At 37.4% G+C, this 66,018-nt stretch overlaps 6 protein-coding genes across 7 annotated transcripts; 4 read left to right on the top strand and 2 right to left on the bottom strand.

Moving 5' to 3' along the window:
- The first annotated feature begins 6,067 nt into the window (after positions 1-6,067).
- Positions 6,068-11,562, top strand: LOC103420732 (protein GET4-like). Its single transcript, XM_008358772.4, has 12 exons — positions 6,068-6,292; positions 6,898-6,977; positions 7,293-7,371; positions 7,516-7,597; positions 7,864-8,014; positions 8,654-8,744; positions 9,126-9,209; positions 9,384-9,430; positions 10,349-10,477; positions 10,836-10,920; positions 10,995-11,081; positions 11,304-11,562. Exons 1-12 carry the CDS (start codon positions 6,245-6,247, stop codon positions 11,319-11,321), a joined length of 981 nt encoding a protein of 326 aa, XP_008356994.3. The 5' UTR covers positions 6,068-6,244; the 3' UTR covers positions 11,322-11,562.
- Positions 11,444-19,069, bottom strand: LOC103420731 (uncharacterized). Of its 2 annotated transcripts, XM_070824865.1 has the most exons (4): positions 18,869-19,069; positions 11,996-12,335; positions 11,674-11,743; positions 11,444-11,614 (listed from the first exon to the last, which is right to left on the bottom strand). In XM_070824865.1, the coding sequence occupies exons 1-3, from the start codon at positions 19,024-19,026 to the stop codon at positions 11,678-11,680; spliced, it is 564 nt and encodes a 187-aa protein (XP_070680966.1). In that variant the 5' UTR covers positions 19,027-19,069; the 3' UTR covers positions 11,444-11,614; positions 11,674-11,677. The 2 variants fall into 2 exon arrangements, with proteins under 2 accessions (XP_070680966.1, XP_017183680.3); XM_017328191.3 differs by having other exon boundaries at positions 11,444-11,743.
- A 32-nt stretch (positions 19,070-19,101) lies between these two features.
- On the top strand, positions 19,102-22,915 carry LOC103439516 (pentatricopeptide repeat-containing protein At2g16880). Its single transcript, XM_008378073.4, has 3 exons — positions 19,102-21,651; positions 21,933-22,021; positions 22,123-22,915. The coding sequence occupies exon 1, from the start codon at positions 19,248-19,250 to the stop codon at positions 21,564-21,566; it is 2,319 nt and encodes a 772-aa protein (XP_008376295.3). The 5' UTR covers positions 19,102-19,247; the 3' UTR covers positions 21,567-21,651; positions 21,933-22,021; positions 22,123-22,915.
- A 9,767-nt stretch (positions 22,916-32,682) lies between these two features.
- LOC103439533 (LOB domain-containing protein 1-like) lies at positions 32,683-34,287 on the top strand. The gene is made up of 2 exons (XM_008378091.4): positions 32,683-33,182; positions 33,606-34,287. Exons 1-2 carry the CDS (start codon positions 32,817-32,819, stop codon positions 33,933-33,935), a joined length of 696 nt encoding a protein of 231 aa, XP_008376313.3. The 5' UTR covers positions 32,683-32,816; the 3' UTR covers positions 33,936-34,287.
- A 3,775-nt stretch (positions 34,288-38,062) lies between these two features.
- On the top strand, positions 38,063-40,222 carry LOC103420730 (ATP synthase subunit d, mitochondrial). The gene is made up of 5 exons (XM_008358770.4): positions 38,063-38,369; positions 38,861-38,942; positions 39,513-39,577; positions 39,672-39,758; positions 39,842-40,222. The coding sequence occupies exons 1-5, from the start codon at positions 38,199-38,201 to the stop codon at positions 39,941-39,943; spliced, it is 507 nt and encodes a 168-aa protein (XP_008356992.1). The 5' UTR covers positions 38,063-38,198; the 3' UTR covers positions 39,944-40,222.
- Positions 40,223-46,575: 6,353 nt separating this feature from the next.
- Positions 46,576-53,162, bottom strand: LOC103439515 (uncharacterized). Its single transcript, XM_008378072.4, has 7 exons — positions 51,423-53,162; positions 49,728-50,145; positions 49,227-49,371; positions 48,993-49,108; positions 48,802-48,880; positions 47,863-48,096; positions 46,576-47,309 (listed from the first exon to the last, which is right to left on the bottom strand). Exons 1-7 carry the CDS (start codon positions 52,561-52,563, stop codon positions 46,959-46,961), a joined length of 2,484 nt encoding a protein of 827 aa, XP_008376294.3. The 5' UTR covers positions 52,564-53,162; the 3' UTR covers positions 46,576-46,958.
- Between the last annotated feature and the right edge of the window lie 12,856 nt (positions 53,163-66,018).

The following is a 66,018-nucleotide window of genomic DNA, read 5'->3' as shown; positions in this document are numbered from 1 at the left end:
GACGACTCCCACTTTGTCTCATTTAGATCCTCGCACCGCTCAGTCTGAAGTTGAAGTGCAACGCGTATTAGATCTCCAGAGCATAGCTCAGAGCATGCCATATGCTTTCACCGATCTAGCGCGCGTGACAAGATCACATATTCCAGCTGCGAATACGCCTGCAAAGATAGATGTACCAAATGTACGACGGACTACCCTCCTGGAAGCCCGGGACGCCAATTCTGGTGATCCACGTACATTAGCGGCTAGCCAATCATCTGCCCCTACACAAAAGCGTGGCAGACCCCTTGGTTCAAAGGATTCACACCCCCGGAAGAGGAAAACCACGGCACAAGGTCCTGAAGAGCCTACCGTGAATCCGACTATCGCTTACTCATTTTACCCAACTCATGAGGAAATTCTAGATTATGGAAGCGTCCTTGAAGAGACGAATCCTCCTCCCGAGAATCGTGAGATTTCGGTCTATTATGCTAGCTTAGATGATGTGTGGCGTAGAAATGAGATGATTGTCGACGATGCATTAGCATTTGCAGTAGCTACTGAGATCATGTTGAGCGATGACATTGAACCGCGTTCCGTTGATGAATGTCGACGTAGAGCTGATTGGTCAAACTGGAAACAAGCAATCCAAGTCGAACTTGATTCACTTGCGAAACGTAAGGTGTTTGGACCTGTAGTTCCTACTCCTCCACATGTGAAGCCCGTTGGCTACAAGTGGGTTTTCGTTCGGAAGCGTAATGAGAAGAACGAAATTGTGCGTTACAAAGCTCGTCTTGTAGCACAAGGTTTCTCACAACGCCCCGGGATTGACTATGACGAAACTTACTCACCCGTTATGGATGTGATTACTTTTCGATACCTTATCAGTTTGGTAGTTTCTGAAAAACTGGATATGCAGCTGATGGACGTAGTAACCGCGTATCTCTATGGGGATCTTGATACGGAAATTTATATGAAAGTTCCCGAATGACTTACATTGACTGGTTCAAATATTTCCAAACCCCGGAACACGCTCTCAATTCGGCTGAGGCGTTCACTATACGGTTTGAAACAATCCGGAAGAATGTGGTATAACCGTTTAAGTGAGTATTTGACTAGTCAGGGATATGTGAATAACGAACTATGCCCTTGTGTGTTCATTAAGAAGTCACATTCCGGATTTGCGATTGTTGCAGTATATGTCGATGACATGAATCTCATCGGAACTCCTGAAGAGCTCGCGAGAACTGCTTCGCACCTGAAGTCGGAATTTGAGATGAAAGATCTAGGTAAGACTCGATACTGTCTCGGTCTCGAGATAGAGAATTGTTCGGATGGAATCCTAGTACATCAATCGAACTACACCCAGAAGGTGTTGCGCCGTTTTAATGAGGATAAAGCGAAGTCTTCGAGTACTCCTATGGTCGTTCGTACGCTAGATGCAAAGCGAGATCCCTTCCGTCCGAAGGAGGATGATGAAGAGATTTTGGAGCCTGAAGTTCCTTATCTAAGTGCGATAGGCGCTTTATTGTACTTAGCTCAATGCACTAGACCCGACATCTCCTTCGCTGTTAATCTTTTGGCAAGATACAGCAATGCACCAACACGCAGACATTGGACTGGCGTGAAAGACATCTTCCGTTACCTTAAGGGTACTACGGATTTGGGCTTATTCTATCCCTACGAATCCTCGAGTGATGCCGCACCCTATGCTCATCGGGTTGATTCTCGCCTTGTTGGTTATGCCGACGCTGGATACTTATCTGATCCGCACAAGGCGCGTTCTCAAACGGGTTATGTCTTTACCGTTGGAGGCACCGCAATATCTTGGAGGTCAACTAAACAGACCTTAGTTGCCACTTCGTCTAACCATGCTGAAATTCTCGCCTTACATGAAGCAACTCGGGAATGCTTTTGGTTGAGAGCAGTAGTGGGCCATATTCGAAGCTCCTGTGATCTTCATCCCGCCGTTAATGCCCCGACAATGATTTTTGAAGACAACGCAGCTTGCATCGAACAGCTCAAGAAGGGTTACATCAAAGGAGACAACACCAAGCATATTGCGCCGAAGTTCTTCTTTACACATCAACAACAAGAGCATCAGAAGATTGAAGTCACGCAAATCCGATCACAAGACAATCTGGCCGACCTCTTCACCAAATCACTACCGAAGGCGACGTTTCAGAAGCTTGTTCATGGAATTGGTATGCGTAAACTTTCTGAGTTGTAACTTTGCTATTTCTCTTTGGAATTATGTCAAACTCAGGGGGAGTATCTTCTGGATACTTGCTTGATCTTAATGTACTCTTTTTCCCTACGATTAGGAGCATTTTTCCCACTGGGTTTTTGCTACCTAACTAGGTTTTAACGAGGCACCCACCTTGGGCTGGTCATATCCCTGATGACGTCCTGTAGACGTTTCTTTTGACTTTGCATTTCTCACTCATTTTTCCTTAGACTAAGGATTTTGTCCTTACTTGGGTTTTTGCCATAGCCTTAGGGTTTTTTAGTGAGACTTACTACTTATGCAAGTTCGTACCTTATTGAGAATAAGCGTTGTTCCTTGGAATCAATGCCGACGAGTCAACTTCCTCAACTTCTGCATGATGCTGAATCTACCTTGAGTATTTACCCACTCAAGGGGGAGTGTTGTAAACATTCCTAGTTTAAGTATGATTGTGTAAATCCTAGATAAGATTTGATTCTAGTTATCCTTTCCTATTACAACTTGTATTACTTGGAGGAGAAGGAATATCTTCTCTCCCTTTACTACTATAAATAAAGGCACAATGTAGGAGGGATAACAACACACACATTCCCCTACAATTCTACAAACACACATCTCTCTCCTCTCTCTCTCTGCCGCCGGCCCTAGTCCCTCTGTCAGATAAAATAGACCACAACAGTTTTCTTATATATAAACAAAGTTTTCATTTTTTTTTAACAAATGATATATCTACATTAAGAGATGAGAGAGTGAGCCAAAAGCCTCACAATAGGACTTGAGACCTCTCACATATAGGTGAAGAAAAGAAATATCATTAGACTGTAGTAATAAGTATACAAAATTTTGAATTAACAATTTAATTTTTATTTTTTACTAGATTTTAATTTTAATTTAATCTGATAAAATAACAATTTACATAATACGAACTAACCTCTTTGAACTTACTTTTATAACTGTATGTTTCATTTTCTTTTATTTATAACTGAATGTTGTATTTTATTTTTAAGTCGTCGCATGAGAAAGAAAACAACTAACACAACACAACACATGACTCTTTAGTATCATAGTTACCTTCTCATTGTTTTATGTTTCCTACTACTGAAGTCATGGTAATGAATAGTTGCAATTGATTAGGTGGTTACGATTTATGAACTCCCTATACCATTAAAATGAGAGAGTGAATATATACTATGTGTATTCTGAATAATGTAAATATTGTTATGTTTGCTTTATATTATGATTGTGACATCCCACATCGTTCAGAGGAGTGATCCTTAAATGTATATTCACATCCCTACCTAGCACAAGGCCTTTTAGGAGCTCACTGGCTTCGGGTTCCGTAGGAACTTCGAAGTTAAGCGAGAAGGAGGCCATATCATTCTGAGGATGGGTGATCCACTGTGAAGTTGCTCGTGAGTTTCCAAAAAAACAAAACCGTGAGGGAATGGTAAGCTCAGAGCGGACAATATTGTGCTACGGTGGTGGAACGGGCCCGAGATGTGGTAGACTCGGGCCGGGATGTGACAATGACATTTAAGTTGTTTTGTGTTTTGTTACCAATACTTAATGTTTTTATCTACTTTATTTATTTATTTATATTTACATACTATTGTTTATGGACTTTGGCTAGGAACTTGCATCTAAAATCCCATGTTGATTGACGATTGTATGAATAACATATAAATCATTATTTTACGCAAAGTAAAAAGAAAAATGACAGATTTTTAGGATGTCCATAATAAACAAAACCTATAGTGGTTCTTTACCCCAACAAAGAAATTACGGTAATTACCCCACTATATGTTTTAAAAATGTGCAACATATATAGAAAAATAAGGTTTGACCATGTACGTTAATTATAAAACATGGTTATAATAATCGTTGTAACACAACGGTAGAGAAAAAAAATTCATAAAGAAATTATTGAAAACTAATAATAATAAAAAGGGGTGTGCTATCCACACACCTCAAATTACTTCTCACACACCCTTATTAATTTCTATCCGTTGATCTTCTTCAATTCATCCGATCCAACGGCCGAAAATTAGAAGGGTGTGTGAGAAGTAAAATAGGGTGTGTGGATATCACACTCCTAATAAAAATTGTTATGATGTACGCAAATATACAATCTACAAAATACCTCTCGCATGCGTGTGAGTAGGGATGGGCAAAATACCCACGGGTTTGGGTAACCGCAGTTACCCGCCTATTTAAAGTTGCCGGTTACGGTTATGGGTAACCGTTTAGACAAATAAACGGTTATGGGTATAACCGTTTAGTGAAATTTAAATGGGCGGTTATGGGTATTACCTGCGGTTATAACGGATATTCATTTACCCATTTAATTTAATATGTGTAAAATTAAAATAAAATAAAATAAAAACCCTCAGAGAACTCACAAAATTGAATTCCACCGAAATTGAATTGGAGGGGCCAATAGGGTTCATTCCACCGATTATAAATTTAGTAACTTGGTATTTGTAATTAATGTGTGCCTATTTTGTGAGATTAAACATTAACACTAGTAAGATTGCTGCATAAATCAAAGACGTGTGTAAAATACACACAATTATCCAGTTGATTTGGTCACCATGTATGCAAGTGCTATCAATAGAACATCTGCGACTTGCCATCTAGATAGTTGATATGATGATATATCACTTTGTGAATATGATATGGTAAAGAGTTTTGATGGAGCAGATGGGTATTTGTAGGGGGATATACTACCTTTAGGCTATAAAACTGTAGTTTTTGATCAATTGGGATATAAACTATAAGGTTTGACCTGGCATGAATAATGCGGGTGAGAGGATGATGGTCTTATGGCTGCTTTTTTCATTTTGGTTTTGTGTTAATGTAACCGATTCATGTCTGTAAAGTTATAAACTGATTCATGACATTGCCATACAAGCAGCAAACTGTTATATCAGTGGTGTTTTATATCAGTTGGTTTTGCATAATGCCATTTTGTTAGTAAAGGAACAGTTGATTGAATGGTGTTTTATATTAGTTGATTTTGCATAATGCCTTCTGTTCATGCTAATTGGTGTCGGTGTTCCTAAATGGGATACTAATTCAATTTATACATTTCTTTGTAGGTCGTTTTTTGTGACAACGAGTCGATGATACTTTGTGATTGAACGTGTTCGAAAATGTTTAGTTTCAGAATATTTTGGAGCTTTGAATCATTCAAGATAATGATTACTTTTTGTTTTTAGAAGCTTTACTTTGTAATCATATGAATTATAATTAAAGACTTGATTGGGTGTAGCAAAAAAATATCGTTCATAAACTATTATTTCAATTATTGGAATTGTATAAGAACTTAAATGATTAAAATAGGGGAATGCATGCTAAAATGTACCTATAACGGTGTTTAAGTGTCAGAAAACAAAAATTATGACAAATTTTTATTTTGTAATTTTCAAGTTGTTAAAAAAACAGGTAGACGGGTGAAAAAATAGGTAAATGGGTAAAAAAAAGATAAACGGGTTCAAAAACGGGTAAACGGATAAATGGTTATGGTTATGGTTATGGTTAAATGGGTAAATGGTTATGGTTAAATGGGTACACGATTATGAGTATGGATAACCGTTTATAAACGATTATGATTATGGGTATAACTATTTATGCAATTACCCAACGGGTAAACGGTTATGCGGGTATGAATATAAACGGTTATGGATAAATAATCGCAGTTACCCGCCTGCCATAACCATTGCTCATTCTTACGTGTGAGCGTGTGCAAAAAAACTAATTTTAATAATAATATATCTTTATATGTAAATTTTAATATAACGTTTAATGATTAGACTGGGACGCCATGTAACGATGAATTCAAACCATTATGCTGTTTCACGAGGTGTCTAAATTATTTTATAAGGGAGAGTTGGGGTGAGGTTTAACTGGTGGAGATGTAATTAAGCGTATCTACCAAACCCGAATGTGTTTGAGTTTTCTTTATTTGTGTGTTTGAGTTGGAGAGTACAACCTTTGTCCACTTTGAACTCGACGCTCCCAGAAACTGAGACCATCATCATGTCGCGGGAGAGACCCAAAAGAGGCGCACTGCCTCCCGCCCAAGAGGTACGCCACCTCAAATCCTGCTTTCCAATCTCTTGGTTTCTTGTGAGAACGAAGAAAAAGTCTGAATCTTTCCTCAAGTTTTCTGCAATCTTTGTGTTTCCTCAATTCGGAAACGTTTCGATTGGAGAATTCATAGGACGGGTTTTGTTTTCTGCACTGAAATTATGGAATTTCTCCGATTTGAGATTCTGATTCGTAATTTGCTCTACTTTTTGAAGAATTGTGATATATATGAATATGATCAGCTCTCTGTTTTGTGTTTGTTTGATTTGGAATGTGATATGCTCAGTGTTAATCGTATTTGCTGACTCTAGTCCATAAAGCTGCTTATTGCTTTTGGCTTTTGACTTTTGATCTAAAAACTTATAATTTCTTCCACAAAAGGTTTTTGCTTTAGATTTCCTACATTCCAAAGTAACAAATGCAGCCTGAATTTGGTTGTTGAGATTATGGTAATGCAATAAATCTCGTTTCGAATGCTTGCTTACTTTGATACTCGATGCTTAGTTTTGATGAAGAACAGTTTTCGGTTTCATTCTATCAGCCAGTTGGTTTCAGGAAGGATGGTTTCCAATTGCATTTTTGTTTTTCTACTTTAAATGCAGAATATTGAGAAATTAGAGAAAGTTGTAGAGGAAGGTAATTACTATGGAGCTCAACAAATGTACAAATCTATTAGTGCAAGGTACGAATCATATGCTCTTTATAATTTATGCTTAGATAGTTTCTGTTATTTAGTTTCGAGGCTCAAGAGTATGATGATTCAGGAAAATATTGGGAATTGTACTGACAGAAATTCTCCAATGTGGGATAAATCTTGCGGGATGCGAGTGCCTGCTTGATTGGCTGGGTTCACATCTTGCAAGATTTTTCCCGCATTGGAGAAAGCCTCATTTTATTTAACAGTGAGCATGGCTGTTGAGGAACCCAGGAACCCATTTTATTCCTTTGTCTTTCTTAAAGGCATGCACGTTGATCAAATATGGATGCTTTATTGCAGATATGTAGCTGCTCAGAGGTTTTCTGAGGCTGTGGATATCCTTCAGTCCGGCGCATGCAACCAACTGAAACATGGGCAGGTCATACTTTCATGGCTCTGCGTTTTGAGATACAAATTTGCATAATTTGGACATAGTCAAGATACAAACAAGCAGAAAATATATCATGACATTTCATAGTCAAATCTGTATTACTAACACTGTATATACGGAAAACAAATTCAGGTTACTTGTGGTGCTGAGTTGGCTGTTTTTTTTGTGGAAACACTTGTCAAAGGAAGATTCCCTTATGATGATGAAACACTAGGTCAGTTGTTATTATCATATGGTATAGAATTCAATTCTCGATTGGTTCACTGTTGGCTTGTTCTTACCTTCTGTAGTAATTTTGAACTTCTCGTGGTTGGTTCTTCTAGCGGGTTTTATTTGTATCAGAGTATCAGTGTTATGATAAATAGAATTTTTGGATATGATTCAGATGTTTTCCTAGCCATTTTCGGTGTTCTGGTGTTTCTAATATTATGATGCTTCTATATTTTCGTGATCATGACAAAAATTTATTTATTTTGTCAGGTCGTGTCAGGAAAATTTATAAAGCATTTCCTCGGATACCTGTGCCGCAGCAGTTAGGGGATTTAGATGACATGCAACAACTTTCTGAAACACTTGGGGAAGCAAAAACATGTGTTGAGGGCTGCTCATCGTTTCTAAAATCTGCTCTTAAGTGAGTTTTGTTCAAGATTTTCCTTTTCCCAATTTTGAGAGAGATTTCATGGTTATGGTTTGGTCTTTTATGTGGGAGTTAAGATATTTGATTCCTCTCTATCTGAATATTCAATGCTATTTGATATTCATGTGGTTTTTTCTTTTGTCTAATCCATGCATTTTATCTACAATTTACTCTAACTATGTGTTTGGTTGGTGGGAAAAAGGGGCTTGAGAATGGGAAATCGTTTACTTTCCCATGTTGGATAAGTGCAAGGAAGAGAAGAAATTTGGTAATAAATGATAAATGTTGGGAAAGAAGAGAATGTCGTTACTCATACCCTTTTAACAGAAGCTAACCGGCCCCCTCCCCGCTTTTTTCAACATTTACTAGCATTTTTTATAGGTGTTTAGGAGAAAATTGCAGTAATTAATTATTGAAAAACCAATTATAACCCACAATTTCACTTCATATTGAACTTCTTTTTTTCCCAACTTTATCCATATTAAGGAAAATATCAATTTTGATCTTTTATTTCCTGGTTACTTTCATAATTATACTAAACATGTGTGTACATGACGAGCATGCACACAATTTATATCAGATCCTATAGTGTCATCGAGCACTGAAAATGCATTTCTGTTTCTCTCTTTTCAGGTGGTCTAAGGAGTTTGGTGCACCCAAGGGTGGAGCTCCAGAAATACATGTCATGTTAGCGAACTACATATATTTTGAATCTCCTGAGGTGGTAAGTAGCATCTTGATTGTGTTCTTTGCTGTGCTTGCGGCTGTCCATAATCCTTTAGTATTTAGCTCTCGAGTGCATACATTTCAAAGACTGTCCCTACAGTCCACTTTTTGAAAATGCCTGCATATTAATTGCTAGTAAGGTCAGATGGAATATTGGACCAACTTGATTTTGGCCAACAGATCATTATTTATACAAACTTGTTTACGGTCATTTTGGTGATTGCGTCATCTTTCCAAGGTTTTATTCTGAAGCACTTTTTGCTATTGACAATGTTTTGGAAGACATGTTGGAATCGTTTTTTATTTTTTTTGGTCTGTTCAAACTATTCTTGCTATAAGTGCAGAGTGAACACCATTATCTTGTTTGATTGCTTTGCAGGACATGGTTAGAGTGTCGCATCATTTTGTTCGAGGAAACAACCCCAAAGAGTTTGCTTCGACTTTAGTAAATTTTATGGGCAAGGTGAGCTACAAAATTATAGTTAGTGTCTCCTCTTTTAGCACTAGAAACTCATCTTCGACCAAAAAAAAAAAAAAGAAATTAATTTTCACAAATGCAGAAAAAGGTATGTTACAGAATTATGGTTAGCTTTTTGATATAAAGTTTTTATGGGGTTCATACTTCTTGACCATGCAGTGTTATCCAGGGGAAGATGATTTGGCCATTGCACGAGCGATTTTAATGTAAGCCACTTCTCCACTATGTACTTGTATAGGCAATTCACTCTTCGGTTCCGGTTGATATCATTGATGATAGTTGAACAACCAATCTGGATTATGGAACCTGAATCCTGAATTCGCTTACAGAATTTTAATATAGCTTCAATTCTGAAGTTCACAACGAGTGCAATAAATCCATGGCCTAATTGATGTTTTCGTAAAAACTGAGAAACAATAACTTGGTTATGATGTAATGTGGGAACTTCCTTTCTAATTTTCGAGGGTAGTTTAAAATACATTGTGGATTTTATGAACATAGTGCAATTTAAAATTTTGATTTGGGCTTTTTAGCCAAAATGGTCCCTGAGATTTTCATTACACATAACTTTAGTCCTTGAGATTTAAAATCAATAGAAGTGGTCCTTGAGATTGTCCACCATCCATTATTTTGGTCCTTCCATTAAAAAACTTCGTTAAGTGGTCCCTGAGCTTTTTAACGGAAGGACCAAAATGATGGATGGTGGACAATTTCAAGGACCAAGGTTATGTGGGACCAAAGTTACGTGTTATGCAAATCTCAGGGACCAAAATTATGTGTTATGCAAATCTCAGGGACCAAAGTTATGTGTTATACCTTCAACTTAACGGAGTTTTATAACAGAATGACCAAAATAATGGATGATGGACAATCTCAGGGACCACTTCTATTGATTTTAAATCTCAGGGACCAAAGTTATGTGTTGTGCAAATCTCAGGGACCATTTTGACTAAAAAGTCTTTTGATTTGTTGGGTTCAAAGTGTGCACTCAAAATTGGGAGATCCTCGACGAATATACACATTCAACTACCGTTTTGTCATGTTTACGTACTTTTCATGAGCAGTAGGCTAATCGAGCTAATTCTGTTTTCCTATAGAGCTGATTTTGTGTCTTTCTGGTGTAGGTATTTGGCAGTTGGTAATCTGAGAGATGCCAATATTCTCGTGGATGAGATAAAGAAGCAAGTGGAGTCTAAGCAGCTCGACTTTCCCAAATCCAATTTGATCCAATTCATCAATTTTCTTTTGCAAACGTATGTTGCTTTCAATTCTTTCTTTTCATTCATGAACCGTAACAATCGTATATCCCATCTCTAGAGAAAGCTCCGTAACAATGTTATCAGTCTTAACGGAATTTGGAGTATGATAAGAGAAAATGATATGTACTGTTGCTTGTTCGATTTTTGGTGACTTGGGCAATCAAATATTGATTTAATAACCATACTGGAAATATGCAATTTATGTATGCCCCTGATCTTCATGCCTCCAAATATCGATAGCCAAAGTCCTGAGAGATCATAAAGATTTAATTAGATTATGAAATAAGGAGCCTCAATTATTGACGTGTATGGTACAAGGTTTACACATTGCTGAATGTTATTCTCAATGCAGGTTGCTGAGAGATGCTCTTCCGCTTTTTAATATGTTGAGAGAGAAATACAAATCAAGCTTGGACAGAGAACCAGCATTTCATGAGGTATGCAGTTTTTCTGCGCGACCACCATTTAGGTGTGCGGTGTGTTTTGTGCTGACATTAAATTTATGGTTTAGTTGCTTGATGAAATTGCGGAGAAGTTTTATGGAGTACGGCGCAGAAATCCGCTGCAAGGGATGGGAATGTTTGGCGAGATTTTCAAGGTAATTGTGCATTGCCCACAGTACCGTAGATTGCAATGGAGTTGAACTCTTGTGAATGATTAACTATAATTTGTTATGAAAACTTCGAAAACTAGAATGGCGAGTAATTCACATATAATAACGATATTACTGTGACAGAAACTGTTCCAAAGAAAAATTGTTAGATGAGTCTTGAAATAATCGAGCGGCATTCTTATTGCAATCTCAATCCTTGTTATGCAGATGATGGGGGGTGAATAGTGACGCAAAGGAACTTAGCGTTCTTGCTTCCTTCAGCGGAGCATCGATGCTAATTTCTTGTGCCGGTTGGAGTGTTGGAGTGTATTTATATTTTTGATTCTCTAGAAACAATTTTCATGAAGTGTTTCTTAATGTTGTAAGATTTATATTGTCCTTCACCAAGCAAGATACAGATTCTGAATATTCCAAATTGTAATTCTTCCGGATTCTGAAATTTGAGTACTGAAATCCGTTTATTTAAGATACGCATCTCTGAAACAAGTTCAGAAGTGGAAATCACAAACAGAAAAATTTATTTAAGATACGCATCTCTGAAACAAGTTCAGAAGTGGAAATCACAAACAGAAAAATTACAGTCACTCGTCGATCAAGAACTTCACTCCATTCTCCTTCAGAAAGTCATGTGTCGTGTGATCAACCACCTGCAACAAAAAATGGCCGTCTGATTGAGGTTCCATTTCCAGTTTTGCCCAAACCAACAGGAAAGTCTCGGCTGTCACCGAGATATCTCCCCATGTTCCTATAGCGCCCATCAGGTGACCCGGTCATGGGCGTGAGGAACATGAAGACATATCCCGGTGAGGAACATGAAGACATATCCCGGTTGCACGCAAGTTTCTCAACCAAACCCGCAAAAGCATAAATGAAAGAGTAGAGGAAAGGCCGAAGCTCACATTGGTATCGCTCAGCTCCAGATTGTAGAAGTCCATAGTCCCCGCCATGAACAAAGGCCCCGCATGCCACGTCCCGACATTAAGCTTCAGGAACTTGGGACCCGTAATCTTGAAAACCCGAACGTCTGCCACAGCCGGTGGCACGTAGAAATGGCCGGAGGCACAATGAGACTGCACCACATTGTTGCCTTCACGGTCCTTGCTTTCAACAATGGAAGCCTTGGCCACTCCAAGATACCAAACGTGGCCGCCGATTGAACCGAGGCACTGCGTCACGCTCGCATGGTGTGTGATCGTTGAGAACTTGAGCGGCCTACCTTGAAGATTCATTACGTAGAACCTGTAAACATGAACCAAAGTTGAAATGTGACACTAAAAAGTAATTTTGTTTTGCTTCTTGAAATTATACGTCGTGTTATTTTGCTAGAACGTAAATCAATGTCGTGTATTGAACAATATAATCAATCAGATATCTTGCAATTGCTCAAAATAACTACGACATTTCTGAATGTGAAGGTCACATTGTCAATTTTCCTTAAGTCTTTTGACTTTGCTAGGGACTGTTTTAGTTTTCCACTTTTCCTATGCTGCTGCTGGAGTTCTGCTTTTGTAGAGCGGACATGTTAGGATTGTGATTTACTTGATCACAATTATATAGCCGTTAAGGATTATTAGTGAACTTAAGTTGTTTTACTTAATTATTTAGTGACTGGCCAGCTGGCAATGGTTGTTTGTGAAAGGGAATATAAGAACCAATAGTCTGAGAGTCCTTGTAACGGTATTTTGATTAAAAAACAACATTACAAAAATATTCAGTTCTCTATCTATCGTCTCCTTCGTCCATACCCTTTGCCATTGTTACTAGCTACTTGCAGGTTGAGCTAAGGAGCTTGAGCATCGATCTTAACATTGGTATCATCTTCTTCATCTTGCGTCTCCCTCTTGTATGCCCCGCCACACCACCAATTCTCGAATGTCTACCATGGAAACGCGCATGTCCACCATGGAAGTTGCTCTGGAAGCTATCCCTCAGCTGATCCAATCCTCGACAGCAACCTCGGACGCCAAGTTCACCTCCCTGGAATCGAAATTTGCCCTTCTACTGGAACATCTTCGTTGCGACCTAGGGTCTCAGGGCAGTGTTGGTTCTTTTGCAGATTTCCATTGCCTTAACACTCCGCGTTACCAGTGCCGCGATTCTTTTGAAGGTGGTGGTTGTATTCATTGCCCTCAGTGGCAACATCGTCTGGATTTTCCCCGTTTCTCCAAAGACGATGATCCCTCATCTTGGATCTGTAAAGCTGAGCAGTACTTTGCTTACTATCACACCCCAGATCACTAGAAGGTGGTGACTGCCTCTTTCCACTTCGAGAATGAGCCGTTGTAATGGTTTCGATGGCATGATTGCATCCACTCCACTCCACTCCAACTTGGGGGGAATTCACTATTGCTTTATGCTAGAAGTTTAGCTCCACTAATTTTGAGGACTGCATTGAGTCATTGTTCAAACTCAGACAAACAAGTACTCTTCATGATTATATTGTTGAATTCCGGCGCCTTGCCAATTGTACTTCAGATGTAGGCCCTATATTGTTAAAGAGTTATTTTCTGGAGGTCTCAAAAAGGAATTGCGTTATGATGTTAAGTTACTCCACCCTAATTCAGTTCATGAAGCCATTTCATTTGCTGCTCAATTAGATGCTAAGATTAACAATTTGAAACCCTACCCTCCAAAACCCCATCCAATGGCAAAACCTACTCTAGCCTTACCTCCACCACCACTTGGTCGGCCTCGACCCCAAAACCCGCCATATAAGAAACTTACCCCCTGATGAGGTTCAAAGGAAAAAGAAGAGTGTTGGTTATGTGACGACAAGTGGGTTCGAGGGCATAAATGTTTACACAAACAACTTCTTATGCATGATGTCTGTGATGATTTGGAGCCAGAAGAGTGCAAATTGTTAAAGAATGTTGATCGTGCACTATTGGGAATGGAATTAAGTGCTTGTGATTTCTATGGAACTAGTGCACATCCTGCTATGAAAACCATGAAGATAGATGGTGTACTTGAGCAGCAACCTATCAAAATACTCATCGATTTGGGTAGCACTCATAATTTCATAGATTCAAGGTTGCTCAAGAGGTTAGGTTGGAACCAAGGGTGTTGTAAGCAATTATCTATGCAGCTTTGAGATTATAAATGCCATACTGACATGTTTGCCTTACGTTTTGGGGGGCTGTGATGTCGTGTTAGGTGTGCAGTGGCTCTCTTCTATAAGCCATGTGCTGTGGGATTTCCAACAGTAGTGTTGGGTGTGCAGTGGCTCTATTCTATAAGCCTTATGTTGTGGGATTTGCAACAGTATACTCTGGACTTCTCAGTAGGCAAAAACCACTCACCTAATCTAGCACCCTCACCATTTCCTAGTTACATGAAACTTCTTGCCACCAAATCGAGAAGCAATTCCATCATTCTAATATGGGAATCTTGTTTTATTCCTTAAAGGGGGAAAAATTGAGGCCTCAGATTTGTCTCCTCAGCAATTATGTGAACTGCAGGATTTGTTGAATGTGTTTGATAGTGTGTTTATGGTTCTTACTACACACCCCCAATTAGAGCACAGGATCGCAAAATTCCCTTGTTGCCATGAGTTAAACCTCTTAGTATTCGACCATATCATTATGGTCTAGTCCAAAAGAGTGAAATTGAGCAGGCTGTTCAAGAGCTACTGGATTGTGGCTTCATTAGGTCTAGCCATAGCCCATTTTCTTTCCCTGTTTTATTGGTGAAGAAGAAAGAGGGAACTTGGTGCCTTTGCATGCACTACAGAGAGTTGAATTGCATCACTATTAAGGATAAATATCATATACCACTTATTGATGAGCTTTTTAGAGCCATGTTCTTTTCAAAACTTAACTTAAGGTTCGAGTATCATCAGATACGTATGCACACTGATGACATAGAGAAGACAACATTTCAAATTCATGAAGGACACTACGAATTCTTAGTTATGCCCTTTAGCTTGACTAATGCTCCAGCAACCTTTCAGAGCTTGATGAATGCCATCTTCAAACCTTATCTAAGAAGATTTATTCTAGTTTTTTTATGACATTTTGGTTTGCGATAAGAATTGGGCAGACCATCTCTCACATTTGTCCACAACATTTGAAGTCTTGTAGTAGCACAAATTTTTGTTAAAAAACAAAAGTGTTCTTTCGGTCAGAGCCAAATCGAGTATTTGGGACACATTGTTTCCAGAGAATGAGTCACAGCTGATCCTGCAAAGATTCGAGCAATTCTAGATTGGCCTCTCCAGAAAATGTCAAGGCTTTCAGAGGGTTCTTGGGATTATCAAGTTATTATCGCAAGCTCATACTTGGTTATGGAAAAATATGTCAGCCACTATATAACTTGACTAAGAAAGATGGGTTTTAGTGGTCACCAAAGGCTGAATTGGCCTTCCAGCAACTCAAAATAGCTATGACTTCTCCTCAGTTATTAGCTTTACCATACTTTTCAACACCATTTGTAATAGAATGTGATGCATCAGGTTCTGAGATAGGTGCAATCCTGCAACAAAAGGGTAGGCCGATTTATCAAGTCTCTTGGTCCCAGAAACCAAGCTCTATTTACATATGAGAGAGAATTGATTGCTATAGTGCATGCCACTCAGAAATGGCAGAATTACTTGCAAAGGAACCATTTCATCATCAAAACGGATCACAACAATTTTAAATACTTCTTGAATCAAAGAACCTCCACTCCATTCTAACAGAAGTGGGTTTCCAAACTCTTAGGTTTTGACTACGAGATTAAGTATAAGCAAGGGGTAGACAATGTAGTTGCATATGCTTTGTCTCGAGTTCCTAGATCTACCATTTTATCTGAGCCACCACATGATATTCTTGTAGAGTGCACAACCATAACCTACCCTTACTATGGAATGGTTAGATGAATTAAGAAGGCATTCGGAACAGGATGCTTGGATCTTCCAGAAAATGAAGGAGGTAATGAACCCCTCTTAAGCCTCCCCCACCAATGCACAGTTATCCAACTTTACCATTGATAATGGTTTCTTAAAGCACAAGTCACGAATGGTGGTTAGTCCTACTTCTAGTTGGCGAAGGAAACTCTTTGAGGAGCATCGTAGTACACCTATAGTTGGTCATGATGAGGTATTAAAGACTTACCAAAGATTGAAAAGAAATTTCTATTTGCCAGGATGAAAAAAGACATCAAGCTATGGGTCTCGAAATGTAGAGCTTGCCAATAGAACAAATATGAAACCTTGGCATCCCCTAGATTATTGCACCCTCTTCCCATTCCTGACAAAGTGTGGCTTGATATCAGCTTGGATTTTATCACTGGACTCCCAAATTGCAAAGGTAAATATGTTATTATGGTAGTGGTGGATAGGCTATCTAAATTTGCTCATTTAATTGCACTAGGACACCCATATACTGCACAAATTGTTGCTCGGGCTTTTGTAGACAATGTATTCAAGTTGCATGGCATGCCTGCAACTATTGTGAGTGACAAGGATACCATTTTCCTGAGTGCTTTATGGAAAGAGTTTTTCAAGCTTTAAGGATCCAAATTGTGCATGATTCAAGTTACCACCCTCAGAGTGATGGACAAACTTAGGTTGTTAACAGGTGCCTTGAGACTTATTTACGATGTTTCACAAGTTGCTAGCCTAAGAAATGGCTTCATTAGCTCTTTTGGGCCAAGTGAAGTTATAACACTTCCTTTCACACCTTTACTCAATTCAGTCCCTTTGAGATTGTGTATGGCTACCCTTATCCCCATGTTGCTGCATATGAGAGAGGCACTGCAAAATTGGAAGTGGTGGAACAAGGGCTTTTGGAACGAGACAGATTGCTCTCCATGTTCAAGACTAATCTGTTGGTTGCTCAAAATCGCATGAAGGTTCAAGCTGACAAACATCGAAGGGAAACAAATATGTAGTTGGTGACCTCGTCTACTTGAAGCTACTCCCTTATCAACTCTAATCCCTTGTTATCCATACTCACCACAAACTTCACCCCCGGTGCTATGGACCATTTGAGATATTGGATAGGGTTGGCTTGGTAGCTTATAAGTTAAAGCTACATTTGGAGTCTAAAATTCACCCTGTCTTTCAGATAAGTTGCCTTAAGAAGCATTTAGGCCCACGTGTCACTCTCATTCCACTACTACCAGTGTTGCCAGATGAAGAAGTATGTGTCAAGGAACCTAAGACTGTGCTGAAAATGAGAGTCTATAAGAAAGGCAATGCAGCAAGAGTTCAACTACTGGTAAAATGGAAATTTAGCTCAAATGCATATTCAACTTGGGAAGACTTTGATGATTTCACTACAAGGTTCTCAGACTTCAAGTTCCAGTCCCAAACTTGAGGACAAGGTTTCTTTTCGAAGGGGGGAGTAATGTTAGGATTGTGATTTACTTGATCACAATTATATAGTCGTTAAGCATTATTAGTGAACTTAAGTTGTTTTACTTAGTTAATTAGTTTATTTAGTGAATGGCCAGCTGGCAATGGTTGTTTGTGAAAGGGAATATAAGCACCAATAGTCTGACAGTCCTTGTAACGGTATTTTGATTAGAAAACAATAAAACAAAAATATTCAGTTCTCTCTCTATCTTCTTCCTCCATACCCTCTGCCATTGTTACTAGCTACTTGCAGGTTGAGCTAAGGAGTTGGAGCATTGATCCTAACAGTACAGCATATCAATGAAACATGATTGGGGAAAATGAAGGTTTACAAATTGATTGGTTACTCTTTAGAATTGTAGATTGTTGGTCCCGATCCATTCTGAAATATTGAAAACATTTTGTGATTTCCAAAATTTCGGTTTGAGGTGGTAAGACCATCTCCAACTGAACAAGGGTCAGATGACTTGTTTTAACCCTCTGGTCCTCTAAGATATTAATATTTTAATGAACAGTACATGGTCATATTTGCCTCTATCTCCAATCGTGAGCCAAAGGGCCATAGGGCTCGTTTTAGCCCTGCCACAAAAAACCGTCTCCAACCGAAGGCCAAACATAATTTATTATTTAAATATAAAAACAACAACAGCTTAAATTTAAAAACTAAAACAACTTAAATTTAAACACTACAAACTTATATTTAAAAACTACAACCTAAATTTAAAACTACAAATTAAATTTAAAAACTACAACAACCTATGTTTTATATTGTTTAATGTTGTTTCATGTTACTTAATTTAATTTAATATTGTATAATGACTTAGGAAGTTATAGGAAAAAAAATAGAATTTAAAAAAAAAAATTTTTTTTTTGTAAAATAGAAGTTATAGGAAAAAAAATATGAAACAAATGTTGTGAAATAGAAGTTATAGAAAAAAAATAGAATTTAAAAAATGAAGTTATAGCAAAAAAAATTTGTAAAAAAAAAACATAAAAATTAAAACTGTAAAAAAAAAAATTCAAAAATAACAGCTAGCTGACGTCAGCTAGCAGTTGCATTTGAATTTTGGCCTAAAATTCCTATCAGTTATATTCGATAGGATTGATGAGTTTTCTAGCCCAGCCCGGGGCTGGCTTGCTGGCTCATTTGGGCCAGCCCTTTGGTCTTTTCAGATTTTATGGGACCCACAAGCCCTCAGACCTAGCTTTCGGTTGGAAATTATTTTTGAATGTTTTTTTGACATCTGGTCTTTTGGACCATTCGATTGAAGATGGTTTAAATTCTCATCCCAAAAATAGTTGATTCGGGATTCGGGATCCCTTCCCATACCGAACTAGCCATCGCAGATACTATCTTTAATTAAAAAAAAAATTATAAAAACCAGGCGCCCAAATTGCTTTGCTAATTGTATTTTTTTATTGGTTGTAAATGGATTACCTTGGAACTCCATGGCTGAGGTCCAACTGAGCATCGCTAGGACCAAACACGTCGCCGTCCGGCGAAGCCTCCACCACCTGGCCGTACTCTCCAAAGCTCTCCGGAGTGGCTTCGACGGCCTTCAGCTTCACCCACTTAGACTCGCCGGAGATTTCCATCTCTCTTTGTTATTTCTTTTCTCTAAATAAAAATCCAAATATAAATATTTTCTGTTCCCCACTCGTCCTTTTATACGGATAAGGATCGAAACGATGCCGTTTCATTGAGGTCTAAATGAAACGCACCGTTTCGGCCTTCCCCAAACTCTAAACACCGTAGACTTTATTCTTCGTCTTCTTCAACCTACTGCAACTCACACTCGCAAGTCACAGTTGCCTCCATGGCAGCTCCACCTCAAACCTTAACCCAACCCCAACTCCTCAAAACCCTAACCAACCTCTTGACCTCCACAAAAACCCTAAACCCAGAAACTCTAAAACCCCACATTCCGCATCTGACCCAACCCCTCCTCCTCTCCATCATCTCCTCCAAAACCCTAGCCTCCCAACCCACCACCCTCCTCTTCTTCTTCCGGTGGGCCCAGGCCCACACACCTTCCCTAACCCAATGCCCACAAACCCTCCTCGCCCTCCTCCCCTCCCTCTTCACCCACCACAAGTTCTCCGATGCCAAAGCCCTCCTCGTCCAATTCATCGCCGCCGATCGCCGGAACGATCTCCATCGCCTTATTCTGCACCCGGACCCCACCGTGCCGAAGCCCTCGAAGGCCCTTCTGGACACTTCCATTGGGGCATATGTGCAATCCGGGAAACCCCACCTTGCAGCCCAAGTGTTTGATAAAATGAAGCGGCTTCGGCTTCAGCCCAATTTACTCACCTGCAATACTCTGATTAATGGTCTGGTAAGGTACCGGTCCTCGCATTCGATTTCATTGTCTAGAGGTGTGTTTAAGCATGCTGTTGAGTTAGGGGTTAAAGTGAATACGAATACTTTTAACATTTTGATATATGGGTATTGCTTGGAACATAAGTTTAGGGATGCTGTAGAGTTGTTGAGTAGGATGAGTGAATTCAGATGCGTGCCCGATAATGTGAGCTATAATACGATATTGGACTGGCTGTGTAAGAAGGGGCAGTTGAATGAGGCCCGGGACTTGTTGTTGGACATGAAGAATCGAGGTTTGTTTCCGAATAGGAACACCTATAACATTTTGGTTTCTGGGTATTGTAAGATGGGGTGGTTGAAGGAGGCAATGCAGGTGATCGAATTGATGACACAGAACAGTTTGTTGCCGGATATTTGGACGTACAATGTCTTGATTAAGGGGTTGTGTAGGGAGGGTAGGATTGAGGAGGCTCTGAGGCTTCGGGTTGAGATGGAAAATTTGAAGTTGATGCCTGATGTTGTCACGTATAACACATTGATTGATGGGTATTTTGAGTGGAGGAGCGATTCAGAGGCCTTTAAGTTGATTGAGGAGATGTGTGCAAAGGGAGTGAAAGCAAATGCAGTTACTCACAATATAATAGTAAAGTGGTTCTGTAAAGAAGGGAAGCTGGATGAAGCCAGTGATACTTTAAGGAAGATGGAGGAAGATGGGTTTGCTCCTGATTGTGTCACTTATAATACTTTAATTAACGAGTATTGCAAGGCAGGGAAAATGGCAGAAGCATTTAAAATGATGAATGAGATGGGTATGAAAGGTTTGAAGATGGACATCTTTACTCTCAATACTCTTCTTCACACTCTTTGCAGTGACAAGAAGCTTGATGAGGCATTTGAGTTGTTTCATACTTCAACTAAGCGGGGTTATATTCTTGATGAGGTAAGCTATGGAACCTTGATCACGGGATGTTTTAAGAACGAAATGGCCAACAAGGGTTTTGAGCTTTGGGATGAGATGAAGGAGAAGCAGGTTGTTCCCAGCATTGCCACCTATAACACTATAATTGGAGGGCTCTGCCAGTCTGGAAAAACTGATCAAGCATTCGACAAGTTGAATGAGCTTCTAGAGAGGGGTCTAGTCCCTGATGGAACTACATACAACACGATAATTCATGGTTACTGCCGTGAGGGGAATGTTGAGAAAGCATTTCAGTTCCACAACAAAATGGTTGAAAAATCATTCAAGCCAGATGTCTATACATGTAATACTCTTCTTTGTGGGCTATGTAAAGAGGGCATGTTAGAAAAAGCTCTGAAGCTTTTTAACACATGGATTTCGAAAGGGAAGGACATTGATGCAGTTACTTACAACACATTGATATCAAGCCTTTGCAAAGAGGGAAGGTTTGATGATGTTTTTGATCTTTTTTCGGAAATGGAAGAAAAGAAATTTGAACCGGACCAGTATACATACACTACCATTTTGGGTGCACTTACTGATGCTGGTAGGATCAAGGAAGCAGAAGAGTTTATTTTAAAAATGATTGATATGGGAAAGTTACCTGGTTTGCCCTCAAAATTGGAGGAGGTGAAAAATGGAGTGACCGAAACATCAGTTGAATCTGATTCAAGCACAGGTGCTTATTCAGAGAAAATCATTGAGTGTTGCTTTCAAGGTAAATACAAGGATGCAATGCACATTTTGGAAGAATCAATGCAGAAGGGCATGACCTTAAGTCGAGATGTTTATATTAATTTGATGAATGGGCTGATTAAGAGGCGAAAAGGCACATCAAAGGCTGTTAAGCTGTAATGAGACCTTAGGCTATTTTTGACAATGTCAGAGTGCGCGAGCCTTGCCTGCGTGTTCTATTTGAATTTGACAACAGCTGGACCAGGTACTACCTTTTGTTTTCTTATCTTTTCATCTTTCTCTAATCTTCTCATAGAATCCAGTTTCGGGTTTAATTCCCATACAATCTTCCTTAGTTCAAAAGTGTTCGCAGGAAGAACATAGATATATTGACAGTATGATTCACTTTGTAGACGCACAAGAATGAAATTTCGTGGTACCATGCAAACTTATGTTATTTACAAGTTTGCACTTTCTGTCTATTGTGAAAATACAAAAGAGCATCACTTTTTGTCTTGGAACTGAGTCCTGTTCAACATTTTGCAGTAATGACAAAGCCAAGGGAGATCGCAACAATATTATTTTGCTAATATTTTTATTCTTTTTGGGTATGCAACTGGAGCAAATGCAAATTGGTAAAGGAAGATTTATTTTACGTTTTGTTGATGTTTTTATTAGGGAGTGCTGATCAAAGATAAAAATAAGTTTGACATTTGTTGAATCTTGAATGTCACAGGTTCACATGAAATGAATGATGTTTCTTTGTCCATGCCATTAAATATGAGGTGTGGTCGGGTTCAATTAAAGGCGGGGCATGGAATCTTGTTCTCCATCTGAGACCGCAACTGAGAATAAATGGCAGCTGAAAGTGGGCCTAGTTTTCGAGAAAGGCGTTTCTTATGGCTGATGCGAGGAAAAACTGGTTCATGAGGTTAGCAATAATCTGCACGATGTAAGAATCTAGTTCAGTTCTCTTTCCAATGTTCTTTATTTGAGAATGCTAGAGGGAAGAATGAAGTTGGTGAGGTTCCGTATCAGCCTACCGTTTCGTACAAAAGGAAGTTTTCCCTTAGAACAGACCGTGATGTTAAAAAAGTGATGTGTGTCCTCTTGCATCTTTCTTAGCCTTTTGGACAAGATTTGAAGGTTTTTTTTTGCATCGTTATTGACAATGGCGATTTCCGGGGTTTAAAGCACGTTTCAAGTATAATACCATCACCAAAGACTAATTCTCCCCGACTTCCAGACTTCCAAAACCATTCGTCTTACGAAAGAAGGGAAAGCCATGGTCAATGAAGGGCTGAAAGGTACATTACTCATCACATATGCATGTCAGAAATGAATTAGACGGTACTGATTCCATCGGTTCCGATTCATTTCATTAGGGTTGAGCTCCAGAAAAGTGTCACCTCCTCGCCTTCACGAGGATCCCTGCAATTTCTGGTGCAATTTGTGCTTTTCTGTAAAGTTACTTGTCAATAATGAAAGGAAGATAGCTGTATTGAATAAAGCTGAAAGGGTTGTATGCTTTTGCACTCTGTATCATAGATGAACTGTCTTATTTCTTCCTGAAAAAGAAAAAAAAAAAGGAGCCGTGTAAATTAAGCGTTTGGATCATGAAGATTATGAAGGATGCTTGGTAGCATCTCCTAACCTCTACTTTTGCATTTCTCTAATGTACCACACAAAGAAAGACAAACGAATATTTAAAGACACTTCTCCTTTCGACTTTCCAACACCAGGCAGGTGTCAAACTTCGTACATTGTGTTACCACTTGGCAGAAACAATTTTCTTTGTAACTGCACCAAAAAAAAAAAAAAAGATTTTCACACGCCCATAGTCTCTTGCCCAATCTTTATTTTTGTCGTTTGAGTTCACTAATAAATAATAGGAATCACTAGCGCAGAGTAAAAAAGTAACATGCAAATTTTTTGAAGTAGTTCAAAGATGACTTGAACCTCCACTCTTTAGCACAAGATTTTGAGTCTCGTATGGCTACCATTTTAACTTCTTTTTTTTTTTCTTTAAAATCGGTTCATAAAATGGAAGTTTTATTCTTGGAGATTTATTTGATTTGTCATATTTTGCATTAAAAAAAGAGGTCCTAAAATGTGTAGAAATCATTTCCCCTATCTAAAAAGCTATTTTTACCATCTCTCTAATAGAGAGATGGTACAAATAAATCATAAGTGTAGCACTACTCTTTTCCTAAATATTTTACGGAAAACACATCAACGTTTGTCAAAAGTTGCATTCCTAACTCACTAACTAAAAGCTTTAATTTGTATCTAAAATACAGGTAAAAAAAAAAAAAGTAGGGTTCGTTAGAAAGAGATGTGTACATACAACTGTTTTAGCAAATATAAAATTTCATAGTTGACTCTGGAAATATGATAAAGCGAAAGCTTATTAAACTTTTAAAAGTTTGAATTTGTCTCCAATTATTTAAATTCCTCTTAATGATAAAGCAAAACCGTACTCACTAATAACTTGCATTAGCTTTTGATGTTTTATCATTCATCATCCTTTGGCGTACGTTTTAGTTAATCTAAAACATTCAATTGCTAGATTTGTGTGGATTTTCAACTTTATCTACAGAAATAACTGCTGTTAGGTTAATATGCCACAACATTTGGAATCTTTGCAAGTCTAATGCGACAATCTAAAGCCACTTTTGGTGTGTCAAATATTTGGTCAGATTGTTTTTCACATCACCTCGTCGATGAAGTGAGTAAACTGTGGTTGTGTGAAAATGGTCAATCATTCTACTTTTTGGGATTTAGGTATCGTTTGGTACGTGGGACGGGACGGAACGGTACGAGCCGTTCCATCTCACGTTTGGTGCGCCTAAACATTGTGGAACGGGTTGTCCCATGGGACGAAATTTGGCTGATTTTTCGTTCCACCTCTTCCTCTTAGAACGACCCGTTCCACATCCGTGGAACACAAATTTATAACATTTTATGACAAAATTTCTCTTTATCTTTTTCAATATTTACATCATTTGTTCCGTCATGTTCCTTCCTGTCCCGTCCCATCCCATCCTGTCTCATCTCGTCTCATCCCGTTCCGTCCCATCTGCGTATCAAACGGTACCTTAGAGAAACAGATGAAGGATTATGAGGATAAAACTTGTCCTACGTATTATCGTTATGTCTCATCCTCTTCATGTGTAAACAGTGACCGCTTAATCAAGAATTTCTCTACCATTAGCGTATGTATAATGTTTCAACCTTATCAGACATCAGTATCCATTTCCTGTTTGCAGTTTCATGTACCATGTTGTCCCATTTGGAAATTAAGAGGGCTTACAGTACTAGTTTAATCAAAATTTTCAAAAAGCAGTACACCAAATGACCAAAACAGTGTTTTTCTTTGATTTTCTGAATCCCATGAACCCCAAAAGCCAGAACCCAGAACCCAGAACCCTCTCTAGTATGAAACCATGAAAATTTGAAGACCGGGTGGGTTTATCATTTGCCTACAATTGCAAGTTGGTTTCTGATTCTGAGTCTTCTGACCCCGACCTCTGAGAGAGAGTTTTCGGGTTGGGGTGGGAGAAGTGGCATCCAACCTTTCCTAATTATTTGGATTGACATCTGATACGAATACATGTACAGTACCGAGCATTCACATGCATTTTCTTGTTTTCTAGTAATTGATGGTTTTCGTAGTGTTCCACAATTCCAAAATTTTCTTCTGGACAAATTTGCATCTCTGGAGTGCTGCAAATACTGCCAGCATTGCTTATCGATTTAGCAAATATGTACGAAAGCAACTTAGCATAAATTTAACCAACTATTTTTTACTACATGCACAGTACTCTTAGACCTCGGTTTGTTAAAAAATACTAAAAATATAACTTTAGCCCTTGAAACTCAAGTTTCTTTACATAAAACCCGACATAGTCTTTTTACCTGAATAATACCCAATGACTAGGCTCCACATAAGCAAATTCATTAATTATGTTTTCCTTTACACATTTTGCATTTTTTAGATGCCTAAAACACCCCTAATTACGATTTAAATGTATACATTTAATTCTATGCAGATTTGAAGGGAGGGATTAATGAAAAAAATGCATTAATGTTTAAAATCATTGCATATTAATATATCATAACAAATTGTATATTAATGCTTTTGGAAGAAAAAAAAAAGCACTAATATTATACTTTCCTTAAGATTTTGTAATTGTTTTTCAAATTTGCATAAAATTAGACAATTTTAATTTAATCTTGTCATTTTCTTACCAAATGAAAATATGAAAGGGCACTATAAAATTTGCCCAGTAATAAAGCATGCAAAATAATTTACTTATAAAATAAAAGAAATGCTATTTGATTCAAAATAAATTTATCTATATTTTATACAATAATATAGGTGAATCATTGCACACATATATATTAGTAATAAAATGTGCCCAATATATATGTAATAATGCATGCAAATAATTCACCTATAAATAAAGGAAATTTGGTTTAAAATAATATATCTACTACTTTCAATTTTCCTTTTTTTTACAAACATAATGTACTTACAACATAATTTACCTATTGTTTAATCTTATATATACATATAAACTAATGTATCTACTGTTTTATGTTAATGGTGATAATTTGTCTTGGTTTAGTTTTTACTATATAATTTGGGCACTATTTTACTATATAATTTGGGCACTGCTTACATATATTTTACATATAAATTTAGATAAATTATTTTTAACACGCATATATAATAATAAATAAAAAATGTCTAATGTATGTAATAATGTATGTAAAATAATTTACCTACAACATAAAATATTAATTGTTAGTTATTTTATCGAACAATATTATTTGATGCAAAATAACTGATTGTACAAAGGATTTTCCTTTTTCATACGAAAAATGTACCCATAATTGTTTATGAATATGGATAAATTAATATTATATATATATATATATGTTACTAATATTTATGATACAAGAAGGATAAAATTTCCATATGGGGTTAATTGCTAATCATAATTAGGGTGTGTGATAATATTTATTGACATAATTAGGGTTTTGTGGCATAAGTTGTAAATATTTTGTAATAATTGGTTATATATTTGTCTACATGGTAGTCTATTTGAATTTTGGGTTTTATTTGAATGTTTAATATTATGTGGGTTTTTGTTTGGAAAATAGGAGTTTCAAGGACCTTTCTCTAAAGAACCCTAATTTTTGTGGGGATTAGTAGAGATATCTTTTATTCATGGTAACCTTTAACTTGGACAAATATGAAAGTTGTCACCCAATATTTCCTTCAAAATACTTTCAATACAATGAATAGTTCAATCCAACTCAATCTTCTCTAACAAACGAGGCCTTAAATTATAGAACCAAGAATGATACTATGGTTTAGACTCTCCATGGTTGCATTTGGCCATGTGTTAGCCCTTCAAAATTAATATTTTAAGGAATATTTGTAGGCTTAAATTTTTTAATCTTCTACAACGCCGAGTTAAACTGTTCTATTTTAGCTTGGGTGCACATGTCGGGACCCATATTGAGGAGCTTGAGGGCTTTGTTATATGCAGCCAGCTCTTGGCTAAATTTAGTCTTAATTCTTTTTAGTAGATTCATTTTGGTCCATAGCTAGAGACGAGTTTTGAACAAATTCAGGCTAAAAGTGGCCTATAGGCCCTTGGCCTGAGATGGCCTAATATATTCAATGGGTTGCGCTACAAAATATTTTCATATAACTGTGATTGTCACTTATTCTATACGTGATGATATATCAATGTGATGTCAATTCATTCACTTTAACGTAGTGGACGATTATTTCATACTTTAGTCCTCCCAGTTGATTTGATTCTTGAATTTTTAGTATTTCATTATGAATTTAATAAAAAAAAAATCACGCTTTTTATTTCATATTTGAAACGATTCACATTCATGTTTTTAGTGAATGCATGTAAGAATTACAGTTCCTATTTTCTTTAGGCAAAGCATGCTTTCAACGTCTACGTGAATGGATGAATCACATCACTTCGAACAAACCGATAATCTGTCATAGACTCGTAGCTAGAGTTACAGCTAGCCAAAAGTAGTGAAAAAGAGAGTAGGATTCTCTACTCTCATTTTTTTTTTCTCTTCTCTTATTTGAATGGTTACGGACCACGTCAACATCTTATATTAATTTTTTATAAAAAAAAAGAAAAACAAAATAAAGAATATTAAAGAAGAGGATGAAAGGAAATGAAAAGAGGAGGAGAAAAAATCCTAGTCCGTGAAAAAGAACGAATGATCATAACCTATAGGTCTCATCAGTGGTCGCTCACGTATTACATCCAATATATCTCCTTACCAAAAGACAGTATATAAAGGTTGATCGATGGTCTCTGAATCTACATCTGCAGATCACAAAGATTAATTAATTAGAAACCAAGAAAGCGTGTGGGAGTATTATTGGGGAAACCCTACCCATGCATGACAGAATTGACAGATGATACAACAAAGTTCAACAAAGCAAAGCAACCAACGCGTGGACCTTGTAAACCTTGTTCCATTGCTTCTCTAGGAACAAATGGAGGACAGTTTGCAAATTCCATACATATTTGTCCGATCCAAATCCTACAAAAATGCTTCCTTGATTTGCATGGAAAATAAATAAATTAATATTATATAAAGAGAGAATATTCTTGTCTAGGGGAAGGGGTCCAAATTAGTCAGTCATTAGCCTTTGATTAAGTTGTACAAACTTAAGGAACATAATGATTATTGAATATTATTGAAGCAAAGCATATCTAACAACAACAAAAAGAAAAGTAAAGCATATGAAAAACATATTGTAAATGTGCATCACCATGTTGAATAGCATATTATTTGATCATTCAATTCTTTCAATAAGATACCGATTAATTATGCGATAGAGAGAGAAAATAAGACGCGCAATATATACATGTTGCAGATAAGTTATTTCTGCAGTATTGTGACTTGACAGTGTGTACGAGTACATATATGCCCTTGAAATTTATTTGATGTTGTCAATATATTTGTGGAAATATTCGAAAAATATATAATAAAAAAAAAGATATGAAAGAGAGGTGGATGAAATCTAAACTTCACCTCATATTAAAGAAACTCTTAAGTTTATGTGAAAATTGACATGTTTATTGATATTTTCGACATGTGTTTAAAATATCGGTATTAGTGGAAACTTTTTTATTTCGTTCAAATCAATGTTTGACATTCTTAAGTTTCATTTTAAATTTTCATTATTTTCATCGAAAGCAATCAATATCAATATTTGATATACCTGTCCATATTTCCATAAAGTTTTATATTGATATTTCCACAGATACCGATATTTTAAACATTGTATGTATGTCATATATGGTTTGATAATTCATCAAACCACAATCTAGCTAGAATTTGGCCGTATTTATTTCGTTCTTCAAATTATTTTTCTTGTTTTTTTCTCCTCTTTGTTTTTAATCTAATTTGGAAAGATGATGAATCATGCATACGAACATGGAACTTTCAATTCATATACAATTGCAGAAAAACTTGCAGTAAATGATTTGATCTATACAGTTTCTTGAGTAGGTGTGGCTAACGTTTGTTGAGTTCAGTCTTCTTTCCAAGACATGCATGATGCATGCACACTGGCCTAACTCTATAAAAGCCACATGCAATATATGCATGCGCAATGGCCTAACTCAATAAAAGCCACTATTTTAAACTTACAGTTTTTTTTTTTTTAATTACAAGCAATATTATTATTGTAATCTAAATCTAAAGGAAGTGATAGATTTGAACGTGAGATGCAGTGAGTTGAAGAGTAGGAAAACTTTAGTTCCGGTCCCTGATTAACTAAAATGTTAGATTGAAACTTTATTAATTTTAATATTTTACTTGAAGGACAAAATATTAAATTTTAATATTAATTAAGACATTCAATAACAATTTTTTTTCTTCTAAACAAACAATATTAGGGGGTGAGTTTAGCCTCACAATGGACTAGCAATAATGTGATTAAAATTTGTCTTTGGTGAGAATCGAATCTAAGACCTTTCACTTACAAGTGAGGAGAAATACCACTAGGTGGCAATAACAAAAATTACTAAATCCTTCTTAAAATCATGCAAATATTAATTCCCAATAGGGAATTATAATTTATTTTCCTCAAATCTGAATAGTGTGAAATCTGATTATTTCAAAATAAAAAAATTTATTTTTAGTTTTCCATATTGGTACGTTTAAATTAAAATGAGTGCATTTTATTATAAGATATGTGTACATTATAAATAAAAAAGTGAATAGATTTTGCACAAAGAAATACATTTTACAAAAAATAATTAAGTTAGTACATTTATATATAACAAAGTGGTACATCTTTTTTTTATGAAAAATGGGTACATTTATAAATAAATTATAAGTATAAATAAAAGATTATAAAAATATAAGGGTACAAATAAAAGTTTAAAAATATGGACACAGAAAAAACTTAATTATGTGGGTATTGGTACATATTACAAAAATGGTTGCAAATTAAAGGATGGGTACAATTAAAAATAGAAATATATGACATAAAATTTGGCCATGAATATAAATATGTCAAATGTAACGTTTCTAACACTAAATGGATCTATTTGGAAATGGTTAAATATTTTTTATTATAAAATTTAAATATGCTGATATGTAAATATTTTATTATTAAAATAATAATGTACATAAAAACCAAAGGACCTTGATGAAAAAATTAAAAAAAAAAAAGGTTTTAATCAATGAATACAAAAATGACCGATAAGAATTATCAGTGTAACTACAATTTTTTAATTGCTTATTTAGTAGCTTCTTTAATTATTAAAAACATGTTTTTAAGTCAAAGGGAATTTGACTCTTGATCTAAGGAATAGTAGACAGTGGGTAATATTTATCTAGGATTCTACAGTCACTTGTTAAAGCATCATTAGTTTATAATAGAATCCCAATTCATTGATTTGTTTAATTAAGAGTGATTAAACAACAAGAAGTTTAGTTTCTTTTCTTCAAGTTTGGTTAAAGTCCACACGCAATAGACTATTATCACTTTCTAATTCTCTCCAATTGTCTTATCCTACAAATCCTAAAATTAATAAGCATCTTAATGGAAGAAGACTTACATCATCTTATTAATCAACTGCATGCATATCCATGCATGTCTTTCTGATAGATGGGTGATGCATGTCCAACAACACGTTAATTTGTTTTGACAATGGTACCAATTAATGGTCCTATTTAAAATGGTAATAAGTTACAAATCTATGATAATTCTGTTCCTTTCTCTTTTGAAAAATAAGCTATAAACTATTATTGATTCGAAAACTATTGCAATGCTCACAAACAACACAACTTGAACAGAAAGAAAAAAAAAACGGTTGTTCAATTGCAAAAGACATCGAAATGAAGAGCAAATTGCCTAATACGAGTAAGTCTTCTGAACATCACCATATACTTCTTTGGTCAAATTTTGCGTAGAAATTTTTAACATGCATTAATTGATTACCATATATAAAGGGACAGAGTGATGTGAACCCTTAAGCGGGAAAAGACTTTGGTTAGCTAGCAAAGCCAAATTAGGGTGAGGAACAGGTCGAGACTAAAACATAATCAAGTGGAAAGTTTAGATATTAAAATGTGCAATGATTCAAGAAATTCTACGATGGTGTCCAACTACTTCCACCACGGCCACGTTAAAAGACTCATTTTTTTTCCAAGTGTAGGGAAAGAAAATGGCACTTGACTCGTAGAAATATTAACATACTCATATGATAAATGTCTCTTTTAAATGTCACATTCTTTTTGGGACTTTCTGGAAGAAATGGATCCATCGACTGATTAGCTCTAGCTTTTTAACCTCTTAATTTCCACGTCTCATTTTCTTATTTCCCACGAGCCTACTTGCAATTCTTACCCAACTCCCTCTCAAACTATAGCTGACTTGGACCAATCAAGTCCCTAGCTAATTGGGGTCAACCTTCTGTCAATTCCATATGCCACATCATCACTTTACTTAGTTGTGTATTTAGTTGGTTGCTGGAAAATAGTTTCTCTCTGTTGTGGCAGCATGCAGTTAGCTAGCTAGTCAATAATACATATTAAAGAGGAAACTCATCCCTAATATTTTGATTATTTTATATGAACCACATGGTGAAACTGACCTATGTAATTAGTGTAAGAGCTATATATCTATAGGGTAACCATATTTAAGGATTTTGATCACCTAAAAGTCTAGGTAAGTCATCATATAATTCTAATCAAATACTTATAGGCTACAATGTCTTAAGCGTTTATAGACACACTCAGCTAGTTTAGTAGCTAATCACAACAAATATAACATGTAAATGAATACTCTCAACATAAAAACAGCGACAAAATGAGTAGGATGTCCCATGAGTTTTAAATTTGTAAATTAAATGATGTGTCACTAATAAGAAATAAGCATGTTAATTCCTACAGCCAACCATCATAGTTTTAGCCGCTAATACAAGAATATATGACAGTGGCGTTAATTTCCTTATCATAGTTTTATATAAATCTATGTTTGCTTATTTTTTTTTGACTTTTTTTTTATGGTGTTTGCTGTTTAAACCACATGCATGAAACATACGATCACAAGTTCCCTACTATGTAGTCGCGTTGTCTTCGCTACCTGGTGCTCCATCTGATGTCATTTGCAGCGACGGTGTGGATGCGCAGATTTTTCCAGAGTAGGTATTTCTATGTCCCCATGCACGAACGAGTATTATGATTTCAGTCCAAAAACGATGTACGTACGCTGGATGCTGATGAACAAGGCTTTCTTCTTCTTGATAGAGTTTATTTACAAATTTGATTTTTCAATCTTACTTGAATTTTAGGTTTTGTTGGGGAGCTACCTCAGTTGAAATTTTGTTGCAGTGTGTCGTTTTATCACATTTCAAAAGTTGCATGTACTTAGCACGAGATATTCTTCAAAACGAGTGTATATTGATATTTCAAATATGAAAAAGTCTTTTGAAAAATTACTTACCATGTCACATACGAAGAAATAATTCACTTGTTATGAATTAATGCATGCAGGATCCATATATGCAGATAATAGGCTTACGACATATTAATTTGTACTAAAACATGCTTATCTCTACCCAAAAAAAAGAGGATAAAAAAAAAACAGAACAAAAAATAGAGATTATATTAATTAAAATGGGGCAAGTGATTCCAAACCGATGACGTCATCTCACTACCTCAACGTCGCAAATGCCGACTCCACCTTTGACATATTAAGCCACCCCCTCCTTTCCTCTTTGTTGTTTCCAGTCCTGACTGCTTGGTGCACTGCTCTCCTCCCTCTATATATATGTGCACTAGACATTGCCTCTTTTACTCCATAACTCAAAGCAACTCATAACTAAAGCAAAAGCTCACTCAAAAACAACAAAAATGGAATTCAATGCCAAAACTACCACCACTATGAGTTCACCTCCATTCTCCTACTCTCCATCTTCCTCTCCTTCTTCTCCCATTACTTCATCATTTCCCTCCCCTAACTCTCATCACTTATCTAATTTATCTTCTCCTCATGCTGCCAATAATGATATTAGTACTAATCCGCTTCCCACCTCTCTCTCACCACCACCACCGCCACCGCCACCTGTTGTCCTCAGCCCATGCGCCGCCTGCAAGATTCTCCGCCGCCGGTGTGCAGAGAAGTGCGTTTTAGCTCCATACTTCCCTCCTAATGAGCCCCTCAAGTTCACTATTGCCCACAGAATCTTTGGAGCTAGCAACATCATCAAGCTCTTACAGGTAATTAGTTCAGTAGGTTGTAATTATTTCTGTTTAATGCACTAACTAATACACATATTAATCATGGGATTTTGTCAAAATATCAAGAAAGTCATGAGGAACACTTTTTCAACTTTCACTTGTAAAAGTAGAATTCGTTGGCTTTTATTAAATTCTACAATGATTGTGAAAGTAAACGCGTTGTAAGATTGCTGTTTTGAAATTGGGTTTTGCTTAAAAGAGTTATTCCGTTTTCACACTTGCGGTATGAAGCTATGAATCTAAACCATATTTTTCCTCAAAAACCAACATAATCAATGGTTCAGATTCACAATTCGGCAACAAAGCAGACTTGCTTGAAATTTACCCTTGACCATATTTAAGTACTCTATTTGTGTATTTGGTCATGCACATTTAACAGTTGTATGTATGAAAATTTTGCAGGAACTTCCAGAGTCTCACAGAGCAGATGCAGTCAGCAGCATGGTTTACGAAGCCAATGCCAGAATTCGAAACCCGATTTATGGCTGCGCGGGTGCAATTTTCCAGCTCCAGAAACAAATCGGTGAGCTCCAAGCCCAACTGGCCAAGGCACAAGCCGAGCTCGCTAACCTGCAATGCCAGCAAGGCAACATGATTGCCCTAATTTGCATGGACATGACACAATCTAAAGAAGAAGCCATTTCGCAGCAGCAACAGTCTAATTACATTGACACAAGCTGTTTTCTGGATGAAAACAATTCGGGCACGGCTTGGGATCCTCTCTGGACATAAACAGTAATTTGGATGTCGATCATTTCACATTGGAAAAAGACACTTTGAATAAGTTTCGGAAAAGACACTTTGAAGAAAATGTCTAAAAGATTAAGTGTCCATCTCTTAATTAATTAAGGCATATAGAAATTATATATATAGGGGTTATGGTGCTTTTTTAAATAAGATTATTGTTAAACTTTAGATTCCTCTAGTTGTAATATTGGGAATTAGATAAAGGGAGGGGGATGAGGAGACAGGAGGGCTGTCTTATTATTCTTAGTCTGTGCTAAATAATTCTTGTATCAAATTCAAAGCAATGATTTGGTAACCTAATTTTATATACATGTGGTGATGTATTTGCATTGTCAAACTTTCTCTTGACCTTCAGCTTCTTCTAAGTTTCAGCTATCCAGATCTCATGTCACGGACTCACAATGTCATAATTATTTCTTATTACAAGCGATAATACTACTCTAAGCTACAATAAAAGTAGAAGAGATAATTTGAACCCGGGACACAATGACTATTATGGTTAACCATTCCATTACCAAATGAGTAAATTGTAGCTATGGTCCCTTAACTTTAACTCAATTGGAGCAATGGTCCCTCAACTAAAAATCCATTACCTTTGGTCCCTCAACTTATCAAAACGTGCAGCTATGGTCCCTCAACTAAAAATTCATTACCATTGGTCCCTGAACTTTAATTCAAGTGGAGAAATGGTCCTTTAACTTTAATCCAATTGTAGCAATGGTCCTTACAATATAACTCGTTTTGACAAATTTTTTGACATAGTTGACGAAAAGAACCATAATTATACACTTTGATGAGTTGAGGGACCCTAATTATATAAATGGTCATTCCAACATAGCTTATTTTGACAAAATTTTGACAAAATTGATGAAAATGACTATAGCCACACATTTTGATAAGTTGAGGGACCAATGGTAATGGATTTTTAGTTGAGGGACCATTGCTCCAATTTGATTAAAGTTGAGGGACCATTTGTACAATTTACTCTTACCAAATTTAAAACTTGGTTGAATAAAACTGAACATTACACTGATTATTATAATGAAAACATACTCTAACCGTGTGAAGTGGTCTTTAGAAGTGAACCACATACATCTTGTGTTTGTATGAGTTATTCAGTCCGCCAATTGCTTTTGCGTAATCAATTTACTTCTTGTCTGTTTATCTTCTTTGATCCATTTATATGCATCAACACGTATCCCAGTATCTTAATGCAAGGAAAAAAGAAGATGGCCACCATTGTATTTTGGGGTAGTAGTACACATGAGGACCAGAGGTCCAACAAAGAAGAAGAAGAAGCTTAGATATGCATGCCTCCATTTCAATGCACTCGAGCAGACCAAAAAGACCTTGATGGTGAGGTTTTTGCTGAAAGTCAAGCAATAAAGAGCAAACCATCTCTAAATTTCTTCTATATACGTACTGAATGATTAATATAATAATGGTTACAATTCCATTATACATATACAAGAACGCAATAATGTGGAATTTAACTAACGCTTACTAATTCTAAGTATGTCACTAGGGAGATACTCTTGTGTAGGGCCGGCACTGCCGCATGCAGCGTTTCTCTCGTGTACCTCGGGCTATCATCATATTGTGAATTCAACAATTGTATAATGCGAGTCGCATTCTTAAACCTCATGGTTCAAAAAAATTGTGGTCACTCACCTTTTGATTTAATCCGACGGTAGGTGGTCGTTTAATTTTTGTTGTTATACTTTCTTCCATTATTTGGTTAAGATCGAACGGTGAGTGACTGCAATTTCTTTGAACCTAGGGATTTCGGAGAATGGACTCTGTATAATGTAGTGTGCTCCTCCGTGTTCCCTCATTTTCACCAAAATTCAAATATTCCTCCCCATTATTTAGACAAATTTGCTGAAAAATATTGCTTGTATATAAAAAAGGGAACATTAATAATCGTCATGTGACATGATGAATATTGTAGGTGCAAATGGATAGGTCATCGTATTTAATCACTTAATGAATTTCACGAGGAAACACAATAAAACCTATTTTCTAGTCATTGTCCCACTCATTGTAAACATTTTTTTTTTAATACATCAATATTTTTACACTAAGGGAAGGGGAAGCAATAGGGTTAGGTAAAGAACACACATACACATCCTCTCCTCATGTCTTGTGAGAGAACTGAAACAAATTACACAAGAATTTCTCGGAGCCTCGGATAATCAATGTTTAGTAGAAAAATACGATCTTTCTCATGATTGGTCTTAGTTGAACAAAAGTTAAGCTAGGTGTCCTGTGTCAATGTAACACATTGTACTCCAAGTGCACCAAGCGACGGTCGCTACGTACTAATGAGAACTTAATCATTCATCAGTTGATGACAAGGGAGAACAGACTAGAAAGGTAGCTATAGGACGGGAACTAAGGAACACCAACCTTCATTATTCAAAGTCTTGTACCTTAATTGCCGGCTATATACCATGCCAACGTTGTTCACGAAGATCCTTTTGGCCCATCGTTATTCAGACACATGTTTCACTATCACTAGCACATGGTTTTCGTACCTCGAATCATGATGAAAAGGTTTTAAGCAATTGCAGTTCTTTTTCTCAAATTCTTTGGGGTTGACTTCAACATAGGAATAGGATGAACGATCACTTACGAAATTGCGTGCTAAAGTTTGTGAGAATTATTGAGGTGTGTTTCTCTTTCTTCATGAAGAAGCATATATATAAGTTTACGTTAATTACATGGTAGGCTATACAATCTAAGTTATATGATTACAAGAAACCCTAATTTAAAATAAGTTAACTAAGTCTAATGAGCTAGACTCGCGTAATTAACATTTTGTCTCCAAGAGTTTCCGCTTCTTAATTACTCTGAATTTTTTATCCTGCATTTCTTTTGTAAGTTTTTTTTTTTTTTCTAGTGTTACATGGCGGCCAAAGGCCAAACAAATTAAGAAACTAAAGGCCTTGGTCGATCGAGTACAACCGTCTCTATCCTTAAACAATGCCGTCATGAAAAAATTTTAAGTTAACAATTTGATTTGTTCTTATGTTAGAGTACCTTTCGTTATGTAATAAATTTTTCTTCTTTTATCGTTTATAAGTTTACGAGCCTTGAGTTCAGACTAGAAAACCCATTTACGAACGCTTTACCCCACGTCCCTCTGTTGTGAAATCATAGTACCTTCCACCTACCTTCTTCCCCACGTCCCTCCCTCTGCTGTGGCTGATGAGACTGAAAGATTGACACTATTATTACAGGTGTTTACTTATTAGAACAAACTGCACACATGCTTGATGTCGAAGGAACTAATGACTTGGTGAGCTGGCATGCATTGGTCAAATAGTCACCAGATGACTGCCACCGTTTTATTGGACTGAATTTTGAGTCTTGACTAGTTTACTTGCCTCGTGCATCAGGTGAACCAAAGATCAAAACCAAGACCACGACCAATATCATGACTTAGACTCACCGATTCTGATAGGAAAATACTTGGTGGTGGTAAAAGAATTTGGGCTAAGCAACACAGTAAGTTTATAATAATTCGGTATCAAACTAATTATACAAGAGAGATTCGAAGCTAAGAGCTTACAACTAGAGAGTAATAACACTAAATCATATTAATACCGACTTCTATGATTAATAAGTTGCTTTTGTATTTCTGTATACGTATCTAACTACGATTTGAAGATAAAAATGACTGACTTCCATGTAAAAACTCAAGCTTATGTTCTTTGTTTTTCATGTATTCTACCTCTACACTGTAGAAAGACAAAGCTCTAACCAATTTGTCTACAATCACAATATCAAAACATATCATTTTGCAAGTGATTGTTCATCTTATATCAAAAAGCATATATGCTCTAACCAATTTGACACGTGACAAATTGTTAAGTGTGTGGTGAGCATATACTATAGTTATGGTGGTGAGCAAAAATGTTCTCTTAATATAAGAATATAGACGATCATGTTTATGGGGGATAGTAGGTCCCATCTACTTTTTTGGGTCAAACATTTGGTAAAAATATTTGGGCTTTAGAAGCCCAATTCATCGCCAACCAACCACAGCCATAACTAAGCCGCTAGGCCCAAATAACAAGAAGCAAAGCCCATGACCTATAACTCCAAACCCAAAAGCCACCAGAACTATAGAGAGTGTAACGCGTTTCCCTTCGGCCGAAGCAGCAGCAACAGCAACAGCAGCAAAAGGGGCATCCGATCATCTGATTCCACATTTGTTTGGCCAGCGAGAAAGCGAGAGAGAAAATGAGCGGCGCCGGGAAGAAAGTGGCCGATGTGGCTTTCAAGGCCTCGAGGAACATCGACTGGGAGGGCATGGCCAAGCTACTCGTCTCCGACGAGGCTCGCAAAGAGTTCGCCTCTCTTCGTCGCGCCTTCGACGAGGTCAACACTACCCTCCAGACGAAGTTCAGCCAGGTCCATAAGAACCCATCTCTCAATCTCTCTCATCGTTTTTTCAAGGATCTCTGTGATTTCTAGCTGTTTTTTGCTTCATTTCTTAGTTTGTTCATCTGGGGTGTACTCTGATTTGATTGTGTTTTGTTAAATTAGGGATTTTGTTTGTTTTTTAGGTATTATTTGATTGATTTGTAAAATGGGCTGGTTCGAATTTGTCAGATTTCATTACTTTTATGCCGAATACTGATTTGAATTTTTGGTGTAAGCCTTTTAAGCTGTCAAATTTGATTTGAATCGATGGCCTCGGATAATTGGGATTGGAAATTTTGTATATAGCAACTAATTATATGGGAAATCGTGTTGAAATGGTAAATTATGTATGGGCTTTTACACAATTGTGTTTTTGTGAAGATTTCTATTGCGCCTATAGTTGCATTTATTTCACCTTTTTGACATTACTGTAATGATTTTCAATATATTATCTGATTCCCACTTCTCATTTTGTGCAGGAGCCTGAACCCATAGACTGGGAGTACTACAGGAAAGGAATTGGGTCTCGCTTGGTGGATATGTACAAAGAGGCTTATGACAGTATGTTTTCTGACTTGACCAATGGATGCATTCAACGAAGTGTAATGCCTGTGTTAATTTATCTTGTGTTACATTAGTTGTTGTCAAACTTAGTTACTGATACTGAGGCCCTAGTGGTGTGGTAGTTTTTGTTTTGTTTCATGCAATTGCACGTTGCTTTGGGCTGAAAACTTGGCACGTGGTATTTGATAACGATTTGTTCTCTTGCAGTCTTTTGAGAAATACCTTGTGCCCAATAAATAAGACGTTGTAGTGCTATTGTTTAAATTTGAATTTGTGGTTCTATTCACATATATTTAGTAACCACGATACTTTCTGTGCTTGGTTAACGATATAAAATCAGACACTCTTTCTTGATGAGTTGGTGTTTATTAAACTTCTGTAGTTAGCTGAGTTGATAAGAATGAGGGGTGTATAGTGTATACCAGAGAGAGAGAGAGAGAGAGAGAGATGCCGGAGTATTAGCAATAGCCGAGTATTAGCAATAGCCTTGTTTAGTTTGCTTATTTATATTGTCATTTTCGTATGCATATTTCTTTATCTAAAAGTAAAACAACAAAATTGTTGCAGGCGTTGAAATCCCAAAGTATGTAGACACAGTCACACCTCAGTACAAGCCTAAGTTTGATCAATTGGTTAGTTATCTCTTTCTTGTCTCTCTGTTTATCTCTATCTTCATCTGTCCTTCAGTCTTAACTTTCTGAGGTGTTATGTTTCTGTGGAGTACAGTTGGTGGAACTAAAGGAAGCCGAGGAGAAATCTTTGAAGGAGTCGGAGCGTTTGGAGAAAGAGATAGTTGAAGTGCAAGAGTTGAAGGTAATGGAAAGAAATAGTCCCTATGCTGACTTCATACTTGTAGAATATTCAGTTTCTCACAGCAATTGTTTTTATGTGAACAGAAAAAGATAAGCACCATGACCGCAGATGAGTACTTTGAGAAGCATCCAGAGCTGAAGAAGAAATTCGACGATGAAATCAGAAATGACTACTGGGGCTATTGATGACATCAGGTTTCACTATTTGGCAATATTTCTGGAACGGTTGTGTCATGTTTCCCCCTTCTGTTTAATAATAAGGATAACCAAATTGATTTTCTTTGTAATCTGGTTACTTTCGGTTTGAAGAATTTGAGCTTCAGTAGAACCCTGTCCAGAGGGCTTGTTTTCCAGCAGGCGAATACATCTCGTTACATTTGCATAATGGCAGTATCCGGATTTGTGGAATGCTTTCTGTTACATCCAGAGCTTTGTTTATATATTCAATGTTTCTCCATTTACAAATGAGTCGAATGTAGTTTTCGTATCGATTACTTTGTATTCCATTGGATTTGTGAGGGGGGGCTCTTGTTGTAGGGCCTGATTCTGGTTCAATTTTATGCCTGAAACCTTCCAGCGCTTTCCATGCCTGTAATCTCATGAAGACGAGACAGCATTGTAGGTTCAACCGTATTGCTTTTCATTTGGTTGTGGCCGAGAAATACTTGATCGCTTTTCTTGCATTAACAAGAGGAGATTCTAATTTGGCTCACCGGCTGTCTGCTGAGGGATCCAAACTCAACGTTGGTAACTAAACTGGGAATTATCCTGACACCTTATAAAATCTCCAAATGGGATGTCAAATACTTAAACCATCTTTAAATGAGATGTCAAATCTAAATGAAATGTCATGTAATTAAATTTGAATGTAGTAGCAAGCTTCAACTGACATGTCAATCTTACGTGAATATAGACAAGAGTTTTCATACGAGAAAATGTAATGTCAAATAATTTTTAATTATTTTATTGTGTAGATCTCATTAATGCACTAATTATAGATCTTGAAAATATATTTTAATTGATTTCTTTTTAAAATTGGTCCTACAAATATCAATTATAACAAAAAAAACATGAGAGTTTTAACGAAATACTTTCGGTACTATTTAATTTTAATGAAAAACTACATTTTTACATTTTCTTGGTACTATTCACTACACCTTTATTTATCTTTTTTCATTAAAACTAAAGTTTTTTTTTTTTTTACTTTTCATTAGTTTTCCTAAAAAACAGAGAATTAGATGGAGATCTCAACCATAGAATACAAGCTGGATGGATAAAGTGGAAGAGTGCATCTGGCGTGTTGTGTGATCGTCGTAGGTCACTGAAGCTCAAGGGAAAATTTTATAGGAAGGCAATAAGGCCGGCAATGCTGTATGGCACAGAATGTTGGGTGGTGAAGCATCAACACATACACTAAATGGGTGTAGCGGAGATGAGGATGCTTCGTTGGATGTGTGGGAACACGAGAAAGGATAAGATTAGGAATGTGGATATTCGAGGTAAAGTAGGAGTAGCCAAAATTGTAGGAAAGCTGAGAGAAAATCGGTTACGGTGGTTTGGACATGTGCAAAGAAGGCCTACTGACGCTCCGGTTAGAAGATGCGACTATGGGACAGAGGTTCAGGGCCGAAAGGGTAGAGGAAGACCTAGGAAAACTTTGGAAGAGACTCTAAGAAAAGACTTAGAGTACTTGGATCTAACAGAGGACATGCCACAGGACTGAGCACAATGGCGTTCTAAGATTCATATAGCCGACCCCACTCAGTGACTTGGATTTTTCAAGTCTCAAACCGAGAAGTTTTCATCACTCGGGAAATTAAGGGAACACTACCTCAACCTACATGCTCCACTCACAAAGCTTCAACATACAAGCTTCAACAAAAGAAAAATTCAAAGAACTTAGTAAAGAAGACTTTGGTGTATTTAACACAATACGTTGAAATGAAACAAAGCTTATTTATTGATATCTCCGATAAGTTACAAATATGTACATATACATGAGTCAAAATAAACAAACAAGAGGGAGTCTTCACAAAGGTTGCTTAGGAGAAGTCTCAGCAGTCGGTAGAGCCCCAGAAAGAGAAGGCACCGGAGGGGGATCATTCGGAGCCTCAGTATTGGACAGAACCCTAGAAGGAGGAGGCATCGGAGGTTGATCATTTGGAGCTTCATTACGTGGTACAGCCCCAGAAGACGAAGGCAATAAATGCCTTTGGAACAAACCCACAAACCTTTGATGATCAAGTAAAACCTGACCATCAGATTCCTTCATCTGGTCAAGCTTCCTCTTCATGTTTGTAGCAAGTCATGTGCGAGTCGGTGCAACTGTTTATTCTCATGCTTGAGCCCTCTAATCTCCTGTTTGAGACTCATCGCTTCAGCCGCCAATGATTCAACTTGGCGGGTTCGAGCAAATAGGTGTTGGGCCATATTAGACACAGAACCTACACACTAAACATTGAGAGCCAGAGAATCCTTAACAGCCAACTCATCAGACTGTTTGGAAAGTAGTCTGTTATCTTTAGGAGTGAGAAGGTTCCTGGTCACCACCGCAGCGGTCATATCATTCTTCATAACGAAATCCCCAATGGTAAGAGGACCAGTAGGGGATAAGAAGGATGGGCGCCATATGTTGTCTGGAGAAGGCGTGGCTGCCTTTTCAACAAGGTTCAAGTTAAAACGACGGTCGGATGGGCCAGACATTTTTAAAGGTGTTGAAGAGAGAAGAGGTCGGACAAATCAAGATCTTAGAAATGCAAGAAGGGAACTTGTACTGGTGGAGATTCAAGTGTGCTTTGGAACTTAATGCCAGCCTCTATAAAAATCTGCACTCGACGGAGCTTCAGAAATCGAAGAGACGCCTGCTCAGAAATCGAAAAGGCGTTTGCTTTCACAAAAGCTGGGCTGCTCAGAGACCATAAGGGCCGATCTCAGAAATCGAAGAGGCATTTACTTTCTCAAAAGCTGGGCTGCTCAGAGACCATAAAGGCCGATCTCAAAAATCGAAGAGGCATTTGCTTTCTCAAAAGCTAGGCTGCTTAAAAACCACGAAGGCCGATCTCAGAAATCGAAGAGGCGCTTGCTTTCTCAAAAGTTGGGTTGCTCAGAGACCACGAGGGTCGATTTCAGAAATCGAATAGGCACCTGCTTTTTCAGCCTTGTTAGCACCTGTCACATGCACACTCAGCTTTACAGAAATTACGGGCATTCTGTCGAAGATTTTCTGGTGAAGTAGAAAGCACGTGAATCTTATTGTTCAATCATCCACTTTCCACACGCAACATCAACTCAGGGGTACCACAGATAACTTTGCCAAAGATCTCTGACAAAGTTTAGACACGTGAAGCTCGCAGCTCACATTATATCGCTATGACTAAGAAGGGTAAAAGAATAGCAAAGAAACAGCACTAACAAAGTTTAGACACATAAATTTTGAAAGTCTAGCTACCATATTATTACCCACAAAGGTAAAGGAACAGAACCACTGCTGGATAATTGGAAAGTCCTCGTGTGTCAACATCTGTGCTCCATGGCAAGGTAGACTAGCAAATATGCCCAACCTTTACTCACATTCGAGAAAACACTCCCAACAAGATTGCTTGCTCCAAGATCGAAGAGGCACCACCCTCCGAATCTCGAGAGCCAGACTCCCAACATGATTACTTTCTTAAAAATCGAAGAGACACCGCTCTCCGAATCTCGAGAGCCAGACTCCCAGCAAGATTGCTTTCTCAAAAATCGAAGAGGCACCGTTTTTCGAATCTCGAGAGCCATATCCCCGACAGGATTGCTTGTTCGAAAATCGAAGAGGCACCGCTTTCTCAACTTCGAGAGCCAGATCTCCTTGGATAAAGCTTGTCTGTAATCTTCACACGCAACATCAACTTTCCAGATACCACAAACCACTTTTTCAAAGTGCTCTGACAGAGTTAAAACACGTGAAGCTGGCAGCTCCCACTACCGTGCTATGACCAAGCAGGGTAAAGGAATAACATTACTACTTGTTGTTAGGGAGACTCCTATATATGTCGACCTCTATCCTCAACGGACAGGCAGACCTGCAAAAATGCTCAACCCTTCCTCATATCTGAGAGGGCACTCCCAACGAAGCATCTCGAAATACTCAGCTTTCTTTCCCCCCGATAATACCTCTGCAAACAAGCTACACCAGAGCAAGAATATCTCATATCATCAGGGTTAAAAGTAAGAGTATCCCATATCATGTTTTTTCCCTGTCTTTTCCTTTGGCTTTGTTCTTACCTGCAAGATAAGGAGAAAGAGAGCAATCAATCAGCACTTGGAATCAAGCTTCCAGTCAGGAACTGACTGCTTGGAACCCCTTACCTGATTACTTACCTGGCATTGCTCTCGAGTACTCATCTTTAACATCTTATGCTTCCAGAGAAGATACCGCATCTGCCTGAGGAACAGATAGGGCAAGTGAGAAGGATACAAGGAAGCATGTGGAGACAAGCGTAACAGAACACGTGCCGATACATCCACTACTTTGTCAACAACAAAAGTATCCCATATCAGCAGGGTCGCATGTACTCTAGATTTGATGGACTTGTTTTGACCCTTAAATTCTTCAGTCGGCCTTATACTCTGGAGGAAACCAGAAAACCATCCAGCCCAGTTCAAGAATAAACCTGTGGAAAGTTACTTCTTAAAAAGCAAAAGTATCTCATATCATCTTTTCTCTTTTTTCTTCTTTTTATCCTTCATGCTGCCTGCAAGATAGGGAGAATGAGAACAATCAGCCGGAACTCGAAATCAAACTTCTGATCTGGGACTGATTGCTTGGAGCTTTGATTGTTTACCTTGTCTGTCACCTCTTTCAGCAGATCCCCTAGCTCGGCGACTTGGGGGACTCCTACTACATGGTTTGTATCGCGCTTGACCAAGCCTGAAACTACAAGTAAGCTTCAAGTGAAATTGATACATTACCTTGTGCATCTCCACCAGTTAAAGATACCACCCCTGGATGGAGGAAGAGTACTTCCAGAAAGTATACCACATCTACCTATGAGACAGATAAGGCAAGTGAAGACGATACCACACTTCGGTACTTAGAAGTTTCGTGATTACAAGATTATTCTCCCACAATATTTCCTAATGTCATTTGTACTAAATCATTCACTTGCACTCACTAAAGGAGAGCTTGAACCTATGTACTTGTGTAAACCTTTCACAATTAATGAGAACTCCTCTACTCCGTGGACGTAGCCAATCTGGGTGAACCACGTACATCTTGTGTTTGCTTTCCTGTCTCTATCCATTTACATACTTATCCACACTAATGACCGGAGCAATCTAGCGAATATCACAAACTTAATACTTTCTGTTGCACCAAAGTCCTCACTGATTTTGTGCATCAACAATCCTTAAGTCCTTACCTTTTTGCGTTGGTAATGGATGAGTTAACATGACATATTCAAGATGATATTCCTTGGTGTATGCTTTTCGCAAACGATATAGTGTTGATAGATGAAACTCAGGAAGGGGAAAATGCGAAGCTTAACATTTGGAGAGAAATGTTGGAATCTAAAGGTCTTCGCCTAAGCCGATCAAAGACAGAATATATGGAGTGCAAGTTCAGTGCAAACGGAGGCCAAAATGAGTTAGGGGTGAGGATCGGAGATCAGGAAATACCAAAGACCGACCGTTTTCGCTACCTAGGATCTATCTTGCAAAAGAACAGAGAATTAGATGGAGATCTCAACCATAGAATACAAGCTGGATGGATGAAGTGGAAGAGTGCATCCGGCGTGTTGTGTGACCGTCGTAGGCCACTGAAGCTCAAGGGAAAATTTTATAGGACGGCAATAAGGCTGACAATGTTGTATGGCACAGAATGTTGGACGGTGAAGCATCAACACGTACACAAAATTGGTGTAACGGAGATGAGGATGCTTTGTTGGATGTGTGGGCACACAAGAAAGGATAAGATTAGGAATGAGGATATCCGAGGTAAAGTAGGAGTAGCCGAAATTGAAGGAAAGATGAGAGAAAATCGGTTACGGTGGTTTGGACATGTGCAAAGAAGGCCTACTGACGCTCCGGTTCGAAGATGTGACTACGGGACAGAGGTTCAGGGCCGAAGGGGTAGAGGAAGACCTAGGAAAACTTTGGAAAATACCCTAAGAAAAGACTTAGAGTACTTGGATCTAACCGAGGACATGACACAAAACCGAGCGCAATGGCGTTCTAGGATTCATATAGCCGACCCCATTTAGTGGGAAAAGGCTTTGTTGTTGTTGTTGTTGTTGTTGCATAGACTACACATCAATGTATAGTATACATTCACCTTATCTCAGGAGTTCGCGTCCAGGCGTACAAATACATAGTTTACATTGTGTTGTACCATATATTGGACCTCACTATTTGGACCTTGCTACTTAGCCCATTATTCATGTAAGAGACAAGAAACCCTGATACTATAAAAGGTTCCTTCACAGTTCACCCTCACTTTAGATGGAGGGCAAGGAAAGCAAATCCTAGCTTCTATAGCCTCCATATGCATTATAACCCTCAATTTACACGGTGAAACCGGATCGACACCAGTGTGGACATGACCCCAACTTGGGGTGAACCATAATATATCTTCATGTTCTTGTGCGTATGTGTAATTTACAGTCGGATTTACGTTGGTCCAAGATCGACCTGATTTTGTGCACCAACACATTGTATTGTATACTACTGTGGATTATTTAGCAAACATTCAATCTGCAATGTATATCACACATTGATGTAATCTTGAATTTTCGAACACACTCGTCATGAGTATATACTAGTCCGTACGAAAGGAAACAGAGCGATGAAAGAAAACCACCATTTATGGAAAATGGCATGTACATTTAGACATTCTGGTTAAATGTAAAACGGAGAGAGAATGACGGTACAAACTGCACAGAGCGTACAAAACTGTGTATAATTCATCAAGTACAAAATAACGTCGACGGTATTTCCACTGTCATCGCCGGCAGACCAAAAAAGTTCAAAACAAAACCTATGGAATTGGGCAAGTACAATTTCTGACCCACAAAGCAAAAACGTCGGATGGAAATTTCAAGCAAATGCTGCCGGTAAAATTGGGAAAAATAAGTCGAAAATTTCCGGCAGCATATAATTGCTTTAATTTCAAAACAACTGGGAGATGGTGCGGTTGATAGTAATCTCATTACTTCAAAGAAAGAGGAACTTATCCGCTACCGGCCACCTTCTTTTGTTGGAGCTGCTCGCTGTTTAGCTCCTCATTTTTGTCCATGGCCTTCCTAGCAAGCTCATAGCCTGCAAAGTTCATGGCACCCAACGGAGCAATCCAAAAAAACCTGGGTAGCGCTCCTTTGAATAAGCCAAGCGGTCCCTCGTGCCGTAGTATAGAGAAGGCCACTGCTGACATTGATACAGGTCGACCCAGTGGAGCGGTCATCATTCTTGTTTTCATCACATCAAAGGGTGTGGTGACAACAGCTGCTAACCCGCCAGATAATGCCCCAACTGCAATTGTTTCCCAAGGTTCTAGATCCCGCCCTAAAAATTGCTGGGCAGCCTAAAACAGAAAAACAGTCAAACTAATGAAAACATATCAAGCTATTATCACACTAATTACTGTTATATATCTTACATATTAATTACACTCAAAACAAGATAAGCGCATTATAAATAAATAATTAATTGTTGATATGAAGAACAGGATTTAGCAGTGGAACAACACTTTAGAAGACGAAAGCCAAATCCCAGAACGCATGGCATTAACGCACAGCTGTTAGCTATCATCATCGCCACAAAATGCCGTGGTAACTTGTATTTGGGCATGAGTTGTGTCGAGTCATATTAAATTTCAAAATCTTCCTTTTTCCGGTTTTGCTAGGTAGTTCTATAATAAAGATGAACGTATTGTCGCCAAACCTTGCCTTCTCCCAAAATGAAAATTGTAACTTTTTTAGTTCGTATCTTAGGGATGCAACTTAGGCAATTTGAGCAGCAGGCTTCATGTTTAGGTTAAAGAACCCTGATCTTAGAGTTGCACATTCAAAAGGTAAATAAGAGAGGAAGATAAATTTTGTGCCTAGAAAGGAAGGTTGCATATGAAAATACTTTACCTTTTTGGATTCAGCATACAGCCCCATGCCAGCGACATAAAACGGAACTTCACGGCAAAGAGTGGCACCAGTCCCACGAAAGAAACCCTTAAGACCATCTTGGTTCCAAGTGCCCACAAGAGCCTCCCCAACATTGTCAAAAAGGCCAGCCTGACACCGCTGCTTTAACACCTCACAAGGAATTCGCACTGCTGTTCCCAAAAATGTGCTACAGAATGATGCTATAGATTGAACCTATTAAGATGCCAAAACATAAATTTTATACCGTTTCAAAACAGAATTAATAAAAAAGAGTGGCAGATGCATCAGACAGACCCGTTGCCACCCACGTCAAATTCATATTTCCCTTCTTAGAACTACAACAGACTTTAAATTCAGTTGTTTTGATTGGGCATAGCACATGCTCGAAAGGGAGAATGAAGGGGAGGGAGGGGGGAGCAAGCCAGCAACAGCAAGAGAACCATTTTCAAAGGGTACTAATGTTTGCATAAGGATAGAGAAACTACCGGTTGAAGTTGCTCTAACAGAGCCATACTTGTTACTTTTTTACTTCGGGTAGCAAACACCATACTATCTGATATAGTTGTAATCATACGAAGAAGAAAAAAAGTAAAAGACATGACACTTAACTTTTTTTTCAGACTACAAAGTAGGATAGTTAATTACTTCTTTAAGAAGCTGTTCTTAGTACTTACTTAAGATGGAAAAGCAGTAATTTTAAGTAGATGAAGTCTTCTTGAGAATTGTGGAGAGGTAGAAATAAACTATAATTTAATATATTTAGAACGAATGGAAAGAATGAACAGACAAAATGAGCCTGCATTCGCTTAAATAGATATCAATGTATTTTGATTTTTAGAGGCATAATGGAAGTATGATGCTAGTCCCCAACAAGAGAGGAAAAAAAAACAAAACATATAGTAAAATACCAATCAGTACCTGTATATCCGGGATTGTTGGAGAAACATTTATCAACACAAGTTTGCTTGCCTCAAAAATCCCAGTTCGCAAGCCATGACTGTAATGTGACGATAACAAATCAGACAGAAGGTGGAGAATTACACAAAATTTAGCTAAAATAGCTAATTCATCTTTATAATATTATGGTTGGGAAGGGGGCAGAAAAAAACCTTGAAAACTGTCCAAGAATTGCAGGAATTGAGCCCCTGTATAATCCCCGCACTCCAAGCTGTGGAAGCTTGGAAATAATTTCAGGGAACGTTAATGTTGATGCTTGTACTCGAGTCTGCCAAACGTAAGGAAATGATGCATTTTAGGATAGAAGACCAAAGAGAAGCATCACTGATTACAGAAATTTTTAACTCCGAGTACATGAGTTCAAGTTCCTAGGACAAAAAATTTGCCTTAATAGTATCAACTGGGTGCATTAAAGAAGTAGATAGAGCACAAGCAAGCCCCCCTGCTAATGCAGATCTTAGTACGCTTCCAGCAGGTATTTCCATTGGTGGTGCAACAGCAACAACTGTTGCAGCTTCAAACCAGATACTCCTGTATGTATTTTGAAAGAAATTACTGTCAGCTAGGATTATCCTACTAACTTGTGAACACTAGCCAACTGGGAATTTCTTAAATATACATGGATATTATTTCTGAATTTCAATTTATTCTGCTTTACTAATTCATTGAAAATTCATTCTCCGCATAAATGTATCAATTACCAAGAATGGAACAGTTAGCGTTTCAGACCCAGAATGAAAGAAAACAAATGATCAATACTTGAATCCAACCCCATGCTATAACAACACTATATCCAGGAACCAACCATGGAAGGTTTCAACAGAAAAACCAGTCTGACATCAGCATAACTTAAAAGGGAAACTAACTGAATGAAAAATCCATCTTACCGAGGATCATCTTGAAGTCGATCAGAAGGGAGTAAGAGCATAAAATTCCTGAAATGTCCATAAGATATAGAACCTTCTGTATCACCATTGAGAAACCGCATCATAGCAACAGCATTGTCTTCATTAGCTGGAAGTCCTGCATTTTTAAGTGAGGCCAATACCTCGCTTTTCTGCAGTGTTCCAGACTTGCTCAGGCATAAAGAAGTATATGCTCGTAGAATGGTTGGTTCCTTCTGTTCCATCAAGGATAAAAACTGTTTCCAACCAAATGATTTTGAAAATATGTGACGTCTAGTACGGCGCATAAACTCATGAGCATATCTCCGTGGCAATTTTCTCTTTCTTATTGCAATTTCGAGATCTTCGAGGGTGACTTGCCCATCACTATCTCTATCCAGTTCTTCAAAGAATCTCCTTCCTAGACACGTTCATGATGTAAAAGGTGTTAATGAAATAACTTACAAGAAAAAGGACGAATTTGATGAGGCCAAACAAACAAACTATTTAAGAGCTTCATCACTCTATCAAATATAGCAATTAGGTAAAGATGGATGACAATTACTTTAGCTCTCCCACTCAAAGGTATCAATGGAAAGTTTATGGATGCCAAAACAATGCTTTGTATCACTTGAAAAGTGTAAGCATTTTGTTGGCATTCTCAGAAATTCAGACAAATATTGACACATCCTTAATTATCATACTGCTATATCTTGGTCCATCAATGCTCTACGTACTTTCAGGATAGTTATGAGGGCCTTCATTTATGGAGTTCATGTAATGTGCTAATTTATTTCGTCCAATGCAAAGCTCATATGAATTCGAGAAAGTTGAAAATAGATGATTTCTCTTAGATTTGTATTAGGTTGGTCTCTTACTACCTTTTTTTCTTTTATGACTAGCATGCATTGACAAGATAATCCTTAAACAAATTATCTTAAACTTACTAGTATCCTCCACTAATTATTACATGGTAAGCCAGTAAAGAGTTTTTTTTTTTTTTTTTTTTTTTTTTGTGCGTGTGTTTAAAGCTAAGAGAAAGGGAACATCACTGATAAACAATCGCAGAACAGGCACGCTGATTAAGGATGGTATTTGCAATCCAGGAACATATTGAATCAATCAACTTTTAACTTTAAAACACGTGTTTCACTAAAGAAACCATGGTTAAAGTATTCTTATAGCTAAATTTTTCACACACCAATATAGAAACACGTGTATGCGTACATACTATGAGTGGAAAATAAATAAATTCTTAAACAGGATTCAGTAAGAAACGGCCTCACTAAGATATTATTTATGCATGTATTTGTGTATGTAGTATTTAAGTCAATATGAGTATATATTACGAGAATTCAACAATAAACAACAGGGCAATATCTTTCTTTGTTTACTGATGATCCTATCCAATTGTAAGCTAAGCTGATCCAGTCATCACAAAAGCATCAGGTACATAAATGCAGTGGACAAAATAAAGGCTCCTTCAACAATAAGGACAGAAATGGAAATGAAAAAGTTAACGTCATCGTATAGCTTTTATATTACAAATTCAATTCATAGAAAGAGTAAAAATCAGCATGAATAAATTTCCCTTTTGAAATTTTTTTTCTTTTACGAAAACAAGTATCAATTTCTAGGCAAAACAACATGCATTTCCACAATTAGTAGCAAGTGCCAAAGTTAGCAGAGACAACATACCTTCAGACTCTGTGTATCTAAAGAAATCTTGGACAGAGATTAGCTTCTTCTTGTCAGGATAGTCTTTAGAAGTTCTCCCCAGCTGAGGTACAAGTTCAATTAGTTCGGTGAATGAAACGGTGGATAGCGTGGATCTCAAACGCTCTACATTTGATAGAGGAATATTAAGTATATCGCTAGCAAGCTTCTGTGGTGAATTGCCAGCTGATTCTGCGGGGTTATTTGCAGTAACATCCTCATCACCCTCTTCATCAACTGAGGATGATACTCCAACAACGCCTGATGGCACTCCTCCCACTCTAGCAAACGTCAAGTTTCCCAAAAACCCATTTACATCTGCTTTTCGACCTTCAAACAAACCCGCGATCAACCTGAAATGATCATTCTGAGAGGAAGAAGGCGGCTCACTGGAAGTATCACAAGGTTTACAATCACTCTCTTGAATACCCTGATCAAACCTCTGAAGATTCTGAGTAAGTTGATCAAAAACAAAACCAATAAGGCATTCTAGTGATACATGTTTTCCTTCTTCATGTGACACGGCTTCATTCTGAATCATTTTAACATTCTGTCCCTTAGACTCCCTCCGTTTCAAGTTACCTAAAACCTTTGGCTTTTTACAAGAACACGCTTTGTCGTCATCGCTCATTTTCTGGACCCGCTTCTTACCCAATTTGAATGGACCAGGAAATGCCTGAACAAAGCTATTAACTAACACAGACCAAGTGACAGCAAACTGCATGCAATTCACACAAGACCCATCCTCCTTATCACAATCCTTCTCTCTCAATTCACTATTCGACAACTCAGGTCGATTTCCATTCCCCGAATTTGGCGAAAACTTCCCAAATAACGCCTTTATCGGAACCTTAACCAACATTCCTTTCTTTCTCTCCTCGCCAACCATCACACAGTCACCAGCTTTCTTCGTTCCCCCAAAGATCTTAACTTTACCATTGTTATCACCACCACTGAATTGGGTAACAAATTCAGCAGCATTTACCTTATTCTTATGGCCTGCCCAGCAACACTCAAAGTCCTTGGCCGCTTTTCGAACGCCCAATTCGAGCGGCGAAAACGCTTCCTTAACCAGCTGAATCGAATTGAAAAACGATTCGATCGGGTCATTCGCAGACACCATTACTAACACCACTTCAAAATTCTCAGTCCGATATATATAACCACCAAACCACCGTTACATACACAAGCATACAAAAAAAAAAACACAAATTTTCTTCCAAATTTAGCAAACACCGATTAAATTCTTCAATAAAACAGCATAGAGTAAAAGAACTACACCATACAGAACTGTGGACCAACCGGGTGAGATCCGAATACGAAGCGGTGCACCGGCAGTTGAATCCGAATCGCCGGAACCCTACGCGCGCATTATGGGTTGCTCCATTTTTCTCCAATCAGCTTCAAATGCCTCCACTTTTCGCTTCTCGTTGACCCTTCAGAGTGCAGAGAGCCAACTTTTGCATGGCAGAAACGGATTGAAAGCCATATGAAACGGTAAGCAGGTGCCCAAAACAGAAAAAGGGGTGCCCAGATTCATATAAAGACTGCAGCTTTTGATGGGCTTGGACAGAATCTGTGTTTCATTTGGGAGCGAGAGGAATTGGATGCGGATAGAGGAGGAGGAAGAAGAAGATGAACAAACACAAACCAGAAGTGAAGAACAAGAGGGAGCTAAAGACCAGGCCTATCTATTTTTGCAATTTTTTATTCTTTATTTTTAATTTGTTTTTTTGTTTATTTAATTATTTATTTGTTTTTTTGTAGTCATCTTATTTATCGGATAACGAATGCTGAGTGGATAAAAGGTGACGTCAGGACTGCATTGAGCTCGTGGGTTCTTCTGGTTTTGCCACTTATTGGTTCGGGTATCTTTTTTCTTTTTCTCTTTTTTGAGAAAGGTAATTCACAATTTTTTTAATCCTCAAAAACCCACCGAATTTTTTATCCATTTATATATCTAAATTTTAATAAACAACCAAAAAAAGTGGTTAAAATTTTGGATTTGAATCTCGTAGTTTGTGGTAGTTTATGGGGGAGATGAAGGTCGATTGATAGCTTGACAAATTTTTTGTTTCGACCAAAAAAAAAAAAAAAAAAAGCTTGACAAATTTTTTAACAAATTTGAAAATATAAATAAATTAAAAAAAATGACACTTAATTTCTCGCTATTTATCAACTATACAAATCAATAATAACGTAATTTTTGTCCGCTCATTTGATAGTCACTTATACATAAAAGTAAGATATATATATGTATTATTATTAATTCACGTTATTGAGTGAAAACATATAATTAAACTAGTATATGCCTACATACTTTATGTGTGCGAATATTTTTTTATTTGTTTTTTAAGTGAAAAGGGGAGAGCTACAGAGAGAAGGTGGGAGTAGGAAGAAAGGTTTTTGTTTTTTATTTTTTATTTTTTAATATTGGATATATGCTAAAACTACATGTACGTGAGGCTTTTATAAAAAAACAAAATTTGGTTTTGTAAAGTTACATTATTGTCCATAATTTTTTTAACGATAGAAGATTAAATAGTTTTTTCACCCTCTTTTAATTGATAAAAAGAATTATAATAATAAGTAGTTTAGACAACTTGGTTGGTCTTACTCAATAATTATTTTTATACATTTCATGCTATCTAGTAAGAATATTTACCGTATTTTGATAAACTACATTGTACCACCTTTCAAATAGAGGTGTACAATATAATCTACATTGTACCACTATTATTAAGAGAGATGTACGGTATAATCTATCAAAATGTAGTCTCTGTTATAAATAGGCAAAAGTTTAGAGAGTTAATATTTACTGGGGACAGGAGCGAGGCTGTTGCAAAATATTACACTAACAAAATATTGTAGAGGAAGTGATGGATATTATTGCTATTAGTTGCTTTTCTCTTTCTTTTCTTGTTGTGTCTTTTGAACACTCATAATGCTCTATTTATAGAGCAACTACCTTGAAAACAAACAAATTACACTATTAAGCATATGAAAATTTTATTGAATGCATGTGGGCATACATACCCACTATTTACAGCACTCCCCCTTGAATGCCCACATATCAACATTAGTTGTCTCCTTAAAACCTTACTTAGAAAAACCCAGTGGGAAAAAAACCATTGCTAAGGAAAAAGAGTACAACTTTACCCGAATTGTTGATATGGTGTTAAGCATGCTTATGCTACCTCGTTAAAACCTTGATAGGAAAAACCCAGTGAGAAAAATCATAATCGAAGGAAAAAGAGTACAACATGCATGTATCATGGATGCTCCCCCTGAATTGTATCTCCCCCTGATTCTTAACCAAGTACATTCAGACTTGCTTCATGTAAAGCAATTATTTTCGAGTGATTGGAAGACGTAGTAACTAATGTTTGCTTTGTTGAGCGCCATGAAATTACAATATCTCTATTAGTGAACACATATCCAGTTTGTGAGTGGGCTTTGTGCGGATCAGAAAGGAAACCAGCGTCTGTATATCCAACAAGAATCTGGTCGTTTATGGATTTCCCTGAATAGAAAAGACCCATGTCTATTGTTCCACGAAGGTATCGCAATACATCTTTGACTCCCTTCCAATGATGAATTGTTGGAGCAGAGATACACCTTGCTAACAAGTTGACTGAAAAAGCTATATTTGGTCTAGTACATTGTGCTAAATACAATAAAGCACCTATTGCACTCAGATATGGTACTTCTGGACCAAATACCATTTCATTATCTTATTTTGGACGGAATGGATCTTTCTTAATGTCCAAAGAACGAACGACCATTGGCATGCTAAGTGGATAAGCTTTGTCCATGCCAAATCGCTTCAGTATTTTTTCAATGTAAACTGATTGATGGACCAAAATTCCATTAGCACAATGCTCGATTTGCAGGCTGAGACAATATTTTGTTTTCCCAAGGTCTGTCATTTCAAATTTGCTTTTCAGATATTCAGCAGTTTTATTGATTTCTTCAAGGGTTCTAACTAGGTTCATATCATCGATATTTACTGCCACTGTAGCAAATCCAATATTTGATTTCTTAATGAACACACAAGGGCATATGACATTGTTGGTATATCCTTCTTTGATCAAATACTCACTGAGACGATTATACCATATTCATCCAGATAGTTTCAGCCCATATAATGATCGCCTTAATTTAATTGAGAACATACCTCGTGGTTTGTTAGTTGTTTCAGGCAACTTAAGTCCTTATGAGACTTTCATATATATGTCAATATCTAATTCTCCATATAGATACGCGGTGATAACATTCATAAGTCGCATGTCAAATTTTTCTGAAACTACTAAACTTATTAAGTAACATAACGTAATTGCGTCCATTACAAGAGAGTATGTGTCACGCCCCGGGCCCATAAATATTAATTTCGGGAAATGATATCGGTGATAGGCCGAAATTTAAACTCTTGTTTAATTAGCTGCCAATATTCACGACTCTTTAATTAAGTTCCTTAATTCCACACGTTCTTTAACCTTAATTCTCTTACCAAAACGTAACAATTATATTTTCAATTTACTACCTTTACTTCTCTTAGATCAATTTTCCATTCTAAGAATAATTCTCAACTGAAATGTAATTCTCGATTATTTAAGGCTGCATTTAACACTATTAGACTGCCTACGTACCCTTGATCGGGATCAAGCCTTTCGTAGTTCACATTTCATTCCTTTATCAATTTCCAAACATATTATAGTAACCACCATATTCACCATTAGCTTTCACCATCAAATCTCATCAAATGGTTACCAACTATGGATTCATAATATTGAAATTTGTATGAAAAAGATAATGGCAGCCCACAAGTCACACATCGCCGCAGGTGGCGGTCGGCCACCCCGAATTGTCGGAAAATATCAATTATTTCCAAAAATTATCAAATTTTACAAGCAAGTAGATCTCAGTGAGGGGAACAATTGTCATACATGTGGCCAAGTCCAATTTGGCAAGCAAACACCTCAAATTGGCCACGAGCCGCCAGAAACCCTTGATTTTGGGTGTTCTTGATTCGACTCCAAAACAACTCCAACACCCCCAACCAATGCATGGGCTTTGTTTCTGAGATTGAGGGGAGTCTATTGGTGGGTGTGGTGACCGGAGTTAGCTTCAGATTTGGTGAAATACCACCCAAACACGCCGCACCCTCCTTTGAGGGTTTTCCATAAAATCGAACCCAAATTTGTCGGGCTTAGAGCTAAATTATGAGGGAGATCGAATGGCAACGACATGAGGGCCATTTTGGCTATGGAATGAAATTTTGAGTTCGTTTAATATAAATGATTTTCTAGTTGATTTTTTTCCGTTTGATGAAAAAAATTAACAGGAAAAGTTTATAACTACAAATTGGATTAGTTTGGTTTGCCATTAACGAATTATGGTGGGAAATTCTAATACTTTGTTAGCCTCGCTGCCCATATTCCGTCGCATCTGGAAGCAATCCCAAGACGGCGTAGTAGTCATCAGTGACGGCGTCTGTTGGGGTGAACCTACAGCTTTCTCACACCTTGAACTACCACATACAAGCTGGGTTATCTATGTCAATGGACCTTCCTGTTGTCAACGAAGTCTTCAATAGTTCTCGGGTAATTCGTATACCATATACCTGCCCACTGGCAAGAATCAGACCGTTTGTGGGAAGATATGTCCCACCTGAGGTTGTTTCTCTGCGGGTGTCCCTTTTAAATCTTTCAAATTTTCAAATCAATGATTGGCCGGATGTCTCTGCCAAAAGCTACACAATCATGGTTTTGATTCTACCCGCAGATGGCACCAGAAAGTGGCGAGAACATGAACTGGAGCTGGTTGATGTTGTGGCAGATCAGGTGTGCTTTGTTGCTCGCTCATTTATTTTTCACTGAATGACTTGCCATCGTGATACATGAGTCTTTTTCTTTCTATTTCACAATGCTTATTTGCGTGCTGTTCGGGTGCTGTTTGCAACTGAAGTTCATAATCATAGGTAATTCAAGTAGAAGACCTTGGACTCTTCGTTGGTAGCCGAAGGAACAAGGTGCGACTGTAAGAGCTCTAGGATTTTGGCGCAGATGGCGGAGAGCTTGGTCTCCAACTTGGATTTGTACTGCTTGACCAACGTTAAGTGCTCCTCGTTGCGGCAGCCTTCCTTCTTCTGCTCGATCAACGAGATCATGCCCCAGACGGTACGGAGCGAGCCGATGACATTCTTATAGGCGATGCTGAGCAGGTTGTGCTCATCTACCGTTAGCAGGTTGTGTTCTTGCACCGTCAGGTTGAGCCCAGCATATCTGATTCAACAGTTCCGCCACTACCTCGTCAGTCAACCTCGTCGCCGAAACCTACATTAATCCTCTGCGACTGCAAGAATTGGATTTCAAATGGAGGATGTGAGAACTTTGAAGAAGAATCCAGCGGGCAGAGCAGCTAGGCATCACATGGGTTTTGCAGTAACTGTGCAGGTGTTTGGTTCTTGGGTTTCTGCAGATTCACGGTGGAGGTGAAAAAATGAAAGATAACCAACATAACTTTTTGTATTGATTCCCACAGACGGTGCCAAATGTTGATGCACAAAACCGGAGGTCTTGGAACAACGTAAATCCGACCTTGAATCTGCATGAAATGTAAATAACACAAGATGTATTGTGGTTCACCCCAAGGTTTGGGCTACGTCCACACTGATATTGTATTTCTCTAAGAGATGAAGGAAAGAACCTCTGTAATGTGAGAGGGGATGCGATGAGGCTTCTGAGGGTGAGAAGGCCTAGGAATTGGCCTCCTCTAATTGTGAGGGGGAGGAGTCCTTTTATAGAATAAGGGCTCCTCACTTATTACATATTTGCCCCTTCCTTTATTACATAATTACATTTAAGTCCCCTGAGTATTTGTACGAAATCTAAATACGGAGGCCCTAAGTATGGTACAAACACTCTTCTAGAAAGAGCTCAAGAACGTACATATATTTGGTTTCCATGCCCATTCATTAAACAACAGGGAGGAGAAAGAAATAAAAGATAAGATAAAGTTTTTAAATTTGCTATGAGTAATTAAGTAAATTGCGGAAACAAGGGAAATCAAGGAATGAGATTTTGATTTCATTTCATGGTAACGAAAATTGCAGATCTTTATTTTAATATAGTAGCGAGTAATGATGGTTGAAATTTTTGCTAGTTGATTTGCCAATTCTAATGGTTTGGCTTGAAATTTTTGATATTCACTTAGTCATTAATGATCATGGCTTAAATTCTGATATTTAGTTGGCCGAAGGTAGTTATGGTTGGAACTTATGACAATTGTGGTCATTATGCTAGTATTTATCTAGCCAACGGTAGATGTGGTTTGATGTTCTGGTATTTATTTAGCTAACGAGAATTATGGCTTGGCGTTTGATATTATTTTTGTCAAGGTGTATGTCTAGAAAGTCGGATATTTATCATGCCAGTGAATGTGGTTGGGAAATCGTGAAGGTGGGTGGAAATCACGATGATTTATTCGTTGATTTCTTTATTTTGAGTTGAAATAAACTTGTAGATGGGGGTTATAATTTTATTCATTAAAAAAGGAATGGTGGGAGTAAATCAAATCCCTTTTCTTTGTTTGGTTTAATATTTGGTGATGGAAGAATGAAAGAAATAATTGTCACCTAGCTATTGTGTCACTCTGATAACTATTTCCTAACTGTGTGTAAGATATGTGTAACATAATTTTTCTATGTTGGTTGTTAATTGGATTCGTTATTGTGTCAGAACTGATGACGCAAGCATATTCTATGGTTATATGATTAATATGGTCAGTTGGGTTCATGTGAGAATATGAATAAAATCCTAGAATAAGATTTTGATTTTGTTTAAGAGTAACGGTATTGTGGATTGGTTTAAAATCCCTTATCCTTACGTAGTGATTGAAAATCTCGAGGACAAGATTTATTTTAACAGGGGGGTGAATGTAATACCCTGAAAATTTAAATATATGAATATGTGAAGAAAATCGAAAATAAATGATTTATGGTTATGGAAATAGAATTGGGAAATTTTAAAGTTTTATTTTAAAAAATTATTATAATTTACATATTTGGATTATTGAGATTTTATGTTATTTTTCAAGAAATTATATTAATTTACTTGAGTTGAGTTTTAAATTAAACTAGTTACGAAGTTTAAAGTTTGGAAATTAATTATTTAAAATTCATAGACCCTTTGAGGTCACAATTTATATTTTTGAAAAGAGCTCGATCTCACGAACGCATAGGCTCAAACCGTTCGTGAAACAGAGTTAAAACAAAAGAGTTATTAACGTTTAAAGTTAAGGATATTTATGTAATTTTGGCTTGCATTGGAAGGCTCCAAATTTTTGAAGCCATTATTTGTGATGCCATGTGTGTGGCTGACAGAGAAAGGAAAGGAGAGTAAAGAAGGGAGGGGAAATGAATGAAAGGGAGAGGAAGGAAAAGAGAGAAAGGAAGGAAGTGAGAATGAGGGGGAAATCGAGTCTTCCCTCGATCCGCACCCCGACCCAACCACATTTTGAGTTTCTGGCCACCTTTGACGACGGCAAAGGTGCCAAAATGACCCTCATGTTGTTGCCATTCGATCTCCCTCATAATTTAGCTCTAAACCCGACAAATTTGGGTTCGCTTTTATGGAAACCCCTCAAAGGAGGGTGCGGCGTGTTTGGGTGGTATTTCACCAAATCTGAAGCCAACTCCGGTCACCACACTCACCAATAGACTCCCCTCAATCCTAGGAACAAAGTCCATGCATTGGTTGGGGCGTCAGAGTTGTTTTGGAGTCGAATCAAGAACACCTAAAATCAAGGGTTTCCAGCGGCTCGTGGCCAACTTGAGGTGTTTCCCAGCCAAATTGGACTTGGCCACATGTATGAAAGTTGTTCCCCCTCACTGAGATCTACTTGCCTGTAAAATTTGATAATTTTTGGAAATAATTGATATTTTCCGACAGTTCGGGGCGGTCGACCGCCACCTGCGGTGGCGCGTGACCTGTGGGCTGCCATTGTCTTTTTCATACAAATTTCAATATTCTGAATCCATAGTTGGTAACCATTTGATGAGATTTGATGGTGAAAGCTATGGTGAATATGGTGGTTGCTAGAATATGTTTGGAAATTGATAAAGGAATGAAATGTGAACTACGAAAGGCTTAATCTCGATTAAGGGTACGTAGGTTGTCTAACAGTGTTAGATGCGGCCTTAAATAATCGAGAATTACATTTCAGTTGAGAATTATTCTTAGACTGGAAAATTGATCTAAGAGAAGTAAATGTAGTAAATTGAAAATATAATTGTTACGTTTTGGTAAGAGAATTAAGGAACTTAATTAAAGAGTCGTGAATATTGGCAGCTAATTAAACAAGAGTTTAAATTTCGGCCTATCACCAATATCATTTCCCAAAATTAATATTTGGGGGCCCGGGGCGTGACAATATGTCTCTTAATAATCAATTCCAGGTCTTTGTGAAAAACCTTGTGCAACAAGTCGTAGCAATCTCGTTTTTCTCATTGCGTTTCCTTGTGAATACCTATTTGTAACCCATGGGGTTTACACAGGACGGGGTTTGGACTACCAGTCCAAAAACACTTCACCTTACCAAGGAATTTAATTTTGCCTAGATTGCATCTTTCCACTTAGGTCAATATTGCCTCTATTTGCATTCATCAACAGAGCAGGGCTCAATATCATCACTTAATATAATTTCAATGGCTACTGCAAATGCAAACATGTCATCGATGATTATTTCATTTTGATCCCACAATTCGTTAGTACTTGCATAACTTATGGATATTTCTTTGCTTTCATGTACTTCTGTCTCTTCAGGGACATATGTCTCATCAAGAACATTTTCTTTTTCTGGAAGTACATAATTATGAATTGTTGATTTATCGTTCTTTTTTTTTTCTTGAATGATTTCATTTGGATTCAGCTGTGCTCTCATCTTTCTCTTTCGAGGGGCTGAATCTTTTAAACCTGGGGATCTACCACGCTTTAGGCGTGCACCAGATGAATCATTCACTGCCACTTTATTTTGTCCAACAGGGACATCAATTCTTGCAAGTGCATTTGCAGTTGGTATATGTGACTTTGTCACTTTCAAAGCATCATTAAATGCATCTGGCATTTGATTAGCAATACTTTGAAGGTGAACGATCCTTTTCACTTCATTTTCAAATTGAATGCTTCGCGGATCAAAATGAGATAAGGTGGGAACAACCCATGTCAACTCTTTCCGTTCTTCTGGAACGATATTTTCTTCCCCTAATGACGGGAATACTGTCTCATTAAAGTGACAATCAGCAAAACGAGCTGTAAACATATCATCTATCAAGGGTTCCTAATATCTAATGATAGATGGTGAATCAAAACCCACATAAATTCCCAGTCTGCGCTGAGGTCCCATTTTTAGTGAGCTGTGGCGGTGCAGTAGGCACATAAACAGCACAACCAAAAACTCGTAAATGTGAAATGTTTGGCTGATACCCAAACACGAGTTGTATTGATAAGTATTGGTGGTTGGCTATGGGTCTCAATCTAACCAATGATGTAGCATGTAAGACGACATGTCCCTATGCAAAGACTGGCAATTTTGTTTTCATGAGCAGAGTGCGAGCTATTAATTGAAGCCGCTTGATAAATGTCTCTGCTAAACCATTTTGAGTATGGATATGAGGAACAGGGTGTTCAACATCAATGCCCAGTGTCATGCAGTAATCATTATAGGTTTGAGACGTAAATTCACTAGTGTTATCAAGTCGGATTGACGTAATGGGGTGATCTGGGAACTGTGCTCATAATTTAATTATCTAAGCAAGAAATCTCGCAAAAGCTACATTTCGAGTAGATAATAGGCAAACATGTGACCATCGAGTAGATGCATCAACCAAAACCATAAAATATCGAAATGGTCCACAAGATGGTTGAATAGGCCCACAAATATCCCCTTGAATTCTTTGCAAAAATGATGGGAATTCAGCATCAACCTTTAGTTGTGATGGTCTAGTCCAACTTCCCTTGAGAACAAGCCTTGTAAGGGTTATCATTTGAGACATCAATATGTCTACTTAATAATGGATGTCCATTAAAGTTGGTAATGATCCTACACATCATGGTGGATCCTGGATAACTCAGATGGTCATGCCAAAACGTGTAAATTTTTGAATCAATGAACTTCTGGTTCATAACAGTATGTGCCTCAATTGTCTATATGTATGTATAATACAATCCACTTGATAAACCACGCAACTTCTCCAATATACGCTTCTGGGTATCATTGGAGGTAATGCATAGATATTCCACATTTTCTGCACTTTTCGTTTCAATGTGGTATCCATTTAGACGTATGTCTTTAAAAATCAACAAATTTCGAGTAGATCGAGTAGCGTACAACGCATTTTGTATGGACAATATTGTTCCATTTGATAACATGGTCTGGGCTTTTCCTGAGCCTTCAATTACATCTGATTGCCTTAATATTGTTGTTACCTTTACTTCTCGATCTCGAAGTATTTTATATGTGGTTGTGCTATCTGCAAGACAAATATCTCCGCCATTGCTCTTGTTTTGAGAATAATCATAATTTTTATCCTTACTCTTTGAGTAAGGAAATTACAGTTAAAAATAGTTTATTCATACTGGAATACCACTTTTATTGAATTGAAAATGTGAGCATTAAACCATAAGTACAAATAACAAGAGTACATTAAACATAAATGATTCAATCGGACCCATACACTTCATTCCCTCGTTCAATAATGAAGTCTGAAACATCCAGATGAGTTAAGTTCAATTGTCCTGATAAATCGAACATTGGATCAGGTATATCCATTGATTTAGCCTGGTCGAAGAAAATGGTCTCGACACCTTTCTCCTTGATGGAGGCTTGATACAGATTCACCGGATGTTTTGGGGTATAATAGGTACGCGCCCAGTGCCCATTGCCACCACACCTATGACAAACTCCTTCAGGATTTCTAGGAGTGTTCATATGAGCTTTGTCTTTCTGGCGATTTGCATTCTTAAAGCTCGGGCATGAATTATACCTTGGAACCTGGTTGTGAAACTGGACATCGTGGTTCTTAGATTTCCCATTCCATCGGCCTCGCTTGTGGCCACGTCATCGTTTGTAATTATTGCCATGAGAGGATGTGGTATTACCTTCAAATGAAACAACATTCACTTCTGGGAATGGTGCCAATCCGGTAGGTCGGGACTGATGATTCTTCATCAGAAGCTCATTGTTTTACTCAGCTACAAGGAGTACAGATATCAACTGTTTGTACTCAGTAAAGCCTCTTTCTCTATACTGCTGCTGCAGGAGCACGATGGAGGCATGAAAGGTGCTGAAAGTTTTTTCCAGCATATCTTCCTCAGTTATTGTTTCTTCACAGAGCTTCAACTGGACACTAATTCTGAACATTGCTGAATTATATTCAGCCACCATCTTGAAATCCTAGATCCTTAGATGAGTCTACTCATAACGAGTTCTTGGAAGAATCACCGTTTTCTGGTGATTGTATCTATTTCTCAATGCCTTCCAGAGGGTTAATGGATCTTCAACCGTGAGGTACTTGCTCTTCAGTCCCTCATCAAGGTGGCGACGGATAAAGATCATTGCCTTCACCCGATCTTGAGAAGATGCACTGTTATTCTTCTTGATGGTTTCCTCAAGATTCCCTGCCTCCAGATGGATCTTAGCATCCATTACCCAAGTAAGGTAGTTCTTTCCAGTAATATCCAGGGCAACAAAATCAAGTTTTGCTAAGTTTACCATTTTCGTTTCTGAAAGAAAAATGGGGCGTGTAAAAACTTGCAATAATATGTATTCTTGAGGAATATATTGTTAGAACTTCTGGTTTTTACAAATTTTTCATTTTGATCTTCAGGCCAAAATGATAAGCACTCGAAACTTCAAGCTCGAGATTTATATAATGAATGAAGAGGGTCATTGGACCGCACCATTATCATTGAAATAACATAGGATGTGCGATTATTCCACACTACTTAAGCAGTAGAAAATTTTAAATATGCAGATCATGGTGGGTGATTATACCACACCACCTAAAATTGCAATAAAATTAAATCTGTAGTCCAAGATGGGCGATGATATCGCACCATCTTTGATCCCAACAAAGATAAATAAACATTGGGTTAGTAATCAGGAACTACACCAAACAAGTAATCAAAGATATAAGTACTTGTTATGTTGAGAACTAGAAGCAGGCATGGTGCAAACAATTCTTCACGAGGGTATATCCAGCAAGTGAGGCAGAGGAAGAAGAAGAATAGTAAAATCCTTGGAGGAAACATTTTTTTCTTTCGGTGAAGGGAAATGAGAAATGGTTAGAGTCGTGCTGATAACGTGTTATAAATAGGCAAAAGTTTAGAGAGATAATATTTGCTAGGGACATGAGCGAGGCTGTTGCAAAATATTACACTAACAAAATATTGTAGAGGAAGTGATGGATATTATTGCTATTAGTTGTTTTTCTCTTTCTTTTCTTGCTGTGTCTTTTGAACACTCGTAGTGCTCTATTTATAAAGCAACTACCTTGAAAACAAACAAATTACACTATTAAGCATATGAAAATTTTATTGTATGCATGTAGACATATATACCCACTATTTACAACAGTCTCCAAATATTCCAAAGGTGATGTCTTTACAAAGGTATATGAACAAATAATAGACTGTGTAGCGTATGACCCCATTATTTGTTTGTACATAAAGAACCACTTCTAAGGCCCCATCTGGACTTTTCACATATAAAACTTTTGAGTGATTGTCACTTATCCAAGATTCTTTTGCTGATTAGCAATCCATATGTAATGGATATATGTACAGACGAATGCTAAGGAGACTCTCTTAAAATTGAAACTCAAATGCTAAAGAGACTCTTAAAATTGAAACTCTCTGTGATGTTTTTTGCATAATATTTTATAATATTAAAAGAGAAATTAACTTAAAAATTGAGGTAATAGAGATTCTATATAGAATTTCACTTTGAGAGTCTCCTTAGCATTTAGCACTTGTATATATAATGCTCTAAGCAATTGCTTTGTGTGCTCTAATCATTGGTATTGCCTCCTTTGATCACAAGGCGCAATGACCACTATAGTAGCTAACGGCCACCTGCCATGTAATGTATTAGGATTGTTGTATGCATGTTCTAATCTTTATTTTTTTTGTACTAATCTTATTTTTCAAACCAGCTCCTTCTCACAAATTAATCATGGTTTGACATACACGCAAATTTTTTATGTGTTTTAATACGCGATTTTTATTAATACCCGATTTATGTATAATATATACTTATTTATTAGTAGAATACTCTTTATGTGTTCTTCAACAAATGATACAATAATTACATTATATTCATCTAAACTACAGAGATCAGGTTTTACACTTAGGCATAGAGGGTGGAGCACACTACTTTAACCAGCTTAACTAAACCCAAGTCTAACAAACGACCCTTTGGTTGTAGCCATATCTGATTAAGATTAGGACAATGATTTTTGTTTCGTTTATGTTAGGGAGAGAGCGAATGTGTAAATATAGGAGTATTGTTCAAAACCAGA

Source organism: Malus domestica, chromosome 07 (assembly GCF_042453785.1).
Source record: "Malus domestica chromosome 07, GDT2T_hap1".
Taxonomy (NCBI): domain Eukaryota; kingdom Viridiplantae; phylum Streptophyta; class Magnoliopsida; order Rosales; family Rosaceae; genus Malus; species Malus domestica.
Note: the sequence above shows the minus strand (reverse complement) of the source record. Positions and strands in the feature narration are given on the sequence as shown.

Coding starts and splice junctions, on each gene's coding strand:
- LOC103420730 (XM_008358770.4), top strand. CDS start 38,199: ATGAGCGGCGCCGGGAAGAAAGTGGCCGATGTGGCTTTCAAGGCCTCG. Junction 38,370..38,860: donor TCCAGACGAAGTTCAGCCAG/GTCCATAAGAAC, acceptor CATTTTGTGCAG/GAGCCTGAACCCATAGACTG. Junction 38,943..39,512: donor GTACAAAGAGGCTTATGACA/GTATGTTTTCTG, acceptor AAATTGTTGCAG/GCGTTGAAATCCCAAAGTAT.
- LOC103439533 (XM_008378091.4), top strand. CDS start 32,817: ATGGAATTCAATGCCAAAACTACCACCACTATGAGTTCACCTCCATTC. Junction 33,183..33,605: donor ACATCATCAAGCTCTTACAG/GTAATTAGTTCA, acceptor AAAATTTTGCAG/GAACTTCCAGAGTCTCACAG.
- LOC103439516 (XM_008378073.4), top strand. CDS start 19,248: ATGGCAGCTCCACCTCAAACCTTAACCCAACCCCAACTCCTCAAAACC.
- LOC103420732 (XM_008358772.4), top strand. CDS start 6,245: ATGTCGCGGGAGAGACCCAAAAGAGGCGCACTGCCTCCCGCCCAAGAG. Junction 6,978..7,292: donor TACAAATCTATTAGTGCAAG/GTACGAATCATA, acceptor GCTTTATTGCAG/ATATGTAGCTGCTCAGAGGT. Junction 9,210..9,383: donor TAGTAAATTTTATGGGCAAG/GTGAGCTACAAA, acceptor TTGACCATGCAG/TGTTATCCAGGGGAAGATGA.
- LOC103420731 (XM_017328191.3), bottom strand. CDS start 19,026: ATGGAAATCTCCGGCGAGTCTAAGTGGGTGAAGCTGAAGGCCGTCGAA. Junction 12,336..18,868: donor CTCAGCCATGGAGTTCCAAG/GTAATCCATTTA, acceptor TCATGTTTACAG/GTTCTACGTAATGAATCTTC. Junction 11,744..11,995: donor TGGAGCTGAGCGATACCAAT/GTGAGCTTCGGC, acceptor TTTTTGTTGCAG/GTGGTTGATCACACGACACA.
- LOC103439515 (XM_008378072.4), bottom strand. CDS start 52,563: ATGGTGTCTGCGAATGACCCGATCGAATCGTTTTTCAATTCGATTCAG. Junction 48,881..48,992: donor ATTCTTGGACAGTTTTCAAG/GTTTTTTTCTGC, acceptor GTCACATTACAG/TCATGGCTTGCGAACTGGGA. Junction 47,310..47,862: donor TGTATGCTGAATCCAAAAAG/GTAAAGTATTTT, acceptor TTTCTGTTTTAG/GCTGCCCAGCAATTTTTAGG.